General features: G+C 34.9%; 3 protein-coding genes and 1 long non-coding RNA gene across 4 annotated transcripts; 3 read left to right on the forward strand and 1 right to left on the reverse strand.

Moving 5' to 3' along the window:
* Positions 1 to 2732: 2732 nt before the first annotated feature.
* Positions 2733 to 7206, forward strand: LOC112048907 (aldo-keto reductase AKR2E4-like). Its single transcript, XM_024086610.2, has 7 exons — positions 2733 to 2871; positions 3417 to 3515; positions 4107 to 4277; positions 4686 to 4799; positions 5089 to 5250; positions 6245 to 6451; positions 6787 to 7206. Exons 1-7 carry the CDS (start codon positions 2836 to 2838, stop codon positions 7003 to 7005), a joined length of 1008 nt encoding a protein of 335 aa, XP_023942378.1. The 5' UTR covers positions 2733 to 2835; the 3' UTR covers positions 7006 to 7206.
* An 11488-nt stretch (positions 7207 to 18694) lies between these two features.
* LOC112048930 (aldo-keto reductase AKR2E4-like) lies at positions 18695 to 23884 on the forward strand. Its single transcript, XM_024086639.2, has 7 exons — positions 18695 to 18816; positions 19962 to 20060; positions 20910 to 21080; positions 21196 to 21309; positions 21765 to 21926; positions 22586 to 22792; positions 23219 to 23884. The coding sequence occupies exons 1-7, from the start codon at positions 18778 to 18780 to the stop codon at positions 23435 to 23437; spliced, it is 1011 nt and encodes a 336-aa protein (XP_023942407.1). The 5' UTR covers positions 18695 to 18777; the 3' UTR covers positions 23438 to 23884.
* A 24-nt stretch (positions 23885 to 23908) lies between these two features.
* Positions 23909 to 45313, reverse strand: LOC112048921 (alpha-tocopherol transfer protein-like). The gene is made up of 8 exons (XM_024086626.2): positions 45161 to 45313; positions 33731 to 33889; positions 32039 to 32201; positions 29202 to 29260; positions 27965 to 28161; positions 26925 to 27035; positions 26554 to 26656; positions 23909 to 26150 (listed from the first exon to the last, which is right to left on the reverse strand). Exons 2-8 carry the CDS (start codon positions 33882 to 33884, stop codon positions 25999 to 26001), a joined length of 939 nt encoding a protein of 312 aa, XP_023942394.1. The 5' UTR covers positions 33885 to 33889; positions 45161 to 45313; the 3' UTR covers positions 23909 to 25998.
* LOC128198293 (uncharacterized) lies at positions 39606 to 42998 on the forward strand. The gene is made up of 2 exons (XR_008250998.1): positions 39606 to 42590; positions 42690 to 42998. It is a non-coding gene; the product is annotated as an uncharacterized LOC128198293 (long non-coding RNA).
* Positions 45314 to 51636: the final 6323 nt, after the last annotated feature.

Below are 51636 nucleotides of genomic sequence, written 5' to 3' on the forward strand. Positions count from 1 at the left end.
AGAACGACTAAAATGTGTTATGCCTTTCCGGCTTCTGTGTTTTGTGACTCTTATAGTTGGTCCACCTTCAAGGCAAGGTCTTCTACGCAAGCACAATCCTACTTTATTCATCATTGCTTTCCATCAAGATTGATTGTAATTAATCGCAAGTACATATTAGAATTAAAAAAAGAGCAATGTTCTCTCACTCATAAGTAAGATTTCTGTTTCGTCTAGTTCATTAAGATGATTTAAACAATAAATTGGGTATCTAAATAGGTATCTAAATTTTGAACCTGAATGTAATAAAATGATTTATTTATGATGCAGGTGAATCCTACATGCGCAAACCTGGATATAGTAGCTTATTGCCAATGCGAAGGTATTGTTGTTACGGGATACGCACCATTCGGTTATCTTGTACCACGGCCTTCGTCAAAAATGACAGGAATACCCCTTACATTTGAAGATCCCATATTGGTGAGGATGGCCAAAAAATATGGGAAAAAGACTAGCCAACTTGTTTTACGTTATCCGGTAATATATCTCGCAATGTTACTTTGTTTTCTTACCATATTCTTTATAAGTCCGGGATTTTTAAATTATTTTATCCTTTTTCAATTACGTTTTAAGTTTCGTATAATTAAAAAAAAATCTAAACTTAAAGTTTTATTTCAAACAATTTAGAGTTTTTTGAACACTATTCTCTACATATCTTTTGTAATACTTATCTTTCAAAATCCATTGAGTTTTTTTAATACGTAATAGTGTTACTTAAATAAACTTGAAAAGTCAGAGAAGGATATGACGTCACTCGACTATTGTCGGAGTCATTCGAAGCTAGGTGGCGCGAGTTCTTTCCGTGAATAGTAGGAGTTAGAGAGTGGGAGCGATCGGGCGGGAGTGACTGGTGATAAAAGGCGCTAGCTTTACGGTCAGCTAACGGTTTTAGTGTTCTCGTGGCGTTCGAGCCGTCCACATCTATTGTTTTGTAATTCTTCATGGATTATATGGATGGTGCCCTACCTAAGTTGGTAAATTCGGGTTTCAGCGAAAGTAACAGGCAGGAAAAAGAAAAGAATATTATTATCCTATTTAGTAATTTTATGTATTGACTCTTTTTTACAGATCGATCGTGGTATTATACCTATCTCAAGCTCACAAAACAAAACTCAATTATCAATGAATATGGACCTCTTCGATTTTAGTCTTACTCAAAAAGAGGTGTATACTATAAATGAGTTTAATAGAAATGTACCAGTTTATACTACGCCTGGAGAAGAACGGATTGCGGTGTTTCGTAAAATGTACGAGGCTTTATAACGGCCTACGGCCTAATAAATGTTCACTAGGCCAGTACATACCTATTAGCTTCTACATGAGTATTTTTATAACACATTTGCTCGTAAAGTAGCTCTTATTTCATCAATGTCAATATTGTAATGTTAAGTAAAATGCACATGTGCTGTAATGTAATATAAAACCTTTATCATCCGTTTATAAGCAAACGGTACTTTTCTAAATCTTCGCTAAGAGTTTTTATGTCTGAAAATTTATGAATAAAATTAACTTTGTGAGATAAAATATAATAAAAAAACATTTATTTCATTAATTTTAATAATTTTTGATAATATTTATATTTACTCTGAAAGTATTCACGAGCACCCTGTATAGGCAAGTAGCTCATTATTGTCGTGACGTTCGATCCGTCCACACCTGTATTATGTATGCTGTTGTTTTACATGTTCTATAATGATTGCCAGTTCCGACTGATGACGACGAATGCCGGTGTGCGAACAATCGTGTTTATGTCACACCGTTACACTAAGAAATGTTTAAAAAACATATAGTATTTAAACTATCGTGAGTGTTATTCATATTAATTGATTATGAAACACGGCTAGTCGGGCATACTCCGACGTAATATCACGTGAGTTTTAGCCGTGTTTCATAATCAATTAAAACATATAGTATTATTATATAAGATATTTAAATAATAAAGTAAAAAAAATAATTTGGAAATGTAGGACGTACCCTAATTTTTACAAGGTTTTATTTAATTAAATGCTTAATTTATCTACATAATTATTTATGCTAATTAACAATTTAATTAATTACAATAAATATGTACAGCATAATTTTCCGTACGTCCGATCATTCGTCTGTCTGTCTCTCACTTTATAAAGCGCCACCTGAGGCGTAATATGTAAGCTGCATGAAAATGTATTGGAGTGTTTACTTCCCTGGGCGTGACGGCCTCCGTGGCGCAGTGGTGTGTGCGGCGGATTTAATTGGTTCAAGTCTGGCTGGCGGGAGGCTTCGGCTGTGGCTAGTTACCACCCTACCGACAAAGACGGTAGGTTTAACATGAAAAAAAATCATCCAAAATACGCGCGCGGCCTCTGCTCTCCGGCTGCGACCTAGAGTAAACAAGTCCAGTCAGCGGCCGCGCACTTTGCTTGCCCCCGCCCGTTACTTAGCGTACCCTTCGGCGGGAGTTTTGTGATCAGGCTTCCTGCCGTGGCTTTGGCTGGGCATTTTATCTAAGTATATAATATGCGCGGCTTCCGGCCGCGCGCGTATTTATCCTCCGTACGTGACTTCGCCTGCCCAGGCTATGACTGGGAATTTCACCTAAGCATATAACTATGCTAGGTGACGTAGCGTAAAACACACGAAAATATAAATCGAAGGGGTTGAAAGTGTACATTGATTTTTATGCGGACGTAGTCGCGGGCGTTCGCTAGTTATGAAAAGAAAAACTTGAAAAACTTGTTGTGTAACCACATTACCCAGTAGTATTAAAAATGCATAGTACAGTGCTTCGAATTTTTTAAATTATAAAATTTTGCTGAAATGCGGATCGTCGTAATTATTTATCTGTTGGAAGTGGTAAGTAATCTTTACTTCATAATATCAATTTAATAAGCTAAGAGTGACTCTGGTTCTTCTACGATGCGATGATTTCCGATTCGATCGCGCAGAGAAACTGCAAGCATTTTGAGTGACTTTGAGTACTACTTATGACTTCTGGTAAAGCGTAAGTAAAATATCGTTTTCGTTTAATATTGCTGATGTGGCAGGATAGTGCGAAGGACCAGGCCTCGATTGGAAACCAGGGCTGATTTAGAATGAAGATGTATGCGCTTACTAGTGCGGGGTCGCCATTCCAGCACTTTGGGACCCCAACGTCATCGGCTTTTAGAACTATGTGCCCCGCCCATTGCCACTTAAGCTTCGCAACTCGTTGAGCTATGTCGGTGACTTTGGTTCTGCTGCGGATCTCCTCACTTCTGATTCGATCCCGCAGAGATAATATTAACATAGCTCGTTTCATCGCCCGCTGTGTGACTCTGAGCCTTCTTATGAGGCCCATAGTTAGCGACCCAGGTGCACACGCGTGGGTTATTGAATTCAATGAACGTAATCCTTTGCAGGTAGAGTTGACTTGTTCTAGTAACGTTTGTGGTGACAAATATAAGATACTGAACGATGGCAATTTAATACCAGCTGTCGCTTATGGTACTTGGGCTGATGTAAGTAGTACCTTTGTTTTGTTTCAATAAAACTATGCGATCCCAAAATTTCATTTCCGACGAGGTATCTCGTTTTAAAATGTTACGTTTGGTCCACTCTTCTATAAAGCTGTGAAACGTGGGTCCTGAAAAAGGAGTGTCGTCGACGTTTGCAAACATTTGAGATAGTTGGGAATTAAGAAAAATGTTGGAAATCTCATAGAATCACTTTATCTCAAATGCTTAAGTGCTGGAGAGAGCAAACTGCAAGCGCGAGCTGTACCTACAACTGTAATGAGGCGGAAGGTTGCATTTTTCGGAGATCTGCAAAGAGGACCCCTCTACAAGTTTCGTAGGTTGATCGTAGAAGCAAGATAGTCGGGAAAAGGGCACAAGGACGGTAGCAACGTAAATAAGTGGACGATATTAAGGAGTAGACCAAGAGTAATTACAGCCAGCTGAAAAATATCTCTAGGGATCGGAAAAGTTTTCTCTATCTGACCGCAAAACTTCAGTTTGAAGAGAGCACCTGATGATGATGATGATATGAAACTAGTTATTTGATAAGTACCACTTTTTCATAAAGTCAGATTATTTAGTAAAATGTTTTAGGTACCTGATTTGCCTAAAGTCATTCCATCTGTAATACACGCAATTAAAGTTGGATTCAGACATTTGGATACTGCATATCTCTATGGAAATGAATGTTTAATTGGAGAAGCTCTCTCTATTGTATTCAGAATGGGAATTGTTTCTAGAGATGAAATGTTTATAACGACTAAGGTAAATAAAATGTTAAACAATAATAAACTTTTTACTGTCTGATTTAAAAATAAGCTACTTACGTAAGGAGCTTGCACATTACTACTTACTACAGGTGCAGCATACGTATAATAGATGCCGTATACTCAGTAATTATGCAGTTTACTGTGCCGTTTAGAAGCAACACCATGTTACTTAAAAAGCTCTGTATACAACATGGTGCCGGCTGTATGCGTAACTGTGTCTGGTATACTACTTATTTTAAGTATCGCACACCAGAATTTTTTTTTAGTGCATGTTGTCGGTTAATATTTATACTACCCTACTACCTACTTTTATACTACCTACTGCCTACTTTGGGGCTAAGTAGTGATGTTTATATTGTACAAGAATATTTATTTATTTTTATTATCAGGTTTATTATTTCAGTTGGACGCATCTGTACCATTCCGAAAACACGTGGTACCATCACTTAAGGAAAACTTGAAGAGATTGAGGCTGGAGTACGTCGATCTGTTCCTCATTCATAACCCATATAATGTGGTAGGTGTCTACTTGATGAATATTTGTATTTAGTGTTGATATTTTGAGCAGCTGTGATAGCCCAATGGAAAGAAGTCTATCTTCGATTCGGAGGGCGTAGACTTCCGACTTTTCGGTTTTGTTCATTTTATGAAATTAGATATCACGTGTCTCAAACTGTAAAGAAAAACTTGAGAATTTTCTTAATTCTCTACGTGTACTATATTCACTATTATCTTCTTTTCTATTTTTACCATGAAAATGACTGTAGTGTTTGTAAGGTAGGTATTTAATAACCTTTCTTTTTTAGTTCAATTACTCCAATTTTGATATCTTAGACATTTGGAAAGGCATGGAAGATTGCAAGAGGCTTGGTTTGGCAAGGTCCATCGGCGTTTCTAACTTTAACAGTTCGCACATCAACAGGATGCTTAGATACTCAAAAATAAGGCCAGCAGTGAATCAGATAGAGGTGAGTGTTTATATACAGGATGTCCCTCAAATGGCACGACATACTCTGAAGGCTGATAGCTGACATCAAAGTCTACTGAAATAATGGAATACTAGTATATGTTGCCAAAATTTTACAAAGTTGATTATTCTACAAAATACAAAAATCCCTTCCTCTAATGCAATTTATTGTGGTAATAAATGTGTTGGAAAATTATTTTCAAATTGTTATTCCAATTAGTTTCTACTATGAAGTCAGTTTTTTCCAAAAAAAAAATATAGTCTACTTATTTTTTTATGTCCTGTTCATTTCTTTGTATGTACTTTTAACAGTCACAGCGAAAAATAAAAATGTACCAGGAAAAGTTTAAAAACATGTTCGTTAACTAAGGATTAAAAAAATGGGACATTGTTTTTTAAACCTTTGTTAAAGTTGTTATATTTCCCTATTATATGAATTTTTTATAGGTAGGTAGGTTTAAGTAAATTTTACTAATTCAAAATTATTCCCGCCCGTTGAATAACAAAAAAGAATTAAATTTAATCATTGGATAAATAGTTGAAATAAAAAAATTTTTGAAGGTTTGGAGTAGGACTTAGATTGAATTTTCATCTTGTCCATTATGAATTGAGGGAATTACAATGTAGGGAGTGAAAAGTATATGGTGATGTTATGTATTTAGATAAAATGCCTAGTGGTGTTATGTACGTAGATAAAATGCCTAGTGGTGTTATGTACTTAGATAAAATGCTTAAAATGCCAAAGCCACGGCAGTAGGCCTGATCACAAAACCCCGGCTGAAGGTTACGCGAAGTAACGGGCGGGGGCCAGCAATGCGCGCGGCCGTAGGCTGCACTTGTTTGCTCTAAGTCACAGTCGGAGAGCAGAAGCCGCGCGCGTGTTTTCGAAGATTTTTTTTCATGTTAAACCTACCGCCTTTGTCGGTAGGGTGGTACCTAAATAAATCTAATAAAAATAAATCATTTTCGTATCTCATTTAAGTCACGCGTTACAGGTGAATCCTACAAGAACAAACCTAGATATAGTAGCTTACTGCCAAAGCGAAGGTATTGTTGTTACGGGATACGCACCATTCGGTTTTCTCGTACCACGTCCATGGTCAAACATAACAGGAATACCACCTACATTTGAAGATCCAACATTAGTGAGGATGGCAAGAAAGTATGGAAAAGAGACCAGCCAAGTTGCTTTACGGTATCAGGTAAGTATAATACATTTTATTCGTTTGAAAGTTAATTTTTTGTGAAATAATTCACAATATATTGTACTTTTAACGTTTTTTTCCAAAATATGAATTTATCACTCTAATTTTGGAATTTAATCTAAAACTAAACGACTTTTGGTTTGTCTGGTTTTGACTTTCCAATGAATTTATTTTTTCCTAAATCAACTAGTTGTATGTGTTCAAAATACAAACAAAACTATTCAAATTCAACGCTCAAGTTTATTAATTACAGCAAATCTAAAGCAGCAAAGACAATAACATATTAATTACTTTCGTGTTGAATATGTAAATGTATTGAACTTTTCTTGCAGATCGACCGTAGTGTTATACCTATCCCAAGATCACAAAACAGAACTCATATATCCTCGAACGTGGACCTCTTCGATTTTAGTCTTACTCAAAAAGAGGTGTATACTATAAATGAGTTCAACAGAAACCTACCAGTTTATGCTGATGATGGAGGCGAACTGATCGCGTTGTATCTCCAAATGTACGAAACTTTATTAAGTTTGCCTACTTATTGTAAATAAGTCTTAAAACGAGGACCAACAGTATACACGTTACATGTTATTACTCTTTTGTTATACAGCATTTGGTTAATATATGATCAGTAATGGTTTATCACTATAATTGTCTACATCCTCATAGAACATATATATTTCGACATAACATATAGAACATAGAACATAGAACATAGACATTTCCCAGGTGTAAGTGCAATAAATGTTATAACTTTAATAACTCAAGGTGTTTGTTTATTATTTTGATTTAATTTATGAAACGGCCACGTGGTAGAATTCAAACCCGATGGTCGGATCTTCTCAAGGAGTCCGTACCTTTTACAGTGCCATCCAAACGGCAAACGACCGTGCTAATGGCGAGGGGCCGAATGAAGAGAGAGAGAGAGAGAAAGAGATTTATTTGATGATTTTCCAAAATATTGCGAGGTTTTTAATTTCACTCTAGATGTACTAATAACAACTGTATTATTAGCAATACAGTGTATAATGGGTATGTTGTTAAAAATAGTTATTTTGAAGAAGAAGAAGAAGAAATACTTTATTGAACACAAAAATACAGTTATAAATTAAAACAATAAAAAGATAAATTAAACTTAGCAAGGCGGCCATATTACTAAAATGAATTTTGAATGATCTTTTTACCCTAAACGGTACAGACAGGAGATACATATTTAGGATGAGAGGACGTTTGTCAAAAGTGATTTTGACAATTATCTCAAAAACTACAAGGTCCAATTTGATGTCATTTTCAGTGATAGGTTTGGGTTTGATTGGTGCATTTTAAAAGATAGATGTCATGGTACCAACTCGAGGGCGCTGCAGTGAAAAAAGGTAATACAAAAGCAAAAGTATTACTCCGTTTTTTCTCAGTTCTTGGCTGCACTTCCAAGATTGATTTTTCTTTCATCACCTACTTCGTCATTATCAACTTATATTCAGCTCACTGCTGAGCTCGAGTCTCAGAATGAGAGGGGTTAGGCCTATAGTCCACCACGCTGGCCAATGCGGATTGGCAGACTAGACACGTGCAGAGAATCAAGAAAATTCTCACTTTCCTCACGATATCCTTCACCGTTTAAGACACGTGTTATGAAAAGTTGAAGGTGCATGCCCCGGAACGGATTCGAACCCACATCCTCCGAAATTGGAGACAGAGATCAAATCCACTGGGCTGCCCACTTCGTCGCCGAAAAGTAACTCAGAAAAAGTTGTTCAAACGGAAAAAGAGGGGCTTCGAGACTGACCTACCAGACTATTCTACAAATACTCTTTTAATAGAAGAACTTTTGGCTTACCGTATCATCATTATCAACCCAAATTCGACTCACTGCTGAGCTCGAGTTTCCTCTCAGATTAAGAAGGGTTAGGCCAATAGTTCACCACGCTGGCCCAATGCGGATTGGCAGACTTCACACACGCAAAGAATTAAGAAAATTCTCTGGTATACAGGTTTCCTCACGATGTTTTTCCTTTACCGTTTGAGATACGTTTAATTTCTTAAAATGCACACAACTGAAAAGTTGGAGGTGCATGCCCCGGACCGGATTCGAACCCACACCCCCCGGAATCGGAGGCAGAGGTCATATCCACTGGGCTATCACGGCTCTTAACTAATAGAATATTAAATCACCGTATCTTATCTAATAGAATATTAAATAATTAAATAATATTCTATATTTGTGGTGCCCATATCTAAATTTCTAAATCTCAAAATGGAACTTCATAGTGTTATCGCCGTTTAGTGTTGGAAATAGTAGTCTGTGACGGATATGACGTCGCACGATCTCGTGTTGGGTGTTGCCTTCAGTGTGCTCGTGGCGTTCGAACCGTCCACATCTATTGTTGTGTAATTCTTTATGGGTTACTTAGAATAGGCGGGGAGAGTGACTTGAGTGGAAAAGGGGAGTGTTTGATATCAGTAAAAGGCGCCTTTAACCCTACACACATCGTTTGCAAGTACGTGACTTCACTCAAGGTCATTCTCTGCCATTCTAGGGTCTTATTTGGGTTACAGTTTGATTTGTTAATTAAGTTGTCCTGACAAGTGTTGTGAATCATAACCTTTGTTCGACATTAGTTTTCTTATATTTGTAATCACTTTTGAGTCCTATAATAATAGCATTTCTAAAAAACTATAACACTTATAGTTCCACAAACCTTTCTGACTTGGTAGCTAGTACTGGAACTAACGGTACTATACCTGTACCTACAATTTCTTTCATTAGCATATTACAGTAAAGTAGGCAGTTCGATATAAAATGTGTTTATCACATTTGCAGAATAATAATAACACTAATTAGGTGTTAAATATGAACAAAACTTGAGAAACTTGTTATGTACACAATACCTAGTTAAATATCGAACAGTTAATAAGGTGTTTAGTTAATTTTAACGAATTAAATAATCATTGTGCTGAAATGCGGTTTGTCGTAGTTATTTATATCCTGTTGGAAGTTGTAAGTAATCCATACTAATATTATAATGTCTCTAGCGAAGGGTTGCCTGCCACGAAGCTAAGGATCTCGTGACTGGAGAAATGATTCCTGACGATACTCTAATCTATACTAACATTATAAAGCCGAAGAGTTTGTTTGTTTGTTTGTTAGTTTGCTTAAACGCGCTAACCTCAGGAACTATTGGTCCGATTTGAAAAGTAAAGTCTGACGTTTAATACCATAGTTACTTGACGAGTACGGTAAAGCCTTTATAAAACGACTAGTGGCCGCAGTCTCTCGTTTTTTAGATATACATAAATACATAATTATGTACCTGTCGCCCTGACCTCCGGTCGTTTGGTCTCCCTACCGGGGTGAATCCTCCGCCCGGTGCATTAACCGCGCTCGTGGCTTGAAAACAGGGTTTACAGGGTTTACAGGGTGTAATGTATATGTATATAAACATTACAGGTATGAAAAGCCAAAAGGAAAAAAAATAAACTTACTTAAATACGCAGAATAAATTAACAGAAATAACGACAAAGACGTACCGCCAAGCGATTTAGCGCTCCGGTACGATGACGTGTAGAAACCGAAAGGAGTGTGGATTTCATCCTACTCTACTTAGATTGCATCATCACTTACCATCAGGTGGGATTGTAGTCAAGGGCTAACTTCTCGAGAATAAAAAAAAAACGTACCCACCAATATTAAGGCCTCATACGTGGTGGAGGTACTGAACAACGTGCAAGGTATACTCCCTTAAGTTCATCTGCCGCGCTCGAATAACTACAAAAATTCCCTCTTCGGGTCCCCTACTATTAGTAAAATTCCGTTTTGCTGAGACACCAGCGCTTATTGTATTAATGAACGTATTTCTTTGCAGGTAGAGTTAACTCGTTCTGCTAAGAATCCTGATGGCAAATATAAAATACTGAATGATGGAAATTTAATACCAGCTGTTGCTTTAGGTACTGCGACTGAAGTAAGTAGTAGGCAAAGATTTTATACTATTAGATATGTCATTATAGCGTCGAAACTGTGGCAAACAAATGTGGCAAAATTTTCTTAATTTCATTTAGTTGCATTGTAAACAACGAAACTTATTAAAACAAATAATACCTAAATGTTGTCTACAATGTCGAGCTGTTGTGTGTTCAGGAGGGATATTATATATCTCGGTGTACCATTGAAGTAATCAGTCACTACATAATTTTTCATCGTATTTTCGTTTTTGCAATCATCTAACATTGTATTATTGTAGTAGCATTAGTCTAGTAGCAGGTAGTAACGTTATTTTAACGAAAAACTGATATTTACGTTATTTGGTCGAAATATTCACGTTAGACGATTGTTAAAACAAAACATCATTGCCACTTGATGTAAAATTGCGTAGTCAAGATAATTTTGTAGAAATATATTTTTGCGGTGATTTTGTAATCACGTAACACATCTAATAGTATAAAATCGCTGGTAATAGGTACGTTCGTTTTTTTTATTTTACTTGACAGTTGACACCCTGCGGTTTCAAACGCGTAGTTCCCGTTCCCGAGGTAATGCGGGAATAAAATATTGCCTATGACACTCACAAATAACGTGACTTTATGTGGTAAAAAAAAATAAAAATTGGTTCAGCAGATCCAGATTTTTAATTACAAACTCACAAATTTTAGTTTTTTTAAATATTACTTTACGCGCGTAGTTTCCGATCCCGTAGATAATACGAGAATGTATTCTTGTATTTAGAGTGACAATCTAATATTATAAAGTTAGCTTTATAATATTAGATTAGAGTTTGTTTATTTGTTTGTTTGAACGCGCTAATCTCAGGAACTACTGGTCCGATTTGAAAAATTCTTTCTGTGTTAGATAGCCCATTTATCGAAGAAGGCTAGAGGCGTATTCCTTCAGGAGCGGGAACCATGCGGGTGAAACCGCGCGGCGTCAGCTAGTATTAAATAAAAATGTTTTAGAGACTCTATTCAGCGAAAGTAGTTCCATCTATAACATACGCAATTGAAGTTGGATTCAGACATTTGGATGCTGCACATCTCTATAGAAATGAGCATTTAATTGGAGAAGCTCTCTCTATTGTGTTCAGACGGGGAATTGTTACCAGAGAAGAAATGTTTATAACGACCAAGGTAAACATTTATTGTATCAAATTGTAAATGTCAACGTTTGATTTTGATCGTTTTAATTTTAAGCGTACAGATATTTAGTAGAATGCTTAAGATTATATGCATTGTATGCAATCCTACCTAAAATGATATATTTTTACACGAAACATTTATATTATAAGTTATAAGGAGTAATTACTTTATTTTTACAGTCATGCAAGGTTAATGGATAAATATTTATTTATTTGTTTATTTTACCGTATTAAATACAAGACTGTTTTTAAATTGGATCGCTGCAAATACTGTTTTAGAAGTAACCATACGCAATGCAATACTATTTGTTCTTTTACCTATTTATCATGCTCTGATCAAAGCGAAGTTTTAGAATAGCATTTAATGTTGCTGCTTAGACTTGACAGAAAAAAATTATCATTGACACCGAATATAACATGCATTTATGTTTTGATGAGGTAATTTATAGTAGCCTGTCTGAGTTTAAGAATACTACGTTGTAGGTAAAAAAGGCTTATTTAATTGTAAGAAGTAAACATCTCATTTATTTTAGCTGGACACAGCTGTACCATCCCGAAAGAAAGTGGTACCATCACTTAAGGAAAATTTGAAGAGATTGAGGTTAGATTACGTCGATCTCTTTCTTATTCATGCGCCAGAAAACGTGGTAACTACCTACCTTACGTAATTAGTACTTACGTCACATAATTTAATATTTAGTGATACTTTAATTAATAATTTTAATTAAATTATGTGATAAGTGATCGCTTATCTGTTAACAATAATTTTAGACTTTTGTTTTCTGACTGGAGTAAAAATACTCAAGCTACTACTTCTATATGCTAGTTAAAGGGACTTAGAGGGTTTAGGCACAGTAGATATAACAAATTATTGGGAACAGGGGGAAGGAATCTGAAAGGGTTCGAAACTGGGTTAGAAAGAACGTTGGGATACTAAGTACTTATATGTATCTCAGTGTACCATTGAAATAAAGGTACAAACTAATGTGATAAAAATTCTTTTTTCATCGTATTTTTAACCGATTTAAAAAAAGGAGGAGGTTCTAATTCGTCGGAATCTTTTTTTTTATGTATGTTCACCGATCACTTGAAGACTTAGTTAAGATGACTTTATAATTAGTTATTTAATACCTACCTACATTTGTTTTTAGTTCAACTACACAAATTTTGATATCTTAAACCTTTGGAAAGGCATGGAAGATTGCAAGAGGCTTGGTTTGGCAAGGTCTATCGGCGTTTCTAACTTTAACAGTTCGCACATCAACAGGATCCTTAGATACTCGAAAATAAGGCCAGCTGTGAATCAGATAGAGGTGAATATTATTGTAATAATTGTGATTAACCAATAGGCAATAGTCCAGGATGCGTGACGCATTTTTACAATTGATTACTATTAAGTTAACTTTCCGTGAATAGCTTCATCTTGATGAGATGCTCTACTTTTTTATTTACAAAAATTCTGGTAGCTGGTAGTACCAAAAGTTGTTACTAACCAGGTGTTTTTTTACTGTTGCTTAATTAATAGTTATACAACTTTACAGCCACAATCTTTTATTAGGTACCTGGAAACTCAGATAGCTACCAGAATCAAGAATTTTCGTAAATAAAAAGTTAAGCCTCTCATCAAGATGAAGTTACTCTCGGAAAATTAACTTTATAGTAATCAATAGTAAAAATGTTCCATGGGTCCTAGGTTATAAGTCCAAGTGTTGTGCACGGAAAATAAATCTCATCTCATCTTAAATCTCATCTCATCTCATCTTAAATGTAAATTAAATATCTATTCTCATTCTTGATGTCTTTTGCTTTCTTAAAACATGTTCATTCACTCTTTACGTTGAAAGTGTTCAGATTAGACCTACGTGTTAAGAAACACAACATTCCGTATCATAACTGTTCAGATCAGCTAATTTATGTCTACACATCTATACTGATATTACAAAGCTGAAAAGTTTGTTTATTTGATTGAACACGCTAATCTCAGGAAGTACTGGTCCGATGTTTTGTTTAGTTCTCTAAGGTGATTTTAAAGAGAAATACAATTTTGAAAAGAAATCAATGAAGTGTGTATCTAAACAGGTCTCTACCTAAACCTTAAACCTGAATGTAATAATAATAACTTATTTACATCACTTGTGTTACAGGTGAATCCTACAAGAACACACTTGGATATAGTAGCTTATTGCCAAAGCGAAGGTATTGTTGTTATGGCATACGCACCATTCGGCTTTCTCGTGCCACGTCCTTTGTCAAACATAACAGGAATACCACCTACATTTGAAGATCCAATATTGGTGAGGATGGCAAAAAAATATGGGAAAGAGGCTAGCCAAATAGCTTTACGTTATCCGGTAATATATAACTCAATGTTATATTGTTTTCTTTCTGAATTATGAACTTACTTGCTTTTAAAACTGCATCAAAATCGGAGTAGTAGTTTTAGATATTTATTTTTAACAATAATTAACCAATATAAGTTTAGTTTCCCTCTCTGTTGCCCTATAGTACGAAGTTATAAAGATGAGAAACTAAAGAAAATTTATGAAATAGATACACTCTAGACATCTGTCGAGCTTGTCATCGTCCTGGGCATATTGTTTCCGGGTGTTTTTACCTTACTAAGATAGACATAATCAAGTAGCAGACAGACATAATCAAGTAGTCAAGATAATCCACCAACAGCTTGCTCTTATGGCGTTACTGATTATAAGGTACGATCCTGCGTCAGTTTTTGTTGTTGTTGTTCTACTGTTGCCAGATATGGCGATATAGGTTTACACAAACAATAAACATCCTCACCTACTCGTACCGCAATATACCAACTTCATGCCGTGGGTAGGAAACATACAAGATGGCAAAGTTTTCCATCCTAAAAAATTATTAGTTATAATATTTCGATTTTATTTATCCATGATTATGTATTGGTATCTTTTTTTACAGATCGACCGTGGTATTATACCTATCGCAAGATCACAAAACAGAACTCATTTAGCCTTGAACCTGGACCTCTTCGATTTTAGTCTTACTCGAAAAGAGGTGTATACTATAAATGAATTTAATAGAAATCTACCAGTTTATGCTGCGCCTGGGGATGAAATGATCGAGTTGATTCGCAATGCGTACGAAACTTTATAAATGCCTGAGGCCCAATAAATGTTAGTAGCTACTAGTTAGGCCAGTACATAACTAATAGCTTGAACACTATAAGTGTCTTTATATGTAGAGATGCAAAACTATGATATTGTTAATTCAAGATTTGATAATTTTATTTGAATTTCGCATTAGAAGTACCTACCCAATTCAAATGAGTTTTTGGCGGTTCTTCTTCTTCTTTTTCTTCTTTCTTCTTCTTTAAGAAGGGCGTTAACCTTTGTGAAAGAAATTATTTTGGATTTGAATTTCAATGTTATTGTGATTTGAAAACACCATCGTACGAGTAACTTTAAATATTATTATTTTATTTCATATCATCAAAAGTGTCTTTAATGTATCTATTTATTACTTATTTAGTTATTCAAGGTATAATAAATTTTATTAATACAATATTCATGAAATGTATTAAATACTTAGAACATAATTTATCGGCTTTATGACATTTTAAAAATACATAATACTAGCGGACGCCCGCGACTTCGTCCGCGTGAAACTCGATGTAAACTTTCAACTACCCCTACCAAACTCTACCCCTACCCTACCCCCTACCCTACCCCTACCCTACCTTACCCCTACCTTTTCCTGAATTTTCTTTGCTATAAACCTCACGGAGACCTTTCCAACGAATGCAAAACCGTGGAAATCGGTTCGTGCGTTCTGGAGTTATAGCGTCAGGAAGGAAAACCCGACTTATTTTTATATACATAAAAAATATAATTGGGTTTCTCAGTAAATGGAACAACAATATTTTTCTACTTTATTTTCGTTAAGATGCGATTTGTGGGCTTAATTCATGATATTCTTATTATATTAAGCACTAGCGGACGCCCGCGACTTCGTCCGCGTAAATTTCGATGTCAACTTTACTACTACCCTACCCTACCCTACCACTACCCCAACCCTACCCTATCCAACCCCTACCCTACCCCAAACCAACCCCTACTCTACCCCTACCTTACCTACACCCTACCCCCATCCTACCCCTACCCTCCCCGTACCCTATCCCTTTCCTACCCCTATCCCACCCGTACCCCTATCTCACGCCTATCCTACCCCTACCCCACCACTTCCCTATCCTACCCGTACATCTACCCTACCACTACCCTACCTCTACCCCTACCCTACCACTACCCTAAACCCGGCCCTAAACCTACCCTACCCCTACACTTCCCTACGCTTCCCTACCCTACCCTACCCTGTAACTTCTCTATCTTACTCCTACCCTTAGCAAAATCGGTCCAGTCCTTCGAGAGTGGTGGTATGACCAAGAGAAATAGAGACTTCTATGCTAATAATATAAAGAGGTAAAGGTGGACCGATTTGGAAAATTGTTTTACCAATAGAAAGCTACGTTATTTGCGAGTGTCATAGGCTATGTTTGATCCCAATATTCACACGGGAACGGGAACTACGTAAATGAAAGCGCCGGGCGTCATATAGCGGAATTTCTGCGTCTTTTAGAAATTTTGTATTATCTCCGAAACTATTTAAGTAATTAACATACTGTAAAGGGCAAATCTTATCTCCATAATATCCTTGTGATTATTAAATAATTTATTTTAATAAGGATTAAAGTCTAGTTGTATAAATAATGACGTAAACCTAAGTATATAAAATTAATAATTTTTAAAACACAAAAGGTACTATATCTCCTAATATATAGAAGATAGATATATGGCGTCGCGGACTTTTTTGTAGAACTTTTAAAGATACATAAAGTCTCCATACATTAATTTCAATTTTTCACAATGGTTAAGGCAGCGCATGCGAATAAGTCTGTTTAAAAGGTTTTTAGTCCGACCTGTATGACAAAACCTGTGATAACTCGGCTAATATATATGATACCAATATAAAATATAGCCTATAGCACTCCCCGATAATGTAGCATTCTACTGGTGAAAGAATTTTTAAAATCGGACCAGTAGTTCCGAAGATTACCCCATTTAAAAAATGTGACAAACTTACAAACTTACAAACTTTACCTCTTTATAATATTAGTATAGATTATCTTTTGTACCGAAATCCATCCCATTGAAAAATAACTTATCATTTAAACTTTTATTATGTATTTATCTATGTAGGCATGTAAAATAAGAAACTTAAGATAAAATCGTTAAATTACGTACCTGCCTATCAAACGTAACAAAATATAAATATAATATAGTTTACCAATACTTAATAATTATAATATTATCACAAATTATTATTGATAATGATTAATTATAGTAATGGTTATAGCAAACAACGGATGGAACGGCGCGACGATGCGACGCTGGCGGGAACTGCAGGTGTAACTATTCCGTTAGCGTCGCGCTGAGAAATATGATCAGTTGTGATGCATTCAATATAGTAAGATTATGAACGGTTTTATTGGGCCATAAATAATTATTTAATGTCTATCTCGCTTGGACTTATGGGCCCAATAATAAAATAAATATCTAATTCTTAAACTACCGCAGACATACATAATTTCTTCAGAGAAGTACCCCATGATTCTCTTTACCAGTAGGAACTAGTAGGTACGTCCCGCAAATCTTTTCAGGTGCTTGAGTTAGGAACGAATCCAATACCTCTCAGTTACACAGCAAGTCGAGGGATAAACTGTCTCGTCGGTCGAAAAAAAAACTACACCTAAAATAAGTTATGTGCTCCTTCCTAAAGGATCCCCGAGGCTCAACATAATTATTGCTGTGTCCGTGTAGAACACCACACTTATCTTCCGTGAAACCATTAAGAGCCCACTTACAACTTTTAGTTGGCCGACTTAATCGGCCGATTATAGAACAGGTATAGCGATGTATGACAGCCCGCACATCTGTCCTACTAAATCACGCACAACTAAAAAGTCGTTCCACCATCGGCCAACTAAAAATTGTCAGTGAGCAGCCAACCTAAGGTGACATTTGTACGGTAATATAAAACATTAACAAATATTAAAAAGAGACAATCATCTTCACAAATTAATTTTTTAACAAACAGAGAGAAGTGTACATAAATAAGCCCATAAATAAACGATAAGATAATAATTTCATAAATAAATATTATTATTATTATATAACTACTCCTGTACCAACTATTTTCAAGGGTTCAGTAGTCAACAAAGAACCCTTATAGTTTCGCCATGTCCGTCTGTATGTCTGTCTGTGCGCGGTTTAGCCCAGAGACTATTACTACTGGAAAGCTGTAATTTATCATAAGTATGTACATAAAAAATGTGGACAAAGTCGTAAAATAAAATCTTGAAAAACAGTTTTTTATAGTACCTCCCCTGCATGTTAAGTGGTAATGAATTTTATTTTACTCGTCTATCTCATAGTGTGGATTACCGTTGGATAGATTTTTGAAAGAAACGACGGAAAATGCGTTTGTAAAATATTAAGGTTTTAAGAGCTAACTTTTGTTAGAGTTAAGTGTCCAGGTAAACGATTGTTTCTGGATACGTGAAATATTATTTTAGGATTACTTATATATTATTCATTAATTACAAAATTAAATTAAAAGGAAAACTATACCAGCTAATTAGCGATTGCCATTTAAAGAGTTATAGTCGACTAACTGTATAAATGTACTCGGAGCATGAACGTTGCATACAAATTCCGTTATTAAATAATTAGATAAAGCTGTCAGTAATATAACTCAGGGTATGCTAAAACTAGGAAGCTGAAATTTGACACAGGTATGTATAATAATTACATTTATAAAGTTTTTAAAACAAATTTTGAATAAAAATAATTTTTTGGGGTTGCTTTCCTGGTATTTTTGTACATTATAACGATTTAAAGTGCTAATTGAATGTTGAATCTACGGATCCCAACACTGCGCGTGGCCTGACACACACTTGGCCGACTTTTGTTATTTCTTTCATTAGTCAAGTAAGTAAGAGATAAAATGTGTCTATCACATAAGTAATAATAATAACACTTATCAGGCGTAACCTATAAATAAAACTTGAGAAACTTGTTGAGTAGTCGCAATACCTAGTTGAATTTATAACAGTTAGTAAGATATTTAGTTAATTTTAACTTTTTAAATTATGCCATAATGCGGATCATCATAGTTATTTCTATTCTGTTGGAAGTTGTAAGTAATCCATACTGAAATTATTAATGTATCTAGCAAGGGGTTGCCACAAAACTCGGGATCTGGCATGGGAGACATGATTTCTGATGATATTTTAGAGATTTAAGTATATTTCAATTTATTTTTAAATTAAGAATCTGGGCCCTTCATACCTGCAAAATTCTAAAGTCGACAAGTTTAAACGCCACAGTTTAATAATATACAAACTTATCACTTACTAACCACTGGACATTGATGTAAACTTGGAACTTACACCCTATGTGGGTGTAAGTTCCAAGTTTATTACTTATACATATATTATTAATTGCTTATTTTACCCACTTTATTTATATATTTCGCATGTTTTTTTAATAAATAGTCCACTAATGATTTTACAAAAAAAAATACCAAAAACATACGATCTTAATAACATTAATTTTAATAAGAACTTCAAAACATTTTTAACCCAACAAAAGTAGTATTTTGAAAATCTTGACATTTTAAGTACATACAATACCATCATTTTAAGTATTTTTCTTGTAGTACATACACGAAGTACGTACATAAATGCTTTCAACCCCTTTTAATTTTATTTATGCAGCAAAAAAATATCCTTTAGCCTTCTTCATATTATTATCTCAAATCGTGCTAATTTTTACTCAGTAGTTCAATTTCATTCAGTAGTTTTATTGGGATGCTCGGTTAACTAAAAGACGAACATACAGACAGACAAAAAATATATATTTTTGGCTTCAGTATCGATTATATAACGGCCTTAACTAAGATTTTTAAAATATCTTCTTCTATCTTCAATGTACAGAATTAGAACTGTAACAGTTTTATAATACTCATAAGTATGGTGGGGGCATGAGCTGACAAACTGTCAGCCATTATAAAATGAGATACTTCTTATCGCAGGTTCTCTTTCTATTGAAGACTAGCAGGTGCTCCACGGTTCCGCCTTCCCGTTCTTGTGGGAATAGGATGGAAAAATATATAAGCTATATTACTCACGAATAACGTGGCTCTCTATTGGTAAAAGAATTTTCAAAGCGGTTTGGTAGATCCAGATATTTTAATATTAGTATAGAAAACAAAGAATCAACTGACAATAGAGTGGTAGAATGACTAAACATTAACAAAGATATTAACATAATCCATTGCAGGTAGTGCTGACTGTATCTACTAACGTTTCTGTGGACAAATATAAGATACTGAACGATGGCAATTTAATACCGGCTGTTGCTTTAGGTACTTGGGCTGATGTAAGTAGTATCTTTGATTTATTTTATTTAATACTAGCACCGCCCAGCAATTTTAACCGTGTAGTTCCTGTCCTCGTGGGAACACGAGTAGCCTATGATACTCCCAATTAACTTAGCTTTCTATTGGTAGGTACAATAATTTCAAAATCGGTTTAGTAAGTAGATAATATTAATAAAGATTAAAGCAAGAATTTCAGAATTTATTCATTTGCCTCTTTCTTTCTGGAATTCGTTGAAAGTGTCAAATTGAAAAAAATAATGAAATACTCAGGTTTGAATACCCTTTGAGCTAAACAAAACCTAAATTTTCAGGTAAAGTACAAGGAAATGTCACAAGTTAAATTATACGATCGCTCATGGCAAATTTGAAATCTTTAAGAAAAAAAAGTCAAGGTAGTATCAAGACCTAGAAACATGAATAAGTCATGTTTTTTGTATTACAAAATAAACTAAAAAATCTCGTAGCATAGACGGGTCAACGGGTTGTAAGGGGGAGGCTGGCACCAGTCAGTCTCCCCAACTGCCAACCTCAGCTGCTCATGGTGCACCCTGCAGACTGAATGACGAGGCTCTGGCGACTGACTTATAAAAGACAGACGGAAAGCGCAGTGTTGGTTGACCCCCACTAGATGAAATGGTCATAACTGCTGCTCTACCAACTGCGCCAGTTGTGGTGAAGGAGCTTTTTTACATTTTAAACAATAAACGTCTTGTTAACAAATTGTATTTCATGAAATAAAAAAAATGTAAACAATAAGTTACACTACATCTAATCATTCTGTTAGTAAACTGCTTCATAATTTAATAGCAATTATTTATAACGCCACATTATTGAATGTTATGTTTTAGGTATCTGGTTTACCTAAAGTAAAACAATCAGTAATATACGCCATTGAAGTTGGATTCAGACATTTGGATACGGCACATCTGTATGGAAATGAGCGTTTAATTGGAGAAGCTCTCTCTACTGTGTTCAAACGAGGAATTGTTACCAGGGAAGAAATGTTTATAACGACCAAGGTAAAAATTAAGAAAATTCTACCAAATTCCAAATATGCAAAATATGATTTTAAATGTTTGTTCCTTTTAGGTTTAGGGTTTTTTGTTAAGAAGTAAAAATCTTAATTTGTTTTAGCTGGACATAGCTGTACCATCCCGAAAGAAGGTGGTACCAGCACTTAAGGAAAATTTGAAAAGATTGGGGCTAGATAACGTCAATCTCTTTCTCATTCATGGACCTGAAAATGTGGTAACTACCTTACGAAAATTTCATTTCATATTTATTGATTATTGATGATGATTGAAGTGATTCACTGGATGATTGGATGTCCGAGACTATGCTGTTAAGAAGGCCTTATCCATCGGCTGATAATGTTGATGAAGACGACGACGACGACGACGACGACGAGATATGATATTATTAATCATATAATTAATAATATAATGCACGTAGCCGTCGTTTTAGTAACTGATTTATTTCCAGTCGTGTAAGTCTGCTATGTCATCGCACGAGAATGACGGAATAGGTAGTGCACCATGTCCACACACCTGAACAGTATAATATTATCTTAGTAAATACGAGTAGCTATCGGCCAATTTTAAGTTCAGCAAACTAGTTTCAATATTAAATTGGCCGCAGCCGAAATTTAGTCAAGAGGAATTTATTATTAGTTATTAAATACAAGACCCACCTTTCCTTTTTAGTTCAATTACTCAAACTATGATATCTTAGACATTTGGAAAGGCATGGAAGATTGCAAGAGACTTGGTTTGGCAAGGTCTATCGGCGTTTCTAACTTTAATAGTTCGCACATCAACAGGATCCTAAGATACTCAAAAATAAGGCCAGCAGTCAATGAAATAGAGGTGAATATCTATACTTTTAATAAAACTGTAGCAGTCCATTACATTGTACATTGAACATTGAAGATATTTTTAAATTTCCAATTGGAGGACATTATACAACGTGTTAGGTAAATGGTAGGACATCAGGAAACTTACCCATATATTTCTAATAATTAATAAATTAATAAACACTTTTCTGTGTATAAAATAATTAATTTACTAAAAAAAAACTTTCAGTCTAAATTACAAAAATATTATTGTAAAAATGTGTTGCATGGCCCTTAAAGCTGTATGTTAATAGCGGCATGGCGCGTAACTATTTTGAACTTGTATCTGCCAAAATTATTTTATTTGAAAGTATTGAATTGATTTAAATACCTTTAAATTCTGCACAACATGAGGAGTTCTTCAAGATAAATATAAAAGTTCAAGCAGAATGCGCGAACACATTCACATTACACTATGAATAATTTTCAATGTTGAATGTACATATCTTTCGTCGTAAATTCTACGAGCTCCGTAGGTACAATAATATGTCGTTGTACGAGCTTCTGTTAACACGAGTATAACATTAGCAGCACCATCACAAAAGTCACAAGAACACACTGTTAGAATAACTCATACTCAAAATATTTAGGGGTTGAAAATAAAGAAATAAATTATTTAAATCACTTGTGTAGGTGAATCCTACAAGAACGAATCTGGATTTAGTAGCATACTGCCAAAGCGAAGGTATTGTTGTTATGGGATACGCACCATTCGGCTTCCTTGTACCACGTCCTAACTCAAACATAACAGGAATACCGCCTACATTTGAAGATCCAATATTGGTGAAGATGGCAAGAAAATATGGGAAAGAGACCAGCCAAATTAATTTACGATATCAGGTAATAAATATCTCTCAGTCGAGAAAGTAAACAAAGTAATTTACTTTGTTTACTTTCCAAATTGTAGATTATTGTTATGTCTTTCTTTGCTGTGATTTATTATTATTATATAAGGAAGTACCTATTACTTCAATTTAAGCACAATTCTTAAAATATTTGACTTCTGACTGAACTTTGTTTGCCGCCTCAGATTTGATTGATTGTACTTCCACTATTCCTATTTAAACTTATAATTTTCAACTTCAAAACCAACGTACACACTAAACTAAAAAGCGGAAAATAACATCATAATATGTTCTACATGCTGATTAGTATGAAGGTGGTGTTAAACCGGTGGTAACATATCTAACAGTATTTAATATCATTGGGTATCATTTCGATTTTATTAACACTAATGATGTATTATGTATTTACTCTATCTTGCAGGTCAACCGTAATATTATACCTATACCAAGATCACAAAATATGACTCATATATCATTGAATCTGAACCTCTTCGATTTTGATCTAACTCAAAAAGAAGTGTATACTATAAATGAGTTCAACAGGAATTTACCAGTTTATGCTGCGCCTGGAGATGAAACGATCGCAGTTTTTCGCGCGGCATACGAAACTTTACTAAGTTTGCCTGATAAATATAGGTAGTCCAGTGCAAACGTATTGGCTTCATTTTCTTCAAATTATGATTTTTTAATTATATTGTTTGTAAACAGAAACAATTTAATTCAAAGGGAAAATTTACATCTACAATAATTATGATATTGTTAAATGAAAATTTAAAAAAAAAATTACGAATTTCTTCATGAATAAGTTGCTTTAAAAGAAATACTTACTCGTAATAAAAATATTGTTTAAATCGCCGGTTCTTTTTTAGTAAATTCTTCCAAACCGTTGATACAAATACCTAATACTTATAATTTTTTTTTATTTCGGAGTTGAATTTCGACATGTGCGATTTTAGAATCATTTGTTAACTTCAATTATATTATTATTATATTTAATATCAACAAACGTTTCTTTATCGTATGTATCAATTATATAATTATCTTGTATAACTTCTATTCAAGATAATTATATAAGTAATAAATATTAATACTATGTAATAAAAGATTGGAACATAATTTATCAGCTTTTCAGCTTTTTTATTTTTCCTTACTTACCAAACATTTTAAAAACATAATTCGGTGTCTTATCAATTGGAACAACATTTTTTTTGGATTATTTCAAAGAAGTCCATAATATTCTATAAACATTATCTTGTGTACCAAAATCCATCCCACTTAAAAATAACTTATTATTTAAACTATTAGGTATCTCTGTAGGCATTTAACATGAGAAAATTAAGTTTAATTTGTTAAATTACATACCTGCCTATCAAACGTAAAATATCACATATAGTTTACTAATACTTAATAATAATTACACATCACAAAAACTAATGAAAATGGTATAATTATAATAATGGTTTTAGTAGACAACGGACGGAACGAAACGGCGCGGCGATGCGACGGTTACGGGAACTGCGACTGTAACTAATAACTATCCCGTTAGCGTCGCGGCCGTATATGAGTCGTTGTTATGCATAATGCATTATATAAGCTCGTTAAAAACGGTCATTCATTCTCAACCCATATTCAGCTCACTGCTGAGCACAAGGCTCCTCTCAGAGTAAGAGGGGTTAGGCCAATAGTCTACCACGCTAGCCCAAGGTGGATTGGCAGACTTCAAACAAGTAGAGAAATAAGAAAATTTTAAGGTATGCAGGTCCCCTCACGATGTTTTCCGTCACCGTTTGGGAAACGTGAAATTTAATTTTTTAAAATGCACACAACTGAAAAGTTGGAGGTGCATGCCACGGACCTGATTTGAATCCACACCGTCTAGAATTGGAGGCGGAGGCAGAGGTCACATCCAATGGGCTATCACGGCTCTCATCATGAACGTTCCTAACGGGTCTTAAATAATATTTCACCCATTTATATCTCACCTGCACTTAAACACCGAAGCCGCTTAGTAATGGGCCCAGGAATAAAAGAAATGACGTATCGAAAAGTAACTTTTATAATCCTATCTTGATTATGTGTAAACAAAGTTTTCACATTTCTGGTATGAACAATATCTGGTCGTTCCATTAATTATTAGGTATTTACGTCCTTCATTAGTATTTTTAAACATGAACCCAATTTCCTTTAAGAGTGTTCTGATTGGGGTTAAAATCAGGATTTAAAATTAGCCATTAAGTATGCCGATTACCGATATCCTCCTGATGGTGCGCTTCTCAGCCTGAGAAAGCCTTTTGACCGTCTTTTGACATTTATGGCTTGACGAGACAGTTCATAACGAGGTTACTAAAGTAAAGAATAAATCGCACAAATCATCACTTCCACTGCGACAACTTAGTGCGTCGCTGTTCAGCCTCGTCCGCTGTCTGCCCAAACCTTAAGAACTCCCGCAGATATAAAATTGTAAGTTGGGCGACTAAATTGCAGAGTAAGCTAATAGGTATACTCGTAATGTGAGACCCCGCCCATCTTCTCCAACTAATCCGCAGAACAGACAAAGCTAAAAGCTAATGCTACAGTCCAACTAATAATTTGGACGCCGATAACATCAGAATCTCGATTTCCCTTTGATTACGCACTATTAAACAGTTGTCCAAGTAAATTGTAAAAGTATGCAATTAAGTCGGCCAACTTATAATTATTCTCTGTCTATGATCTTAAATAAAAAATCGAAACTATTCTTTGCCTAGTATAAAATAAATCGCCTCACCTGATGAACAACTAATTATGTTATTTTTGGAAATGTTGGAATCGCAGCATATTGCGGTAGGTATAGTGTATAGTTTAAAAGCAAACGAAAATAATGACTAAACGTCGAATAGTCACATCGATAGATAAATATTTTATAATATTTATTAGTATTTAAATAGAAATTAAGCAAAATGCTTTAAATCAAACTGTGACATGTCCATTTTATTTACCAAATTGGTGATACAATTCAGGAAACGCACTATTTCTTCAAGGATTCTTTTATAAATCGGTGACCTTGAATCAGCAAGATTGCATACTTCATAGGGATTACGAAACTTTGATTACTAATGGCTCTCTGTGAAGTTTCACAATCCCTTGTTCATTGAATTCTATTAGTCACGCAATCCTAATGTTCACTGACGTTTCATTTTATACAAGACAAAGTTTAAAATATCAATCGATGGCCAACTGTCTGAAGGAGCCGTCGATACCGAAGAGTTCATCATAGTTGGTAGGCTTTCCTGGACGGAGGCTTTCGTTGGCGATCAGAAAATCTTGCACTTTGAACCACTCCCTGTATTCTATGAGCTTTTGGGTCCATTTGGCTGTAATAAAAGAAAAATAATTATGTCAACAAGTGAATGTCGAAATATTGTCTGGATATTTGGATATTTATTATCTTCTGATTATTGTACTGTTGTAGGTTATAACATCAGTATGATAGTAGGTGATGACAGATTAGCTTCATAAATAGCTGAGCATGAGTAGTGTTGCATATAGCAAGAATTATTCGTGTTTCGAATATCTTTGGCTCATTCCTCTAACCTATATTTAATTGATCAAGTACGCTTTAAATCGTGTTGACAGATGTAAAGTACTAGCTACAAGTACCTATACCATGTGGTGAGCACGCCGCTGTATTTGAATGCAATCTGTATATTTTTGTAAATGTTAAATGATCTGTATATATGAATATGTAAGCTATAGGTTAATTTTTACATTATCTACCTTGTAATTCATCCATTGTTCCACACTTGCCGCCGTATTCATTGGGCAACATTTCTTGAGGAATGTATTTGTATAAATCCTTCAATTCCTTGTGAATGAAAATCTGAAAAAAAACCAAATAAATTTTTAAAGGCACATAATTTAAAAACAATAATTTCTAAGTTTATATTCGTTTTGTAATTTCACTTTTTCGATGTTGTCTCTAGTGTTGAAAGAATTAGATCAAATGGTTTTACCTACACTTTTTACATTTAGTCTCGTTATCATACCGATAGAAAAGTAATTCGTATATGCTTCAAACTTTGTAGTCGTTTGAATGATAACATTTCATTGCTTGTCAATCTTTTATCCTGATATTTTAGCTAACTTACCCTTTTCCTAATCTTCTCCTTAAGGAAAGGCTTCACGAAGTTGACGAACCTCTCGACGACGGGAGAAGTGTTGATGATGTGAACTTCCTTCAACTTCACGGGATAAGCTTCCTGAAACGCAGTGATTGGTGGTTAATCTTCTTTATAAACGTTTCGAAAATTTGTCGTCGATTGCTGGTTTGTAAAGCATAACTGGGTCCACCAGTAATGTTTATAAATAACATAATTGAAGCATATCATGCATCTATTCAGTATGTCTAGGGCTCGCGCTCCATTTGTACCAACTGGTCCATGCATAAACTTTCCACTAAAGGGCCCAATGAGGACACACCAAGTAGCAAGATGATCAATCAACCCACTTCTCGTACAAACAAAAGCAAAGCTTTTAAAAATCCTACAATAGTCCGATTTACGACTAAACCGTTTAATTGAATTTGATCGATTTTGGTTTAGAGATAAACTGGACCTTGGAAAACAAAATAAGCTACTTTTTATTTCAGAAAAAAACATGGTTCTGTCGGTATTTGTGAAATCAAACGGACTTGTATAGTTCTACTAGCGGACGTCCGCGACTTCGGCCGCGTGGAAATCAATGTAAACTTTCAAGCCCTATTTCACCACTTTAGTGGGTTGAATTTTAAAAATTTTTGAATTACATTAAATATCGTATTTTTTATGATTTATGAATACATTTTTAAAACTGTAATTCTAAAAATTAAGAACTTTCCATACAAACTTTCAACCCCTATTTCACCTCCTTCTCAACTTAATTTTCGCAATAAAAAGTATCTTATAACCTTTTCCGTATTATGGCCTTAAACCGTGCCAAGTTTCATTTGAATTCATTCAGTAGATTCAGTGTGATGCCCGAATAACTAAAAAACACGGACAGACAGACAGACAGACAAAAAATCGAAAAAAAAATATTTTTAGCTTCAGTTAATGCCCCCCAACAAAAATTATCAAAATATCTTCAATGTACAGATTGTACAAAATGTACAGAATTCGTATTATACCTAAGTATAGATTTCAGCAAATACCTGGACACAGATCATAAACTTCTTTATAACAGACGGCGACAGTTTAGCCAGCAGACTTGGTCCTAAAACAGCCCCGTCCAACACGTAGATATCTCCAGCGACTCCCACGACTTCCTCCACGAGACGGATGTCACCAATCATGAGAGCCAGCTTAAACGTGTCTGTGATTTGTTGAGAGTCCAGCCCTGGGTAGAGACCTGCCAGACATAATAAAACGCAATGAAACAAAATGATGAAACTTATTCTCGTGTTGACAACAACTCTTCATAGAAGTAGGTACTCCATGCTTCTTCCAATATGTATGTCCAGAAAAACGTCCCAGGCGATTGAGTTGGGGATCGAACCCAGGATTTCGATTACACAGCAAGGTGATAGATAAACTGTCTTGTTGCAATCATCTTCATCATTCAGAATGAGAGGGTTAGTCCACCACACTGGCTAAATGCGGATTGGCAGACTTTTTCTGTTTTTTAGAGAATTAAGAAAATCCTCAATTCTCTTTGGGTTAGTAATAAAATATTTTAATTGACCCCAGAATATAATTCAATCAACAATCAGATATTTACAATAGCAAAACTAAAGACATTATTAAGACATCAAAAACAGGTACAATACCAAATAATATCTCAAAACTTGTATATACGTATACGGAAAAATAACAGTTTAAATAAAACATCTGAGTGTCGTTTGTTTATCTTATTTCCTATGATTGATCAAGCCATTAAGGATGTTAGCTCTCGGCTCACGTAAACGCCAAGCTTGAGTTACTATTCAAGAATAACAAGTACATTAGATAAAACAACATAACCACATCACTTATGTACATAATGGAATTTGTTACTTTTGAGAGTATCAGACCATTGCCTGATAATCTTAACCAGTTTAGAATTTTACGGGTTTTATTTACTTTTTCAACAAGCTTTTTACATGTTAAATTACTTGGATTCTTTACCACTTCCTGACTTCCAATTAGACTTGGGTATATTCGCTTCGTACACACACACACATCATCATTACGTAATAAGACCTATATTTCCATAATAGCATAGCTGCTGGTTTATTGGTGATGTCAGAAGTTGGTCGTAGCATCCTCTAAGCTAAGCAAGGTAAGCCTATCGAATTTGTGCTCATTTGTTCTTCTAACATTTTGGCCATACATAATAATTGCAGACGAAACACGGGTACGAGAACCGCGGGGCGTGGGCTAGTTTGAATTATGGTTATTTTGAGTGTGTACCTCTGCAAATTGTTACTCTTCTTCCATTTGGCGTAAGTCCTGGTAGCGGTGGACCTTGTCTGAAAAACAAACATACGCACAAATTGACAAATTTATAAAATATATTTACATTGATTTTTAGTAACTACTTTAGCATATTATGACTACCAATTTTTGGATAGGTAGGTATGCTATATACGATATTTACATTTGTCCAAGTGCTGTGTAGCTGTATGTTTGGAATAGTTATGTGAGACAAACAGTGACATTATCACGTTTTTCCTCTACTGTGGCTCGAAACAGTATAGTTTGGAAGTCCTTAAAAGAAGAAGAAAGTCCACATATATCGTCTGATGATAGTGATGATGATGAGGTGATCCGCTGATGTTGAGGCTGACATTCTTTTTATAAAATCGATTCTTCGCAGGGCATTTGAGTACCTAACACATGTCTTTTAGGCTGCCCTACGCTTTAACTAAAAGCATATCTTACTAGACCGAAACAAAGTAATGCTACTAAGCAGTAAGCAAAAGGCTTGATGGTTGTACTATCCCGGACGAGCTCTCGAACAGCTCTACTACTAGCACGTGACAGTAGCAAATGTAAATGTAAACATAGCGACCTAGTGTTTTAAGATTTGCGTAATCCCTATTGCTTAGTAGGATTACGCAGTCTTTGAGCGTGTGTCTATGCGCCCTTGAATAGTCAAGGCTCGTCATAATATCGTCAATTTAAAATATACATAGACTCTAATGACTTAAGGTTGGAATTGGATTGTCACCAGTTTATTATGAGTGCCGAAATTGAAACTGTACAATGTAGACCAGATTTAGGACTACTTTTGCAAGAGATTTGCATTAACCTGACAAAAATCAGGGTCAATGTGTATCATAAGACTGATGGTCCCTCTTTTTTGTAAATACACAAAAATTTCTGAGATTTGAGATTACTACATCAATTTGCATTTTTTTGATAAAACTATTAAAGGCTATTTTTGGAAAAGCTATAGTCGGAAGATGTGGTACATTCCTGGTGATAACCAGTTTTGCTGTGTTTCGATACACATAATGCTTTTTCTGGTTTATGCTTTTTCTGGTTTTGCTGTTTTCGGTTTCTGATAGGTATAGTTATCGGTGAAAGTAAGGGAGCCTGACTCTTCATATTTATGCGGTTGACTGGCGCACGGCACCGAATTGTACGATTCCTATAGCTTACAGAAATGGGACAGAAGCATCATTATCGGCTTATATTAATGTTCAACTACAGAGTATGGCCTGTCTCCTTATAGAAGAGGGGATATAAGGCTTAGACCAACCGCTGCTCCAATTAGGGTGAAAAAGATATTTTTTTTAATGGACACTTTCAGATATTAATGATTGACCACAATCAAAAGTTAATGATTGTCTACAATCAAATGTTAATGATAATGACCGGATACTGAAAATTTTTTGGAAGATAGAAAAGTTTTACGTAGCCCGACCTAGGACTTGAACCACGGACCTCATAACTCGAAACCACATTGGCTAACTAATGGACGAACGAGGCAGAGACAAAGGACAAAATGCAGAGTTGTAATGACCATAAATTGAAGTCAAATGGGAAATATCCGTTTAATATAGCAGTTACAATTACAGTTCAAACGATCTAAACAACCTCAAAACTGCTCATCAAGTCAACAAGTCTGGGAAATAGATAATAGCATTCTTGCCCAGCGCACGGGCATTTCTTTATGAGTCATCTAATCACAAACTTCAGTTAGGTAAAAACCTAATAGTTACGTAGTCTCTGATACTTAAACCTGTGCTTAAACTATTTTAAGCGGCTTAAAAAAGTATAAGTTGGTATCAAAACGTTGAGTTTCAGATATGGTCAGGACCGTAAAAAATCTGAATAATAATGAATTTTAAATATGCTTTTTGCTTTTGACGTTCTTGGTAGCCTTTTTTTGTTGACTTGAGAGATGTAGTCGTGAATTGTACCTAGATTATTATTAAGTGTATTTTTTATTATATTATACTGTAATCCACTTTAGACGGTAGTAATTTTCTCGAATTTAAAACATACTTTTACGGCCTCCGTGGCGCAGTGGTATGCGCGGTGGATTAACAAAACGGAGGTCCTGGGTTCGACCCCCGGCTGGGCCGATTGAGATTTTTTTTAATTGGTCCAGGTCTGGGTGGTGGGAGACTTCGGCCGTGGCTAGTTACCACCCTACCGGCAAAGACGTGCCAAGCCATTTAGCGTTCCGGTACGATGTCGAGTACAAATCGAAAGGTTGTGGATTTTCAACCCCCTCCTGACAAGTTAGCCCGATTCCATCTTAGACTGCATCATCACTTACCACCAGGTGAGATTGTCATGAGCTAACTTGTAAAGAAGTGAGTGGGAGTCCTACTCATGTCTTTTTGGAATCGGTACCAAAACTTTTGTTTCTGTTTAAAAACTAAACTTTTGGGATTAAGGAGATAAACAATTTTTATTCTGTTATTCTAAGAAATAATTACAGTTGCAATAAAGTTTTTTATATTTAAAAAAAAAAACCATTTCATCTGTAATCTGGTAGCGGAAGCCTACGACTCTGTGCGCTTGAAATTCTAGTTTTTGAAAATCCCATGAGAACCATGAATTTTCCGGGATAAAATGCAACGTAATGTAAATGAGTCTACGTTCTGCTCCAATGTGCAATTTATCTCTATTCCAAATAGTATCCAAACAGGTTAAGTGGTATAGCCGTGTTTTATTACGTAAGGTACAAAGTAAGACAGACAGACTTACTTTTGCATTTATAATATTAAGTATGGATTTTCTGTAAGCTATCAAACGATATATCAGAAGTGGGATACTCGATAAGTACTTACAGTTTGGATTTCAAGACCTCCCGCAGTTCGGGACTGGTAGCGTCGCGATTGGTGAAGAACTCCGGGCAAGCGGCTCTCATGGTGAAGTACATGTCCAGTTTGCGTTTGCATTTCTCCAGGGAAAAGCTGCTGCCTCTCAGGAATGTCATCAAGGGATTGTCTTCTGCAAAATATACGTGCATCATAAGAAAGCCTCATATCTGAGAGTTTAAGAGTATAATCTACACTCGTTTTGGACTTTTGTAGTCCTTATCTGCTATCAAATGCTGCAGATGAGCAAGGGTAATGTAATTATAAAGGGCAATATATTGCCAAGCCAGTAGCGTATTAATTAAAGCCGTTTCTGAACACGGCACCGCCTTCCGGCACCGCCTTCAAAGTGATCAGAAGGTAGCACATACGATAGTTATAGATACTGTTAGTTTTCGCTTTTCGTTGAAATACGCCCCATGCAAATAGGCACGAATTAATGATTTTTAATTTGTGAGTTTATGTATATAGATCAAATATTGAAAAATGTAAACGTTTAATGTAAGAAAGCTAAAAATATAGAAATTTTCATCTACTCGTAAAAGAATTTTAATGCATTTTGAAATATTACAATATTATTTTGCAAACATCCAGTCAATCTTAGTTTTGTACATATTAATTCGTTAATATTGACTTTATTTACTCGAATGTCTCATAAAAATCAATATATTCAAACCTAGTCTTCATCCCCATTGAGAACCTCCTCCTTTTTTTGTAGTCGGTTAAAAATAAACTAAGAACATTACAAATTGTAAGATACATAGTTAAATGCACCTAAGCTAATTCCGTATCTGCTTCTTTCCGTCTCACTTGCAATTGAAGGTCGTCCTCGACAACATCTTCAACCTCTTAGATCAACATTTACATAATCACGTCATGTCCAGTACAATCAATAATCATACATACATCTTCATTTAAAATGTAAATATTTATTCTGTTAATATTGAGATAGCATTTGAAACTCGCAACAATTTTGTCGAACTTGAAAATTGTCATACATGACCAGCAAGCATCTTCACTATCTTTGATGTAATGTTACATAGACGAAATTCAGATTCTATGTAGCAAAATGTCATCCAGTGCATGCTCATAACCCTTGGTGAATATCATATAGTAGGTAGATGACAATTTGGCAGTTGATTTGATGTTAATTTTAGATTGTTGAGACCATCAGTGAGTAGGGCAGCAGAAGTATCCATTTGCATTTTTAGTTGTCGATTTACAATTATGAAATAACTCTGCGGGAAAACGGTCCAGCCGAAGAAGATATGAATGATGAAAACTTAAGAGAGAACAGAAGGGCTGGCTCATTTTTTGCGCATAGGATCAGCCTGGCTATCCAGCGCGGAAATGCAGCCAGTATTCTTGCCACCATTCCACGTAGGGATGATTTGTATAGTTATTAGGATAAGTTAGCTTAAGTTCCATATTGTATTCTTTCTCAATAAAAAAAAGAGAGAACAGGATCAATATTACAACCAAATGTTGATTTGAGAGTTTTCTCTTAAGTGTAAAGCGTTAGCGTTTTACACTGAAATGTGGCTTGGGACCGTATTGTTTATAAATCCTTACACGAAGCCTTTGTCCAACAGTAGACGCCCAAATACTAAAAATTATGATGGTGATATTTTGTAAATTTGTTTAACTTAGATGGTAACATACCCCATTCATTAGGTAGATGTGGTTCTTTACGAAGCCATTCCTTAATGGCAGCCAGGTCTCGGTCTCTGGTAGTGACATCCTCCTTCAGTTCAATGCGGATTTTCTCTGAGAGCTCCTCAGATGGATGCACCAGCAAATCTGTCTTCAACTTCATGTTTACTGAAAGGAAAAATGGGTTTTTATTAATAGTGTTTAAATTTATAGTATAAATTAATATTGATTTCATCTTTTTTATTACAGAGGAGTATTAGAGAACATAGAAGGAGTTGGCTATATTTTCTTTAATATAAAAAAAAACCCAGTTGTCATTGGGTGTCTTTCCACTTGCTACGTTTCTTGATTATTTCTCTTGCTTCTTCCATTCTTATTTATCCTTTCATACAAGTTCATCAGTAGATACTCTCGACTTTGCCTTTATTAAGAATATCCTATTTGGCCCGGACCAGGAACGTTTACCTTAACCTTTCCATCCTGACATTTCCATTAACTCTCACCTATCCTTATTTGTTATTCTCCTTTCAACTTTTTTGTTAGTCTCCTATCATTCATCCTCATCATGTTCCCAAGCGATCTAAGTGTACCTTTCTTGACTTTAGTCTTCTTCTTAATGACCGACGCAAAAAGAGGGGTGTTACAAGTTTGACGTGTCTGTCAGTCTGTCTGTAGCACCATAGCTCCTGAACGGAGTAAGCGATTTCAATTTTACAAGCGAGTGTTCTTAGATATATTTGATGAAAATCGGTTAAGACGTTTAAAAGTTGTGGAGGTTGAAAGTGGGGTAGAACAACTGAATGTCTGAAAATATACTCGATTGGGGTCTCAAATAAAAGCGTACTGAAAGAGAATATTGACGACTTGATCGTGCGTGTAATTAATAATTTCATGACATTCGAGAATTTTTCATGTTATACACCAATTAATTATTCAAAATGTGTAAGTTTTCCTTGGGGATCCCGTCACTGACAGACATCATACATGCTCTTTATGATAAACTTAATGAAATAATGTAATAGAAATAATCTTTTTATACCTAAATTTAAACTTCTTTCGACTTAATAAATTGCACTTTTTATAAGTCTTCGTAATTGCACCTTAAAAATATTATTTTCCATTGTATAATTTTAAATTTTTTTGTTATCTTAGTGTTAAGTATGTTTTTATAATTAGATTTAGCAATTACTTTTTAGATATAATTAGCATAATGCCAACAAACTCCTTATACAGTTTTTCGAGAGTATAGCTTAAGATTATAATTGTTAAGTCTTTTCAATAAAAAAAAATAAAAAATAAACGTTACTGTTAATTTGCCTTTGAAGCTAATTTGCTGAAGATTTAAAGATAAAATTTGCAAAGAGCACCAGTCGTTTTTTAGATGCGATGTTGCCAAATAATCTCACGATTGTGGTCGTGAATGTATTCGAGTAACATATTGCATCAATTTCGGGACCTTGACCTCAAATTACACTGTTTGGTCAGCTGTTGCGAGATCTTTTGATATATTTGGATGCCGTTATCTAGTCGTAAGAAAGTGAATAATTTGATTATAATGAATAACTTAAGCCAATGATTTTTGGCACTATTAAGTTTGAATAGCGAGTGATTAACGGTCTCATCTCATCAGTGGCCTAATTCACTATTTTAGTCTTTATTATCAACTTATTAAAGTGGACAACAAAGTGACATCTACATATTAAATGATATACACTGTAAATACCGGATGATATTTGTAATTTGTATCATAGTATGATACAAATTACAAATGATGGGTTGATAATAAAACCAAAATAGGAAATAGGCCAGCTGATATCATGTAGACGTGGCTTACAAACATATACCACTCAGATAGCATGGGTACGGTGACAGTCGCCTGTATGACGATCATAATACGTAGTTACTATTATCGTGAATCGCGGCAAACTTTCAAGAGTGAAACGAACTGTCACCTGCACCATCCTACAAGATACGAACTGTAGGTAAGTGATGCTTATTCACTTTGGTTTTTAATTATAAATAGCATGGGTAAGGTGACATTCGCCTATATGACGATCATAATACGTTGGTACTATTATCATGAATCGCGGCAAACTTTTAAGAGCGAAACGAACTGTCACCTTCACCATCTTACATGAAACGAAATGTAAGTGATGCTTATGCACTCTGGTTTTTTTATTTTTATTACAACACCGAAAACAATGGATGGCGATGCGTTACCATATCATGCGTATTTATCGATTAGTTCATGCTTGACGGAAGTGTCACCTGATGTTAAGTGTCGGTACAGGCGATGATATGGCACTAAACGTGGTATTAATCGGGATGATCCATCGTTTATAGTCTGGCAAGTTCGTTGGTGACACTCCCATGATATGCGGGCGACGGGGAGAAAGACTGCGCGGGTGTGAAATCGTGCGTGCGTATTGTAATGACCGATGGGCATTCCTATTCAGAACCTAAATTGTTAATAAACAATTTTTTTTTTTTTTAATAAACAATTGATTCATAATAACGCCATAAATCTCATTTTGCTTAGTTACACTTTTATATTTGCTTTTTCAACTAAAACTCTCGTTTGGAGATACAAGCACCATTGTAATTATTCGCCTACCTTATAAAACAAGACAATGGACTGTGGCTCAATTGCAATAAGATAAGGTCAAAGAGACAGTGGGAACGCATTGATACTGATACGCTTTATATACAGAATGCCCGTAAATCCCAGACCGTCGTCATTTCATAAAAATATTTAAAAAAAAAAGAATATTAGTCACATTTTTTTTTTAAATTTTGTCAGCTCATGCTACTACAAGTAAGCAAGTACCCAGCCAATTATGGAGCTTGGACTGTGGTGGCTTTGGGAATTAGCAGGTTTTAAGGATCCAAACCCTAAATCGTCTTAGTATATTTTTATTATGTAATTATTTGAATGTATGTATTTTATTTTATTTATACAACCTGCATTCTCGTGTTTTCGCATTTTCCTAAACCCAAGATTGCCTAGAAGAAATCGCTACGTAGCGATAAGGCCGCCTTTTGTGTCCTACTTCTGTGCTATAATTTTTTTTATTGCTTATTATTTGTTTTTTCTTTTGTTTTGGTATACAAATAAAGTATAAATAAATAAATAAGTATTTATATTTTTATCGGTAGATTAAGAGAAATGATATCCTCATTTGCCAGACACTTGGCTTTATGGCAACGCTTCGCTTGAGATCCTTCAAGTTTCAAACTAAATCGTGTTTTTCGAAGGGTTGCGCGGAATTAAGATACTGACGACTGGGAATATAATTTCTCGTATTATGCCGAGGAAAACATGAAAAAACTACACTTCATATTTAGAACATTGAGGGTCTGGATCCTTAACTTAACCTGCTAACTTCTAACGCCACCACGATCCAAACTCCATAATTGGCTACTTATTTACGACTTTATATATTATGTATGGTAGGAGCATGAGCTGAAAAACTTTCAGCTTTTTATAAAATGGCGAAGGTCTGGGGTCCACGGTCTCTTTGTCTACTATGATTGAGTAACGCCTAATTAAAATTACTGCAAAATGACACTTGTTTGAGAACTGAAATATACAATGTACCGACTAGTTTATATTTTTAATGTGGGAATCATCCTAAATCCATCACACATGCCGATTTAATAAAAAAAAATTTGGTGGGTGACATGATTAAATCTTAATTTTTTTTTCGTTTAATTACCTATTTGAATGAGATAGACAATGTAGCGACTAATTCATATTTAATGTGAGAATCACCCAAGACCACTATTCATCCCACATGCCGATTAATAAAAAAAATTGATAGGTAACATGAATTTTACTTTCTCATTTAATTACAGCTATTTGAATGAGATTTTACGGTTCTATACATTTTATGAATAGATAAAATCTGATGCTAACGTGTCTGCTTTTTCGTAATAACGTGTTTTATCATCCATAAGAATTTTGAAATCTATCTACATAATGTACAAAAAACGTTAAAGAAGAATTTACAAAAACTTTGAACAACATTATTATGAAATGGCGAACCAAATTTTGTTAACCACATCCATTGACCTCTTATAATAAAAGGACGCACAACCATGTAGAAAATTTCACTTAAAAACTGGAAAATTTTGCTTTGCTTGTTAGAATTAATGGTAAAGAAAATTATTATTAAAGGCCTCTAAATATAGTCCAATATTCAATAAAATCCCAATTTCAAAGCAAATTCAACCTTAAGGATTGAGTTTAACGTTGAATTTGCCAACGCGATTACTTGAGTTGAGTGCTAAGAAGTTGTGTTGTGTGAATTTAGAGCACTTATTGAGTGGGGACGTTTTTTGGTCGCTGATTGTGCATCCACTTTTTAATAGGAGATCGATGACCATATCTAAACTGTCGATCAAGTCACTAATAACAAAATCATGCATTTTAAATCGGTAAATTTTCTCACCTTTTGTCGTCATTTATTTTTATCTAGGCACTACTTTTCTGTCTGTTTTCAAAAGGAAAAACTGGCAGAAAAGGTCTCAAGATTCTATTTTATTCTTTTGTAATCTTTTCTTTTTGTCCAATGGGTAATGATTCTACAAACAATGTAATTCTACAGGGAAGTATAACTATTCTACAGTCTAATGGTGCAACTTCAAGCATATATAAGTAATATTACCTACTTTGTAGTAAATTACACTTGTAAGCAACGATATTTTATACTAGAGATATGGCACTAGCGTATCAAAACTGAGGCGGACAAATGTGCATAATTGTCTTAATTTAATTTAGTTGCTTATTAAACAACCAAAGTTATTGAAGCAAATAATACCTTAATAGTGTCTACAATGTCGAGTTGTGTGTTCGTAAGAACTATATATACTTAAATATATAATGTAAGTGTACTATAATGTGCGCTCAGTAGATTGACTAAATTCGGATCACTTTTTTGCGGTGATTTAGTAACTTGTAGCATATCTATAGTGTGAAATATCGCTGCCCTTAAGTGTATTTTACTACAAAGTTCACACAATAACCGCAACGCCCTTTTCACCTCCTTACTTAGTCTCAACTTACGCCACCGTCTGACGAAAGTAACATTTAAAAGGCTTTCGTAACTCGACAACAGGATGAATTAAAACTGTACGAGAGCGTTAAAGACCTATAAATATATTAATTTCGATTATTTTCCACATAAAAGATTCAAATATAAATAAGTAATAATAATTAGTGCTGTTTTAGTCATTTAGAAAATAATTATACCTGTCAACGCAATTACTTTTTTTATTATTTTCACACTTTCATAATTGTCGCATAAATAAGTAACTAATTATGTATACACATGTATCTTTATGTAGGATATTTTATATCCATAAGCAACGATACTTTATACTAGAGATATGGCATTAGCACATCTAAACAAATGTGCATAATTGTCCTAATTTCATTTAGGTAGTCACTTATTAAACAACGAAAGTTATTTGAATAAATAATACCCAAATATTATCGAGGTGTGTGCTCAGGAAGTGTATGGAAGTGTATATACTTTATGTACTTAATATATAATGTAAGTAAATACAAAACTGTGCATGTGTGGGCTCAGTGGAGTAGCTTAGTTCGGATCACTTTTTGCGGTGATTTTGTAGGTTTGTAACATATCTACAGTGTAAAATATCGTTGCCCGTAAGTGTATTTTACTACAAAGTTCACACAATGCCCTTTTCACCTTACTTAGTCTCAACTTACGCCATCGTCTGACTAAAATAACAAAAATTAACTCAACGACAGACCTACGGTTAAGGCCTACTTAAATAGATTAATTTCCACAAAAGATTCAAATGTAAATTATAATTAGTGATGTTTAGTCATAATAAAATAATTATATTATATGTCGCCGGGGAAGCTTGGCTCACTGAGGGCTCTATGGCCTCAGACCTAATAGTTGTCATGTTTGCTCTGTGGTTATTTCGAATCGACTTGTTATCTAGTGGTCTGATCATTTTGCAGTCAAAATACTATTCCGTTTTGATTTAATTAATAATTAGTCTCTCAAGTAATGATGACAGGTGACAGCAGTAGAAAAGAAACTCTTTAGGTTCTGTGTTGAGATTTTGCTGTCGTAATGGTCAGCAAAATCTACGTTAATTAATTTAATAAATTTAGAATCAAGTTTTCATGTAATTAGGTTTTGATTATTTACTCTTGAAGTAATTAAGATTGTAAAACGTTACCACCATAACGAACGTGGCGGCGATCGACCAATAGGAGATCACGTAACTCTTATCCAATGGCATCGCGTCCCAAATGGCGCGTACGCGTGTACCGTCACTGTGTATTCACTCTAGTGAGGCATCCTGCCTCCGTCTGTCTCCGTAGTCTGCTGATTTAGTAATTCAGTTCTAATCGCGTTTTTAAGATGGAATAATCGTCTTCTACTTGCTAAGTATAGTGAAATAGTGAAGTGTTAAGTAGTGTTATTAAGAAAAGGAAAGTAATTAGTGACTTGGGCTATTAATTGGTTCAATTCTTTGTTGTGCAGCTTGAGGCGTCATGCTGCTTGTCGCGTTAGTGATTTTGTTCGATAATGTTTCGTGATGAAGTAATTATTGATCTTAAATTGTTTACTGTGGGCATGGAGAGCACGTCGGGCAGGGTTGGTGAGTGTTTACTAGTATTAAAAGGCGCCTTTAAACCACACCCAAGGTCACAAGTCCTGGGACTTGCTCGATGTACTTCCTCTACTACAACTACCAGGGTAAAATAGTAAAATTAAGAGTAGTATTGTGTAAGCGATTAGTGAGGTTAAGCATAGCATACCTATTGTAATTGGCAGAGCCGATGACCAAGGTTAGGTTAGTGGTTCTGTCCATATTTTTATTAATGACTCTACGCTTTTTACGACATCAGAAGTGGTATCGCTCCAGCGATCCCTTTCTGCCGGTCAATCTGTACCAAATCCTGACATTGACAATGAAAGTGCAACTTAATTTGAAATTTGTGAAATCCCTGATGAAATTAATTTTATTTGATAACTACCCTCAGTTACCGCTTAACGGTTTTTCTTGTGGTAACTAAGTTGGACTTAAAACCGTAAAATAGTTTTGACAATTTAATATTGATGCGTCATTGAGTTGAATCGGCAATGGTTGCCGTGATGCCCGTGTCGCCATATCGCATCCAAATAAATAATGTAATAACGTAAAAGACAAAGAGAAAAATAAAAAAGAAAAAGAAGAAAAAAAAAAAAAAATTGAGAAATGTTCATTACGTTGCAATCTGTATTACTTTTAAAATTTATCGTTTGCAAACGTTATGCGTTTGCGAGTCGAGTACTTTTAGTTAAAAACCGCGACGGTTTGAGCCGAGTGTGCGAATCTTTTACTGATAATTTCAAAATAGATATTGCGTTTACGTGGCGTACGGCATTTTTCCAAGTTAGTTTACATCCCCAAAATAAATTATTGATGATGGAAGACAATTCCTCAGAAGCTTCCAAGAGTTATTGTGACAGGCATTGCAACGAACTACACATAGTGACTCCAGGTAACGAAATACTATCTTTGGTTATTTGCAATGCTCTTTTTACTGTAAAGCACATACAATATTTGGTATAGCTTCGTTAACACTTCTTGTAAGTAGTCAAAATTGTGTAGTACCTAAACTTCTTAATCTAGTTGATTTTGACAGTAGGGTCATCGATATAGAAGCCCTGCATGTTTACATCCAAAGTAGAATGGCCGAGGCGGTGGTAAAAAAAAAACCACTATTAGTAAGTAGACTACTTGGTTTTAATTAAAAACAACCAAACGTCGCTTCACCTTTGTTTAGCAATCCTTATAGTGAAGTACACAGAGTGCTCAAGAGCGGTATCTAGTCGTCATTGGAGGCCTTGCAGGGTCACAGATAACCAATTAAGGCGACCTGCTCGTCCTGGTGATCTTCTGGCGGCCGTACCGCCTCTGGTATCAACGGTGTCAAACGTCTAACGCCACTACAGCCGCGCAGCCCGCTACTACTTCTGCAGTCGTTGCAGCCTGCGGCTATTGCGACCGCTGGAGCTGGCGTGCTGCCTGTGTCGTCTACTACATCGACCACTGCGTCGACTATTTATTCCCGGTGAATATAGTTTCAATTATTTTAACATTTACACAAACATCATCACAAACACTTTAAAAGAAAGAGTAATGAGAATACTTATAATTTTACTTATTGGCGGCGTGGAGTCGTTTATAACTAATAAAAGATGCCATGTGGCACTCAAAAGATGTCGTTGGCGTATGGAGCCGACCAGCGACCACCAAAAGATGCCATGTGGCACTAAAAATATGTCGTTGGCGTATGGAGCCGACCAGCGACCACCAAAAGATGTCGTTGGCCTGAGGTGCCTTGTATAACGACCAACCTTGTCTATCCCCTGTGGACCACGGCGCTAGATAACCGCTTAGCACCACAGCATCGACCTTCCCAAACTCCCCTAGAGCCTTCGACGTGGATCTATCTCACCTGATTCCCTACCTATACTACACACCACGTTATAACTGTATTCATATGAAAATTATGAGCAGTGTCTACGTGTACACTTAAAACACAACATACTTACTTATTTTATAATTATAATATTTATCTGTTGTCGCGTGGAGCGAGCAGTGTTAATATAAATTATTATTACCTGTTGTCGCGTGGAGCGAGCAGTGTACATTTGAATCATTAGCTGTTGTCGCGTGTAGCAAGCGTCAATATGAAATAAACTTATAAATATTCTCTTTCTCAACATTCATAGCAAGTTTGTGTTGTCACACGTCTTACAGTTCAGCCTTGTCACGTTCAGCCAAGATAACTAAACATTTTAATTTTAGATACTAAAGTTCAGCCTTGTTTAAGGTAACTAACTATTCGAAAAACACAAGTTTCTAGATTCAAACAAAGCCTAGGTTAATTGTGAAAGTATCTAGCTTCAGAATTTTTTTTTTTTATTTACAGAAAAGAACTGGAGGCGCTGCAGAGCACGCACCGCACGTCAGTATGGCCGTGTCGCCGGGGAAGCTTGGCTCACTGAGGGCTCTATGGCCTCAGACCTAATAGTTGTCATGTTTCAAATCAAATCAAATCAAAAATCAAATCAAAATTTGTTTATTGCGAATTCAGGTTACAGTCAGATCTTATTGAAATAAACACCAAATTCCGCCTTACAGCTTGCAATATCATTATAAAAAACATTATTATTTACAATAATCAATTCACACACTTATTTGTACAGTGATTAATTAATTAGTAGGTACATTGAATATTTTAAAGAATAATTCTAATGATGCCTTTACGTCAATATAATGTCAGTTTATGTCAAAGATAAGTAAAATGATAAATTGCAAAAAAAAAAAAAAAAATTAGTCATTAATATGGTGTATTTGTATAGTAAGACTATAATAAGTCTTGAAATCAATTGAAATTGGTTTATTCATCAAGGTACTCTTTGATGGAGTAGTATGCTTTGTTTATTAAAAAAATCTTTAATTGTTTCTTAAACCTTGCCAAGTTGGAATTATTTTTTATATTAAATGTCAGCTTATTGTAAATATTTATTGATTGGCAAAATACACTTTTCCGAAACTGTGCTGATTTTGCAGCTTGTCCACACAACCTTAGAGGACGTCTTTTATTATTTAAGTTTTTGAAAAGTGATAGGTTAGCATGTACAAATACTGCTGTTTCAAAGATATACAGAGAAGGAAATGTCAAGATTTGTAACTGTGTATGTTTGCTCTGTGGTTATTTCGAATCGACTTGTTATCTAGTGGTCTGATCATTTTGCAGTCAAAATACTATTCCGTTTTGATTTAATTAATAATTAGTCTCTCAAGTAATGATGACAGGTGACAGCAGTAGAAAAGAAACTCTTTAGGTTCTGTGTTGAGATTTTGCTGTCGTAATGGTCAGCAAAATCTACGTTAATTAATTTAATAAATTTAGAATCAAGTTTTCATGTAATTAGGTTTTGATTATTTACTCTTGAAGTAATTAAGATTGTAAAACGTTACCACCATAACGAACGTGGCGGCGATCGACCAATAGGAGATCACGTAACTCTTATCCAATGGCATCGCGTCCCAAATGGCGCGTACGCGTGTACCGTCACTGTGTATTCACTCTAGTGAGGCATCCTGCCTCCGTCTGTCTCCGTAGTCTGCTGATTTAGTAATTCAGTTCTAATCGCGTTTTTAAGATGGAATAATCGTCTTCTACTTGCTAAGTATAGTGAAATAGTGAAGTGTTAAGTAGTGTTATTAAGAAAAGGAAAGTAATTAGTGACTTGGGCTATTAATTGGTTCAATTCTTTGTTGTGCAGCTTGAGGCGTCATGCTGCTTGTCGCGTTAGTGATTTTGTTCGATAATGTTTCGTGATGAAGTAATTATTGATCTTAAATTGTTTACTGTGGGCATGGAGAGCACGTCGGGCAGGGTTGGTGAGTGTTTACTAGTATTAAAAGGCGCCTTTAAACCACACCTAAGGTCACAAGTCCTGGGACTTGCTCGATGTACTTCCTCTACTACAACTACCAGGGTAAAATAGTAAAATTAAGAGTAGTATTGTGTAAGCGATTAGTGAGGTTAAGCATAGCATACCTATTGTAATTGGCAGAGCCGATGACCAAGGTTAGGTTAGTGGTTCTGTCCATATTTTTATTAATGACTCTACGAATTTTTACGACATATATAATAATTATTATTTTCACACTTTCATAATAATTGTCGTTTAACGATGTAGGTAGGTAATTAATTAATTATGTATCCACAATCCACATGTAGGAAATTTTATATCCTTAAGTCTAAGATGAAAGAATGATATTACGTTTCCCTAATTTAGGTTTAATCTATGAATTTTCTTTTTTCTTAACTTTCCGGAGAAAATAGATTGGATAAAGAATTTAAACTATTTGGTCAAAAATAACTAAACTTATTTAACGATAGTGTTAAACGTAGGTACATGATTTAAATTGTTTACATTTATAACAAAAATTACTTCATAGTAATAAATTATCAATTGACCAATAATGCAACCAAAAATTCAACATTGGTGAACACTTGAAAATATTTATAAAAGTTTTCTACGTATCTGAAAATAAACGCATCAAACGCAAAAATTACCTACAGGATGTAGGTTATATTTTTGTCAAGAATCTAACGATATTGATTTAACTATTTCAAAAGTACCCTACATATTTGAAATTTAAAACGAACGTAATCGATAACAAGAGAATTTCGAAATGAAAAATATACGTAAGTACCTAATAAAAGTAAATAAATACGAGTAATTAATATTAAAAAGAAATTTAATATTTTGTTTTACGATAAAAATCCTAAGTACATATAAATTAAAAAACAAATATATAGGATAATAATAAATGACCTTCTGCTTTTTGGGAGACGATTAAAAATAAAAACAATTAACTTACACGATCTTTTTGCTACGAAATTTCACAATAGATAGTTTATACAACAGTCAAGACAAGAAACACGTTCACCCAGCTGCAAGGAACAGCTGTTACTGACCTCGCGCAGCCTCTCTCTGTGTGTTGGGAAATGCGCCACTAGCTTACTTGACCCGATGCTGCGTTTGCGCAGCATTTAATACTGGAACTACGAGTATGATAAATGTCTTAATGACTGTCTCATGTTTAAGCACCTATGAAAGTACTCCATCATTAGGTGGGTTATTCGCTAACTCGGTGACTATCGGAGCATAAATTCAACCAAGCTTATTTGATGTTTTACATTGCAACAGCTATTACAATTTATGATCCTAAAAACATATTTCGAAGCTTAACTATTTACGGATTGTATGGCGCTGATTGTCATTTGGTAATTGCGGTCATATTGTCATTTGTGTAAGGCGCTGTCAATTTTAGTTCAGGTTTTAGCTGCGTGATTTTTTTCATGAAAAGGACTCTAGATGACATTACCCAGTTGACATTGTAAGTTTTGTCAACAATGGGCTTTACTTTAATTTAATAGGTTTGTAATAATGGCCAAATTAAAATTAAATTATGTTGAATAGGCTTACTGGGCTTTAGTCCTGGGTCAGTTACTTGTACTATTATGTATGTTTTCGTGCTATGAAATAGTGAGCTCTTCTTTATCATTAGAAATTCTTAACATCAGCCCGCAGTTGGAAAGTAGGTGGTTAGACCCCATTTCCTCGGAGTGATAATTAAACACGTTTCCCGGTTATTATCAATAATTTATAGTCCATAGTTCTACTAACCCACATAAGAGATGCGTGGTGGGTCTCAGCACCAAATCACAATTTCGATCAGGAGGCAAACCCTCTTGTAGGCCATTTGTATAGAACGATAAGATAAACAAAGTTTTACTACAAATTCAATCACTATTTATTTATTGTTTCTGTTAATTTATAAATATTAATTACCAAATCTATTACACGTACATTAAATTTATAATATTGTAGGCATTTATTTAATAACATATTCCATTTGTTCCAAAAACATACTCGTTTAAAATGTTTTCTTAGTTACAAGTAGAATATAACATATCAAATATATCCAATCAAAACTCTTGTTTTAAAAAGTACTTAAAATAGCTGGTTGTTTAAATTTTGTATTATACTAAGCTTTCATATAATAAATAAAATTTTATTAAAAAAAATTCAACCGACTTCCAACTCAAACTTTAACTAAAAAGCAAAAAATAACATCCTACCTATGTGCTACCTTCTGATCAGTTTGAAGGCGGTGCCAAGCCAGTGATGTTTTAATTAAACACGTTTAAACTACAAAATTTATTGGTTCTTTCAGAAACAGCTTTAATTAAAACACGACACTGGCTTGGCACCGACTTCAAACTGATCAGAAGGTAGCACATAGGTAGGATGTTATTTTTTGCTTTTTAGTTAAAGTTTGAGTTGGAAGTCGGTTGAATTTTTTTTAATAAAATTTTTATTTTTTTATTTTTAGTGTTAGCATACCTACTGCGTGTGTACAGTCACAACCTATCTAAGTGGAAAGTTCTTATCAATACAAAATTATCGAGTCCAAACACAAGGTAGCTACTGTGAGCCGTCGCGGAGCTCTCTTCACAGTGCTTCGTCTTCATCGCCAGACCCTTAATACAGTCACATTCCATCTAGGTGGAAAGTTCTCATCAATACAAATTTATCAAGTCCAAACACAAGTTAGCTACTGTGAACCGTCGAGGAGTTCTCTTCACTGTCCCTCGTCTTTATCACCAGACCCTTAATACAGTCACAATCCATCTAGGTGGAAAGTTCTCATCAATACAAATTTATCAAGTCCAAACACAAGGTAGCTACTGTGAACCGTCGAGGAGTTCTCTTCACTGTCCCTCGTCTTCATCACCAGACCCTTAATACAGTCACAACCCATATAGGTGGAAAGTACTCATCAATACAAATTAATGAAGCCCAAACAAAAGGTGACTGCTGTAAATCCTTGACGAGTTCCATCGTCTGTGTTTCGGCTCCATCATCAGACCAACTCCAAACCTTCATAAAATTGTAGTGGCTTAAAATACCTTATGGAAACACTAACAAACGCACTAGCCGTCTCTACAACTTTCGAAAGTTCCCCTCAATTTCTCCAGGATGCCATCATCAGATCCTGACATGAAAAAAACGGGACCACCCTGGAAGTAAACCCTACAAAACAAAAAAAGAATTTTCAAAATCGGTCCAGAATTGACGGAATTATCGCTGGACATACATAAAAAAAAAAAAAAAAAAAAAAAAACATACATACAGCCGAACGTAGAACCTCCTCCTTTTTGGAAGTCGGTTAAAAATGATTTTATAAATAGCAAACTTTCAAAAATTATCCTCACTCGACCACTTGACTGCTGAAATGAAGGAATGCAAGTAAACTTTCCCATGTGATCGAAGCACATTAAGTTTGCTAAGAGTTTCCAATACAAGACACGGAGATTAATTCGAAATATTATCCAATCTTCTTAAGTTGTGTTGTATGAATTTTAGACTTAAATATTAGTAATTAAAAAAATAAAAGTATTCGAAATTGTGACGTCGTTGGTTTTTAAAATTATTTTTGACGTGACAACGTCTTATAATTCAATGGAGCCGGATGCAAACTCGAAAAAATATGACGTCATGCGTCGTTCCCTCGCTCTAGGGTTGCCAACTATTTTTTACAATAAATAAAGTATATTCTGCTCTATGAAGATTATTAAACAGTATTATAGAAAAACAAATATATTTTCTTTGGAAGAATGCGACCATTCCATCAGTATTTTCTTATGACGTTGTCACGTTCAACAATCATCAGTAAACCGACTTTACAGACAACCGATTTTTATAAGTTCGTAGCTGCAAAGTATTACGAGTCACTCTTAAAATTTTATAATGGAAATTATACGTGAATTATATTTCTATAATAATAATCGAACACAACAATCTAACTTATTAGTACAAGATACGACATAAGGAATATATACTCTCATCTGTTATTTATTTGGGATGAGAAATAAATGATAGATAATATTTACATTGCAAATAGGTTGTCTAGTAAAATTGTGCCCGGTTATTTTATTAACAGTATTTAATCTACTTCCCTCTTTGTTTAATAAATAAATATCGTAAACTAGTTAAACAAATTTCTATATCCAATGGATTTGAAAACGTAAAGATTGCTTTCACACTTCAACTGAGGGGTTGCCAGATATAAACAGTTAAATACCCTCATCAGTTATTTAGTTATTATATGTCTTAGTCATTTAATCGTTGTTTAATTTAACTGTATTAGATTGCCTTTGATCTAATTCGTGGTTTCCTAAATTTTGTATAAAAAATGTGTTTAGCGGCTATTTAACTAGGCAACCAATTTATTACGAGTCACTGTGAATATATATATCATTTATTTCTTAACAGATGAGAGTTAATAACAGATGAGAGTGTACATTTCTAATACCGGATCTAAGACCATATGACATTACTAAAATATGAACGCTTAAACCATAATACTACAGCCGATGTAGCCAAGTGGCACGTTGTTTCTCTTTCTACAATCGCAAACGCTTCGAAAACTAGAAAGATGTATGGGAATGACATTTGCTATTGACAGGTCACGTGATAAAGATCTGTCATTCCCATACATTTTTCTAGTTTCCGAAGCGTTTGCGATCGTAGAAAGAGAATCAACGTGTCAGTTGGCTACAGGGGCAGTTCTGCAAAAATATTAGCGTTGTATATTATTCATAACAATATTATTCGTAACTCGAGGTCGGCGTTTCTTCCAATAATCTATCGACGCTCTGTTAAATAGCACAACAATCGTATGCGGGATCAGCCTAAAATAATAAAAATATTGAAACCAAGACACATATAAAGTGTCCGCATTAAATATGGACAATAACGTTATAAGTTGCCCGTATAAAGAAAATAAGCTCGTGATATTGTCAGTCAGGATAGCAACACCGATGAGAGCTATCAAACGTTTCGGTCTTCTTTGTGGAATTGTTGTCTTTCCGCACGGCAGTACAGCTTTGGCCACTCGGGCGAAAAGTAATAAAATAACCACTGACACAATAGAAATACACATCATTGACGTTACTGTTTCAGCTAATTGTGTGCTAAATATAACTGGCACAGTATTTACAATTCCACCAAGTATTAGTAGAGTGATGAAGGTAAAAGCAGTCGCTTTCAGCTTTTCATGAGAAACATTGTAGTTTAACAGTAACACAAGTCTTAAGTACGCGACGAGAGAAGCACAGAGCGACCAACAATACGACATCACGAAGGTCCACTGAGTTATCGACATAAGTATTATGGAGGTGTTGCCTCGAGTAATGTCTGCTAACATACAACTTAAACAACACAGATGCAATGTTCCAGTTACAATTTGGCTGATGCTGATGTAGTTGTTGAGGGAACGCCACTTCGGGTTCAAACACCACACTGTTATTAAAATTATTGAACATATACCAGATAATATTGCTCCTATTATTACGACTATGATTATCATTTTGAATATGGACTCAATGATTTTACACGACGGTTGTATACGCGAGAATGTTATGTGAAATAATGAAATAAATAATATTTAATTAGCATTAATAGTTTGAGGATTGCGTAGCGTACGTAGCGATAATATCATAATAGCCCAGGCACTGTGAGGATTTGAATCTGCATACTATGAGCATTTCTCATTCATTCTGTTTACAGTAATTTAAACTCTGAAGAGCATGCATGCATGAATGAATGGTTCATTCTTTTGTTTTACCATACCCCCTTAGATATCGAGTATATGGACTAAACAAAGGCTTTGTATCAGTTGGATGAAACTGATACCTATAAAGCGTTTTTATATATTTTAAGTAAATACCTGTGTAAGAAGAACACATTATATGAACTAGCAGATGCCGCGTGGTTTAACTTGCGTGGTTCCCGTTCCCATAGTAATAATAAGGGATAAAATAGCACTCGGGAATAGTGTAGCTTCCCAACAGTAAAACAAATTTTCAGGTCCAGTAGTTTCGGAGCCTATTCAATGCAAACAAACAATATTTTTTTTTCTTTATTAGTAAGATAACATAGGTATTATAAGTCACAACAACTATTACTGTAGTTCTCAGTTGGAAATACTATTACAGAATTACTATTATCGTTTTCATATTCCCAATTAGTTTAATTATTTATAATTTGATAAAATTTTTAATTAATCAAAAAGTTACAAAGTATACGATGCTGATTGCTTTTATATATCCGCTTATCGATTTAAGTGATATTTATTATATCATATATTATACTAGCGGACGCCCGTGACTCCGTTCGCGGAACCATGGATATTTTTGTGAGAAAAATATATTCTGCTCCAAAGTTCAACTTTAGCTCTATACCAAATTACATCCAAATCGGTTCATAATTTAGCCATAAATGGTAACAGATAGACAGATAGATAGACCTACTTTAATATTTTAATATTAGTATGGATTACAATATTTTGCAACCGATTTGCAATGTCTCAATATGAATATTTTCTAACATTTATTTCTTATCCCAAATAAATAACAGATGAGGGCATGTATTCTTTATGCCGGATCTCAGACTATTTGTAACTTGTTGTAACAATGACACGGGCTATGCGTTTCTTCCAGTAATCTGTCTGTTTTTTTTATTCTTTACAAGTTAGCCCTTGACTACAATCTTACCTGATGGTAAGTGATGATGCAGTCTAAGATGGAAGCGGGCTAACTCGTAGGAGGAGGATGAAAATCCAACCCCTTTCAGTTTCTTCACGGCATTGTACCGGAACGCTAAATTGCTTGGCGGTACGTCTTTTGCCGGTAAGGCACTAGCCCTGGCCGAAGCCTCCCACCAGCCAGACCTGGACAAATTTAGAAAATCTCAATATGCCCAGCCGGGGATCGAACTCAGGACCTCCGTCTTGTAAATCCACCGCGCATACCACTGCGCCACGGAGGCCGTTACTTTATTTATTTATTTGTAGCCAACAGCGTTACAGTACATGATTATTAGAATACATATAAACTTATACCTAAGGCTTGTTATATCTACTGTGCCTAAGGCCACAGAGATTACAGTAGGTATTGATTATGATGTAAGGTTACAATACAATACAGTTTCGAAAATAACAATAAAATGAAAATAAAATAAAAACAAAAAATACAGTTGTTACAAAAAATATAAATTACTAGTTAGTGATATCATTGTTTAACGTACACTGTGAGAGACGAGACGAATATCTTAGCATTCCATGGATTCACCGTGCAGGTGCCGGGTTCATCGCGTGGTAGAGAGAAAAACACCAAGCAAAGTCCAGGAATTGTGACTACTGGATGTAGGGTTAAGGAATTCCTTGACGATCGATCAACATCCCCTTCGCTTCTCGTGTTGTTCTCCCTACCTATCGAAATTTGGTAA

The sequence above is a fragment of the Bicyclus anynana genome, chromosome 8, assembly GCF_947172395.1.
Source record: "Bicyclus anynana chromosome 8, ilBicAnyn1.1, whole genome shotgun sequence".
NCBI lineage: Eukaryota > Metazoa > Arthropoda > Insecta > Lepidoptera > Nymphalidae > Bicyclus > Bicyclus anynana.

Excerpts from the sequence above, each read along its gene's own strand:
- LOC112048907 (XM_024086610.2), top strand. The coding sequence starts at position 2,836 with ATGCGGATCGTCGTAATTATTTATCTGTTGGAAGTG. Across the intron at positions 4,278-4,685 it reads AAATGTTTATAACGACTAAG|TTGGACGCATCTGTACCATT; the intron begins GTAAATAAAATG and ends TTATTATTTCAG. Across the intron at positions 6,452-6,786 it reads AAGTTGCTTTACGGTATCAG|ATCGACCGTAGTGTTATACC; the intron begins GTAAGTATAATA and ends CTTTTCTTGCAG.
- LOC112048921 (XM_024086626.2), bottom strand. The coding sequence starts at position 33,884 with ATGAAGTTGAAGACAGATTTGCTGGTGCATCCATCTGAGGAGCTCTCA. Across the intron at positions 29,261-32,038 it reads GAGGTCTTGAAATCCAAACT|ACAAGGTCCACCGCTACCAG; the intron begins GTAAGTACTTAT and ends TTTGTTTTTCAG. Across the intron at positions 26,151-26,553 it reads AACAATGGATGAATTACAAG|CCAAATGGACCCAAAAGCTC; the intron begins GTAGATAATGTA and ends CTTTTATTACAG.
- LOC112048930 (XM_024086639.2), top strand. The coding sequence starts at position 18,778 with ATGCGGATCATCATAGTTATTTCTATTCTGTTGGAAGTT. Across the intron at positions 20,061-20,909 it reads CTTTAGGTACTTGGGCTGAT|GTATCTGGTTTACCTAAAGT; the intron begins GTAAGTAGTATC and ends GTTATGTTTTAG. Across the intron at positions 21,310-21,764 it reads TTCATGGACCTGAAAATGTG|TTCAATTACTCAAACTATGA; the intron begins GTAACTACCTTA and ends TTTCCTTTTTAG.